General features: G+C 45.9%; 1 long non-coding RNA gene across 1 annotated transcript; it reads left to right on the top strand.

Moving 5' to 3' along the window:
• Positions 1–25,868: 25,868 nt before the first annotated feature.
• LOC124655383 lies at positions 25,869–26,222 on the top strand. Its single transcript, XR_006988662.1, has 2 exons — positions 25,869–26,050; positions 26,163–26,222. It is a non-coding gene; the product is annotated as an uncharacterized LOC124655383 (long non-coding RNA).
• Positions 26,223–72,089: the final 45,867 nt, after the last annotated feature.

Below are 72,089 nucleotides of genomic sequence, written 5' to 3'. Positions count from 1 at the left end.
AAGACCGGTCTTCCTACCGAGCCCAAGCACGTGGCGAAGGGGTACGGCCTCCAACCGGGAGCAATCCTTCGGGACGTCGTCGACGTCAACGAGACGAAACTCCGAACCAAGAAGAAGCAGCATCTGCAGGCCCAACTCCTTGCGCGGCTGCATGCACGGTATGAGTTCCCTGTGGAATACAGGAACGAGGATCCCAAGGAAAACATCGTGAACAGACGAGCCCTCTCTAAGTTCTCCAAGAACCTCAACGGTTATAAAACCATGCTGAGGGGGATGCTTGGTGACAATGAGACTTGGGAAGAGATCCAGCGCCACTTCCCGCGGATGACGCTCGGAGCAAGTATAATAAATTCTTGGAAAACGAGGAGCTCGAGTACACCAAACGACAATCGACCTGGGGGAAGGAGCTGGCGGATAAGAACATCGGTCACCACAATCTCGGTTGCCGTGGCTTCGAAGGCAAGCAGCCGGTATGGGACAAGGAGGACCAGGCCTACATAAATGCTGGCCTCGAGCCCCCTTTTGCCAAGTACAAAGACCCACTCTTCAGGGCATATCTCAGGTCCCGATACCATCGAGAATTGGGTGGGAAACGTGTCACGAAACCTGATGTGGTGGTGGGAGTTGAGTTGGTCGCCGACGCGAAGGTGATGGCACTTGAGAAAGCAAGTGGTAAGCAATTTACCAGCTTATTAATTTGATACTCGCTCACCAAGTCCATTACATTCTAAAATTGTTCATGTTACTTCGGCAGTTGACTGAACAAGCAGCCGCCGAATCAGCCGGCTCCTCGTCCCGTACGTCGACCGGCAAAGTCCCGTGGGACACGCCTTTTATCGGGGTCCGAACACCGTGAAGGTGCGGCCGCTTTTGGACAAGCCCCACCGTGTCCCCGGCGCCGGAGGAGGTCGCAAGCTTGCCGACTATGGCTTGGACGTGCCCGCAAGCACTAAGGAGTCGCGCCAGGCGCAGAAGGACCGGGAGCACGAAGCTCTTCTGAAAAAGGTGGCCGACTTGGAAACAACCATGGAGCAACGCGTTAGTGCCGAGGTTCAGCAACGAGTCAGTGCCGAGGTTCAGCAACGCGTCAGTGCCGAGGTTGCTAGCAAGATCGATGACGCGCTGGCCAACAGGGTCAATGAAATCATCCCTGATCTTGTGCTATCGATGAAGAATTACTTCGACGCCGGCGGTAAGGGACCGATGCCGGTTATCAGCCTAGGCGCCGAAGAACTCGGACAACCGGCCTCCAACTAGACACGCTCAATGCACACCCAACTTGGTGACTCCACCCGCCGGCAATGTCGGCGCTAGAGAGGATTCGCCGGACCCGGGGGCCCAGTACTAGCCCCTCGCTCACCCGCACGCCCGGCCTCGGTCCTTCAACGCGAGCCGAGCTCGACGCCCTCACGGTAATTAATTTAGTCTCTCAATCTCTACAAATTAGTTACTTTGTCGTCGCCCTCTCTGACCTACACATGTTTTCACAGGCGAACGCGACTCCTTGCACCTTGCTACTGAATGTGGACAACAAGTTGAAGGCTGTAGCGAGCGGCAGTGTCATCCTGCCAACACAGCGGATTTTCCACTGCGTCAGGATGGATGATAGCTTGAGCCGGGTTCGCGTGAACCGGTCGTTACCGGGATGCCAAGACCTCCATCCTCCTTATCAACCCCCGGAAACGGAAACCCCGCTCACTCTCGGGGACCTCAAGAATCACATCCTTCTATGGCCGAAAGCCCTAATTCGGCTGAACACCGCCGCCTCAGGTTCGGAGGCAAGCTATGGCATGGTCACTCCTCAGGATGCGATGGCTGCCCCGAGTCCTCCACCGGCTGGTGGTCCTTTTGGGCCCGATAGCCAGCCCGACAGTCAGCCCGAGAGTCAGCACGGAAACGCGTTGGACATCGATCAAGCTCCAATCGATACGTTCATCGCTGAGATGGAGGGCGACGGGGTTTCTCCTTACAAGCCACCCGCCGATCGTACGCTAAAGAAGAAGTTGTTCCTTTCACAAGAAACTCCCGAGCAGGAAGACACTACCGCCTTCACCGCTCCACCCCGAGTTGGGCTTACCCCGAGGACACTCCTTGGTGCGACCACGGAGGGTATGAAACAAAACGCCACTCCCAGTTGCAGTAAGAAGAAGGCCAGGAAGCGGAAGAAGTCCGGAGATGTTGCCGCAAGCAAGAAAGTGGTTAATGACAAGTTGCCGACCCCGTGGAGGAAGATGCATCACATAGGCCAGCCTATGCTGCCGGCACACATTGTCCAAGCAGGTGACGCCGGATATGAGGAGCTTGCATGATACCTGTTCTAATGAAGGAGGACCTACTTCTTCGAGATAGAAATCCCTCGTACCCGGTTTTGACGGCGAAGGTGCCCACCGGCTTTGGCTTTGTCACCACATACCCTGCGGACTTGATGTTCATTCGATATGAAGACATCTTCGTGCTCTTGAACATGCAACAGCTCGACCGAAACTTGGTCCGCCTCCTATCGCTCAGCATGGCGCACGATATCGCCATGGAGAACACAACGCACATCGCTATCATGGACCCCTTCTACATGACTCCAGCTGTCGTCCAGAACGAACAAGCGTTTCTAGCGAAGTACATCAAGGATTTCTTGGTGTTAAACAAGGATAAGAAATGCTTTGTCATACCATATTTCCGCGAGTAAGTATTTGGTTACTAGAGTACCCTCTATTACATTCTTTCATGAATTTCCTTCATAGTTGATCGAGTATGATGGTTTATTTCCATTTTGCGCAGATTCAAGTACCGCACCCTCCTCCTCTTTTACCCGTATCATTCAGATGTCGGCTACCTCGACTCCGGGCTTGATCCGGACAAGGACTTCACCGACCTTAAGTATACACTTGATAAAGCCCTCAGCGGCTTCATAGCCGAGGTTGGCATCGACAAAATCAGGCATGAGAAGAAAGTGAAAGGTTGCTATGTGTGCAACCACATAACCAAGTTCCCCTGCCTCAAGCAATCGGCGCATGACAATGGGATGGAGGCCTGGTTTGCCATCCTACAGATGAGGTCGATTGTAAGGTCTCAGAACGATCTCTTGTTGCCATCCAGTCTTCAACGGATGTCCGTGAACATGGCGGACACCACCGATGAAAACGTGAGAGTCGAGTTCCGTGCCATCCAGCGGACCATTTGCACAATACTGTGGAGGGATGTCTGCGGTAATGGTGGCTTGTTTCACTATGGTCCCGAACTTTCTAAGGCCGAGATAGAAGGCCGATTAGAAGATGGATGTGACGACGTAACATTCAACACGCTCGAGGGCATCCGTCCCTTCCCGCCGAAGCCGACTTGACTCAAACACTTTTGTCCTTTGCAAATGTTAGTCATAAAATTACTTAAGTAATTTCCATGCTTTTTCTTTGCACTACTCTATGTTATATCTCTCTCTACTAATGTACTAACAACTTTCATTTCTTTTTTCTCGTGTTTGCATAGATGACGTACTATGTCGTCTACCACGGCAGGGTTCCCGGAGTCTACGAGGACTCGGGAAGACCGTAGGAGGCAGGTCCACCGTTTCGGCGGCAACAGCCTACAAGGGGTACACCACTTTGGAGGAGTCGGAAACTCGATACGCCAACTTTCGAGCGGGACAGAGGAGGGAGATGTGGAGGACCCCTTTCATCGTGATGATGCTTGCCGCCACCGTCTCTCTAGTTTATTATGTCATTGTTGTTTAGCTAGGTCGTCGAGTGGACTTATATCTATTTGTGTATCTTGTGCTACTTCGAGTCGTGATGGTTGAACCATATGGTGAACTATCTACTATCTAAACTTGTGTTATTAATGCATGCATGTTATGAACATTTGGGACTTTCTATATAATTGTGTATTCTGTGTATTCTATGTATTCTGGTGTATACTGTGTATTCTGTGTGTATTCTGGTGTATACTGTGTATTCTGCTGTATATTTCGAGTTTTATTTTTTTAATCCTGTAATCAATACCACCGGCGCCCGAACCGTACTCCTGGCGAAATTCAAATCGCCAGCGCTGCAGCAGATTACCCCCGGCGAATTTGCAAACCGCCAGGGGTAAGTCATTACCGCCGGCGACTCGGGGAAAGCGCCGGGGATAACGGCAATTACCACCAGCGATTTGGAAAACGCCGGCGATAAGACATTACCACCGGCGAGGTGATCGCCGGCGAATGTGAAAACGCCGGCGGTAAGGCATTTTTGGACGCCGGCGGTAAGGCATTTCCTAGTAGTGAGGATCCCTACGTGCTGCTAGCAATTTACTATATGATCATATGTATGTTTACAGGGTGCCGCCGTAGGCGGAGCTATGCTGTCTATCTGTTGGCCCCTCCTCTATTGGGTGCCCTGGCTAGCTTTATATATGCAACCAGCCTAGGGTTTTACAAGAGTCCTAGTCGACTACTTCTTCGGGTTGCCTTGTTGGGCCTTCTCCATATTGGGCCGAGCCAAACCAGGTATACTAATAATGGGTACCCGAAGGGTATACCCATGTTAGTAGCCCCCGAGTGTCTAGGGAAGTCGAAGACTTGCGTAGAGACTCCAAGCATAATCATCTCCAAAGTCGAAGAAATACAAGGCGAGGTCCATGTCGTAGATCATGTGTAGCGTAGATGATGTCGATGATTCTTGAAATTATTTTTCTATCGGGTGCGCGACAGCGCTCCCGATGGGAGTAACCCCCGAGTCTATGGGTAAGTGCTTGTACTTAGGCATAGACTCAAGTTGTACTACTCGATGAAGAACTTAACTATATTTCTGGAGGACTTGATGAAATCCATGTGCTCCCGATGGGAGTAGGCTCCACTCGAGTCATAGAATCGAGTTGAGTCTACAAACCTTGATTGTCATAGATGCTGTCGAAGTTATTTTTCTATCGGGTGCGCGGCCAGCACTCCCGATGGGAGTAGCCCCCGAGGCTACAGCCAAGTGTTTGCACTTGGGTGTAGGCTCAACTTGCTTTTAATCGACACCACAATTTTTCCTCTTTCTTGTATCTTATCGGGAGGGTGAACAATATATACTCTCGATAAGAGTAGCCCCCGAGCCTATGCGCAGGTGCTTGCACCTGAGCATAGACTCAAGTTGTACTACTCGATAAAGAACTTGACTATATTTCTGGGCGCAGCCCCTCGTTTTATTGACTCTAGGCCGTTGCTATCTATGTTGTTCAGGGATAATGGTAAATGGGGCTGGTTCATCTGACGGATCAGGTACCAGTTAACTACTCTTGTGGCAATCCCGCAAGAACCTACTTCAAGATCACGTCCCTGGACATGATCTCGGGATACTGTGTTAACTCGACATGTGCCGCTTAAGGTCTTACCATCTGTCGAGTCCCAGTCATGTTTTATCGGGTACCTAACGCGTCCGTTAGGATTTTTCTTCGTATATGTTGATACGGAAAAAAGAAGCAAACCGACGTCAGAGACGGTGCCACGCCGCTCAGGACGGACCGGGGTCTTACCTTCGCAGAGTTTTGCGGCATTCAGAGATTATTCGCGACTTTGGCGCTCTGAGAATATTTTGTCAAGTGCCTTGTTCGGCTGATGCAATGACCCATTTTGCGGGTTCTTCTATTTTTCTCTCGGGCTTGATGAGACAGCCGAATATATTGGTTATTCTGTATTGTTGGGTACATCACTGATGCTCTTGCTTGGAACAATATGACGAGTCAATGGACCCTAAGATTTGTCCACTTTTTTTTTTGGGTTCCTCCATGATGAAAATTTCGTCGAGTTCCTCCTTGAAGAAAATTTCTTCGGATCCTCCTTCAGGACAATTCTTCGGGTCCTCCTTGAGGATAATTCTTCGGGTCATCCCTGAGGACAATTCTTCGGGTCCTCCTTGAGGATAATTCTTCGGGTCCTCCATGAGGACAATTCTTCGGGTCATCCCTGAGGACAATTCTTCGGGTCCTCCATGAGGACAATTCTTCGGGTCCTCCTTCAAGAAAAATTTCGTTGGGTCTTGTCCTCTCTTGAAGACAAATTTTGTTGGGTCTTGTCCTCTCTTGAAGACAATCTCGTTGGGTTCCTCATTGAAGAGAATTTCGTCGGCGTAGTACTTTTTTGTCAACCTGAGATGTAGAGTGAAAAAGTATGGCGCAGCCCCCGAGTGTCGGGTGCGGCGAAAGTAAATGATAATCAACTTTGTGTAAAACAAAGAAACATTTAGCTTATTGGTTACGACGGAGTCGACACGCGATGATGTCTTCGGGTGCATAGAAGAAGTCGAGCCAAAATAGAAACCACCAAATAGCAAAAATAGATGCCGCCAAATTGTTGATGAAGATATAGCCGAACCCCCGAGCTCTGCTGAGGTGATGTCATGATTGTTGCTTAGACGTTGCGCCATAGTTGTGACCCGGGGCGAAGACGTTGTCGAGCCCCCGAGCGTTGCTGAAAACGTTGTGCCGAAGTAGTGATCGCCTGGAATATTATGTTGTAGCTATGCTCAGGGGCGAAGTCGTTGTCGAGCCCCCGAGTGTTGGCTCCATGGATATGTAACGCCATAAGAGATGAAGTCATTGAAGATGAATCCAAGATGAAATATTTGAGATGAATCCATATTGAAGATTACGCTATTAAATATGAAGCATATATTAAAGATGAATCCGTTGATATCATGGAGGATGAATTCATTAATCCGAAGAAAATAAATCCAGTAATACCATAGAAGATGAATCCATTGACCCGGAAGCTCATCGGGTAGTATTATATTAGAGGAAACCAATGATAACCTCATAAGATGAATCCGACGAAACAAAATCCAGTAAGCCGAAGAAGATGAATCCACTGAGCCGAAGAAGATAATTTCACTAAGCCGAAGAAAATAAATCCACTGGGCCGAAGAGAATAATTCCACTGAACCGGAGAAAATAATTCCACTGAACCGGAGAAGATATATCCAGAGCCGAAGAAAATAAATTCACCAAGTAACCGAGTATGTTTAAGGTAACGAAGTAATGGCACAGCCTCGAGTGTCGGGTGTATTTGATGTAATGAGGTAATAACGTAGCCCCCGAGTATTCGGGTGTGGCAAAAGTAAATAAATAATTGAATCTTGGAGGAAGAGGAAAACTTAGCTTTTTATCAGGTGCGGCGAAGCCGATGTGGAAGTAGGTTGTCCGGCAGACGCAGTCGAAGAAGTAGACGCAACCGATTCAGCGGAGCCGTACGCCATTTAGCCGAAATTATTCGACAAGGTGGAAGTAGTCGGCATGGAAGAGAGAATCGTCGAGTTCGCGGCGGGCGAGCCCCCGGGCGAAGCGAGTACACGATGTCGAGTGCGCAATGGCGGACGCATGATGGCCAAAATAGGGTCGACACAGAAGTAGTCAATGTTTTTTTTCTTCTCTGATCTGCAGTTATATTACGGCGCAAAAACTGCACGCAAATAATAACACGACCAAGAAATATTTGCCGAAATAAATTTTGCATAATTGAAAATATATCACCTGGTTATTTTTGTTCGCTCGAAGCGCCGGCGAGGAAAGCCTGATAATATTAAATGCGTGAAACCTTCGGTTGATTTCCGTGTATCTTTCCAAATCTTTTTTATCGTCAACTTATGGGAGATAGAAGCCTCCAATCTCATCTTGTATTGGACTCCATCGTTGTACTGCCAAAGTCGGCGAGCCGCTGCGTGACCGTGTGCGGCCATGGCGAAAATAATTTGGCCGAACTGATTCTCTTCTTTCTTTGATGCCACAATCTTCGGCAGATTCGCCGTACCCTCGATTCCTGTGTCCTTTGTAGCGAATAACCTTCATGCAATGGTTTTTTCTTCCTGCAGACTGGATCAGCCTAGATCACGCGTGCTCCTTTTCTTGCGACACGATCCACGTGAAGTACACAACAAACAACCAGCCCTGCTTCCTGCTCGTGACTTGAAACAAAACAACTTGGTTTCGACTGGCCGTATGAAGACTTATTCTTCTCGTGAAGCTGAATTTGGCGATTAAGTCCATCCGTGCTTTTTTTTTGCCAGCTACTTCTCCGATGTGACGATCGGTCCGTGCTCAGATGCGCGAAAAAACCCAGCCATCTGCCGGGCATAGTAGTTGGAGATGAACTCAAAGATTTCCTACGCAGATGCAATCTGAACATTTGTCGATGATGATTGATCCCGCCCGGATCACACAATCCAGTCGTCGCGATTCCCACAGACGGCGCCAATTGACGAGGGATCACCTCGCCAATGCCTACGTATTGTAGACTTGGGTTTCGGGAGAGAGCGACGATGGAGATTCCGGGAACGAGATTAGGCACACGACGTACCCAGCTTCGGGTCCCCTCGGTGGAGGATCCCTACGTGCTGCTAGCAATTCACTATATGATCATATGTATGTTTAAAGGGTGCCGCCGTAGGCGGAGCTATGTTGTCTATCTGTTGGCCCCTCCTCTATTGGGTGCCCTGGCTGGCTTTATATATGCAACCAGCATAGGGTTTTACAAGAGTCCTAGTCGACTACTTCTTCGGGTTGCCTTGTTGGGTCTTCTCCATATTTGGCCGAGCCAAACCAGGTATACTAATAATGGGTACCCGAAGGGTATACCCATGTCATCCGGACATAATGTTAAGCGTCGGAATGTGTGCACGGTTTCAAGCAAGTCCAAAGGAAAGCTGTATCATGGCGCTAAAGAAGATCTTTCGATATTTAGTTGATACCCCACGTTTCGGACTACGGTACCCAAGGGACACGGACTTCTCTTTGGTTGGATTCACCGACTCCGATTGGGCGGGAGATAAGGTTGATAGGAAGTCTACCTCCGGAGCTTGTCACTTCTTGGAAGATCTTTGGTGTGTTGGTCCTCGAAGAAGCAAAATTGTGTCTCCGTCTCTACCGCGGAAGCCGAGTATGTTGCAGCGGCAAGTAGTTGTGGGCAACTCTTATGGATGAGGCAAACCTTGCGGGACTATGGACTCGAGTATAGCAAGGTTCCTCTATTATGCGACAATGAGAGCACCATCAAGATCGCCTACAACCCGGTTCTTCATGGGAAGACGAAGCATATTGAGATAAGGAATCACTTCATTCGAGATCACATTGCTCGTGGAGATATTGTTCTATCCTTCATTGGCACCAAGGAGCAATTGGCGGACATCTTCACAAAGCCCTTGGATGAGAATTGTTTCATTGAGTTGAGGCATGAGCGAAATATCATTGATGCGTCGAACTTTGCTTGACCGTCGTGCACACATACCATGCTTTAGCTATATGTCTAGATGAAAAGCACGCATGAACATAGGGGGAGTGCGGTTTAAACTTATTGAGCTATCCCTCCCCCCATAATGCATAAAGAAATCCAAAACATATGCTATTTGTCAAATGAGTGACTAATGAGCTTCATGTTGAGTTGTAGACGTGAGTCCTAGTTACATCTACGCGACCTCACACTACTATACTCTTACACGGTGGCTTCGGCCACCAACCTCCTCTTTAAGGAATTTTTGGTTTTCTCTTGTTTCTTTGTGACTTCTCTTTTGTCCTTTTGTTGTCTTTTCTTTTTCCCCATGTCTTTGGGAAGTCTCACCCAAGCTTTGTTCTCCCTTGATTGGTTTTTGCGAGCTTGGTTGTGTCTTTCCTTACCTTCCTTTTTGGTATGCTTTCTCTCCTTTTTGGTGTTCCGATGCCAAAGGGGGAGAAGTCATCTAACTAGGATGGATTTTTTTGCATGGAGACGTGTTGGTTACATCTATGGAGGCTCTTTATGTCATTGCAATTTCTTGTGTTGTCATCAAACACCAAAAAGAGGGAGATTGAAAGAGAAAAGTCTAAAACCCATGTTTTGTGTGTTTGATGACAACACTTGAATAATCTCACCGTGTGCAAAGAGTGTCTTTGATAGATTTGCAAGTGCACGGTGACCTCGCTGGACACGTCAAGATCAGAGGACTGAAGCGTAGCTTTTAGGTTTTCTGGTTTTGTGTGTGTATCGCGAGGTGACATGGTCGGAGAGGAAAAGAGGAGAAAGCGGTTTTTGTCAGGCCGGTACTACCGGTACCAGTAGCGGTAGTACCGCTACCCCTACTGGTACCGCCCATCAGTACCGCTCTGGAGACTTGCCTGAGAAAAAGACCCACAGATCAAGTTTCAGTACCCTTGCGGTACCTTGAGCGGTAGTACCGCTTGAGAGCGGTAGTACCGCTTCGGTACCGCTTGAGTAACGTAACTCAAGTTACGGCAGTACCGCTCCAGTACCGCTTTGGTACCGCTTGGTATCCAGTAAGCTCTGGAGGCCATTACGGTACCTCAAGCGGTACCGCGAGCGGTAGTACCGCTATGTGTCCAAGTGGACAAGATCTGAGGGGATTTCGAATCCAAAGCGGTAGTACCGCTTACCAAAGCGGTATTACCGCTTAGGCAAAAATCGCAGATAACGGTTGGATTTTGGGGGGCCTATTTAAAGGGCCCTTCTTCCCCAGCTCATTTTCATCTCTTCTCTCTCTCTCCTCCATTGTTGCTGAGCTTAATCTTAGAGGATCTCCCCAACCATCCAACCAATCTTGCCCAAATTTTGAGGAGTGGTGGAGGAGGCCCCGATCTATAGTTCTACCAAGAGAGATTTCACCAATTCGTGCTAGTCCTTAGTGGATCTTGGAGTTAGGGTTCCTATGGTGGGATCTTGAAGGAAGTGCACCTATGGAGGCTAGCTTGGAGTTGTGCTACCCCCATAGGTTGTTGGGAGCCTCCTAGTGTTGTGGAGCACGCCCCAACCTTGTGAAGGAACCACCGCCTCGACCGGTGCCTTAGTGGAGAAAAGGGAGTCCCTTTGTGGAGCTCTCTTGAGGAAGAAGGTGAGGCATTCCTTCGTGGTGTGGCCGCCTAGTCTCTTGTGTGAGACTATCACCTCCTCAACGCAGACGTACTCCCTCTTGTGGGAGGAACTGCGGGAAACAAATCCTCGCCTCGACTCCGCGCCCTCTGGTTGTCCCGTCCCTCATCTTTGTTACTTGTGTTTGGTTCCTTTGCTTGTTGCACTTGTCTAGGATCATACTAGGATCATCTGCATCACTAAAGTATTCACCTTTACCTTCCGCTTACTAAAATCTGAAAAAGACTAAAAATTGCGTAGCGCCCATTCACCCCCCCCCCTCTTGTTCGCTACGATCCATTCAAGCGCTCCCGATGGGAGTAGCCCCCGAGACTACAGCCGAGTGTTTGCGCTTGGCTGTAGGCTCAACTTTTGCTACTTTGGTCAAGTCTGTATTTTTCTTTCGCCTCATCCTCTTATCAGAAGTATTTGTATGGTCTCTCTAGGAGCTGTATTTTGTAAGGACTCGCTTTATGTAAATGTGTTGAATATGAATGAAAAGATGTGCCTTGCGAATGATTGATGTCGATCTTTCTTGTCTTCCAGTTGATTTTTGATAACTATACTGGAGCTGGACCTTCCAACGCTTCACCCGCTACTTCCCATTCCGCGAGAGCTCCTGGCGGCGTTTCCTTGGATGTTACATCGTGTGCTGATTCAACTCAACAAGAGATGGCCGATCCGCGACAACAATTGCAGGCGATGAAGAAGCAGGTTGTAATAGTTATGGACCAGTCTCGCAAATCCTCGATCGTGAGCAACTTGCTCTTCGTCAAGCGTAGGAAGCTCTTGAGTTGAAGGAATCGGCGACTGCTAACGCCACACGACCTGCTCAGCGCGAGAGCTACATGCTTGACTTGATGGCTGATGCAAGTCAGGATATGGCTGGTAATGTTATTTTTATCTTGCTGCTTCCTTGATATTATTCTTATCCCTTCTTGCGCTATATTGTTTTTTCTTTATGTTGCTCACAAGCTCGTTTCTGGATGCTGCCGCCAAAGAACAAACAGTAAACTCGCGGGTCGAGGCCCTTCTTCTACTTGCTCGGGCGAACGACAGTGATTTCTAGGCAGATGAAGATCGCACTCGCCAAATTGTGCAATTTCAGGATCGAGCCACCCAAGTTCCGGATTTCCTTGACTTCTGCACTAGTACCTTGGGCATGGTATATAATGCCATGTTTCCTCGAAACCCCCAGCTCAATAATCTTCCTGACCTTATGGGTAAATTTAAGGATATGCGCAACATCAATAACTTTGTGAAGGCTCAGATGATTGCTGGTGCCAAGTTGTCCTTAATCTGGTTGAAGATCTGATTCAAAGTTGGAGTTTGGCACGGTTGTCGACACTTTTTACCGCAAAGCGTCGAAGAGGAGAGTAAAGATTGACAAGTACGATGCAATTGTATCTCCTGTCGCCGAGAAAATGGTTGACGAACTTCTTCGGGTAGATACTGCTTTCTTCAAGGAATTTCGGTACGCTGATTTCACTCAAAATGTTCGTGCTGCAGGGGAGAACATAAACATAGATAGCTTGATATAGGAATTCGTTTTCTTTTCTCTTAGATGCGTTAGGTTTGAGCCAAAATGTGGACTTGTGTCTATCTATAAGTCGTATATATTGTAACTATTATTGCGAGACTTGTGTAAAGTCAAGGCAAATTCTTGTGTTGTGATTTTTCCTTCGAGCCCCCGAGTATCTTGGCTGGCGTAACTATGTTTATTGTTCGCGAGGTTTTCTCATGTAACCGAAGCAATATATTGTAAATTTCTCAGATTCGAGCCCCCGAGCTTAGCTTGAAAAAAGTATATGCCATCACTATTTTATTTCAACCATGCTATATTGCAGCATCGCAAGCCCGCCTCATTGAAAATCTTTCAGCCCCACTCGGTGCCCTGAAAGGAAAAGAGTGCGTCTGAAAACTTGCGAGCTCTTCGGATACAATGTATGCTTACATAGTTGATACTATATTGACTTTCTTCTAAGCGTAGAAGCGTCGTAGCTGCGCCACGTACCACGGGTTTGGTTCATCCTTGCCCAATTTCTTGTCCTTCAACCGATAAGCTCCTCCCTGAATAACTTCAGTAAGGATATACGGTTCCAACCATGGGGATTCAAATTTCTCGTGTCCATCTTGCGTGAGTTGAAGGACTAGATCGCCGACTTGAAAGGACCTGGGCCGCAAACGTCGGCTATAATAATTTTTGAGGTTCTGCTGGCATGCGTTTACTCTTGATAGTACCTCATCTCTTGCTTCATCGAGTGCGTAAACATCATCCTCCCGCTCCTTCTGCGAAGTTTCCTCTTCATATTCCACGACTCTTAGGGAGTTGTGTTCTATTTTTATCGGCAGCACTGCTTCGGCTCCATGGACCAAGAAGAACGTGTTTCTTGAGTTGCCGCGTTCGGCGTTGTTCGTAAGCTCCACAACACGTAACGCTCGTCGACCCAGGTGTGTCGCGCTTTCTCTAGCGTTGTTAACAAACTCTTCTTGATGCCATTGCAGATAAGACCGTTGGCTTTTTCGACTTGACTGTTGGTTTGCGGGTGCGCCACTGATGCGAACTGTAGCTTGATTCCCACGCCTTCGCAGTAGTCCTTGAATTCTCGGGAGGTGAAATTTCTGCCATTGTCCGTGACTATGTTGTTGGGGACGCCGAACAGAAAAACTATCCCCTTGATGAAGTTCATCGTCGATGTTGCATCTGCCGAAGTTACTGGTACTGCTTCAATCCACTTGGTGAATTTATCGACAACCACGAGCAGATACACATGTCCTCCTAGCCAGGACTTGTGTAATTTTCCCACCATGTCAAGCCCCCATTGTGCGAAAGGTCATGCCAATGGTATTGTCATTAATTTTGCTGATGAAGAATGGGGTTTGGATGCGAATCTCTAGCACGTGTTGCAAGTGCGTACTATGTCTTTTGCATTCTCTATTGCCGTCAGCCAATAAAATCCTACGCGAAAAGCTTTTGCTGCTATTGCTCGATTGCTTGCATGGTGGCCACATATTCCTTCGTGTATGTCCTTTAATATAACTCGCCCTTCTTCGGGTGTGATGCACCTTGGTAACACTCCTGAGATGCTTCGCTTGTATAGTTTCCCCTTGACCACGTCAAATGCTTTGGATCGTCGAATAACTCGCCTCGCTTCAACTAGATCTTCGGGCATTTCTTTCTTCGTGATGTACGCCAGATAAACCTGCATCCAGGGAATTTGAATCATCATGACTTCCTCTGGTTCTTCCTCATCTTCCGATGTATGTGTTTCTAGAGCTGATGGAGCCCCGAGTCTTTATTGGATTTCTCCTTTTTCTTTGGCTGCTTCGACGCCTTCTTTGCCTTGGTTGATCTTTCACTAATCTCTTCCCGAAAGACTCCAGGTGGTATGGGAAGGCACTGCGAGCCGATGTTTGCTAGAACATCGGTTTCATCGTTGCTGAGCCTGCTGATGTGGTTAATGATGTCTACGGGAGCTTCTATTCTTGTAGACAGTGTTGGGCCTCCAAGAGCAGAGGTTTGTAGAACAGCAGCAAGTTTCCCTTAAGTGGATCACCCAAGGTTTATCGATCTCAGGGAGGAAGAGGTCAAAGATATCCCTCTCATGCAACCCTGCAACCACAAAGCAAGAAGTCTCTTGTGTCCCCAACACACCTAATAGGTGTACTAGTTCGGCGAAGAGATAGTGAAATCCAGGTGGTATGAATAAGTAGTAGCAACGGCACCATAAGAGTGCTTTGCCTAGGACAGTAAACAAGCAGTAGTAACGCAGCAGTAGTAACGCAGTAAAACAGTAAACAAGCAGCGATAGCAGTATTTAGGAACAAGGCCTAGGGATTAGACTTTCACTAGTGGACACTCTCAACATTGATCACATAAAAGAATAGATAAATGCATACTCTACACTTTTGTTGGATGATGAACACATTGCGTAGGATTACACGAACCCTCAATGCCGGAGTTAACAAGCTCCACAATTCAATGTTCATATTTAAATAACCTTAGAGTGCATGAAAGATCAATTCAACTAAACCAAGTACTAACATAGCATGCACACTGTCACCTTCATGCTATGTAGGAGGAATAGATCACATTAATACCATCATAGCAATAGTTAACTTCATAATCTACAAGAGATCATAATCATAGCATACACCAAGTACTAACACGGATGCACACACTCGTCACCATTACACCGTGTAGGAGGAATAAAACTACTTTAATAACATTGCTAGAGTAGCACATAGATAAATTGTGATACAAACACATTGCAATCATAAAGAGATATAAATAAGCACTTCACTATGCCATTCATAACAGTGAATAAGTATTCCGTGAAATATAGCCTAAGAGACCCACACGGTGCACACACTGTCACCTTTACACACGTGGGACAAGGAGTCTCCGGAGATCACATAAGTAAAATTCACTTGACTAGCATAACGACATCTAGATTACAAGCATCATCATATGAATCTCAATCATGTAGGGCAGCTCATGAGATTATTGTATTGAAGCACATAGGAGAGAGATGAACCACATAGCTACCGGTACAGCCCCGAGCCTCGATGGAGAACTACTCCCTCCTCATGGGAGCAGCAACGGTGATGAAGATGGCGGTGGAGATGGCAGCGGTGTCGATGGAGAAGCCTTCCGGGGGCACTTCCCCGTTCCGGCAGCGTGCCAGAACAGAGACTCCTGTCCCCCAGATCTTGGCTTCGCGATGGCGGCGGCTCTGGAAGGTTTCTGTGGGTTTCGTTCTTCGCATCAGGGTTTTCGCGACGGAGGCTTTAAATAGGCGGAAGGGCAGCCTCGGAGGGGGCCTGGGGGGCCCACACCATAGGGCGGCGCGGCCCCCCTCTGGCCGCGCCAGGGTGTGGTGTGGGGCCCCCGGGGCTTCCCTCCGGCGGCTCTCGGGTGTTCTCGGAAGGCTCCGGGAAAAATAGGACCCCGGGTCTTGATTTCGTCCAATTCCGAGAATATTTCGTTACTAGGATTTCTGAAACCAAAAACAGCAGTAAAACGAGAACCGGCACTTCGGCATCTTGTTAATAGGTCAGTTCCAGAAAATGCACGAATATGACATAAAGTGTGCATAAAACATGTAGGTATCATCAATAATATGGCATGGATCATAAGAAATTATCGATACGTCGGAGACGTATCAGTTAACTTCACAGCCGTCGAAGGTTTTCTCGAGTTCGTTATATACCTCCTTATACGCTATCATGACGTCATTGACTGCATCGCACTTGTTCATCACCTGTTGAGCCACCAACTGGGAGTCGCCGGAGATTTTTAAGCGAGTAAAGCTGCACGCCTTTACCATCTTCATCCCGTGAATCAGGGCTTCATATTCTGCCTCATTATTGGATGCGTTCGGGGAGGTCATTCGCAATATATACTTCATCTTGTCGCCCTGTGGTGAAACAAGTACCACGCCTTCTCCAGCTCCTTCCAATCTCTTGGACCCGTCAAAATTCATATGCTAGGTACTCGATAAATATGGGGGTCTCGTATTTTGGAGTTACATCCACTCTGCAACAAAGTCCGGCGGAATTTGCGACTTGATCGCCTTTCTTTTTTCATATGTGATATCCTGAGGGGAAAGCTCGATTCCCCAAAGGGAGACACGCCCTGTAGCTTCTGGATTGTCCAGTATATTCGAGAGAGGAGCCTCATTGACCACTATTATCGGGTACGCCGAAAAATAATGTCTTAACTTCTGTGCTGACATGAAAACTCCATAAGCCAACTTCTGATATTGCGGGTAGCGCTGTTTGCATGGTGATAAAACTTCGCTGAGGAAATATATTGGCCGTTGAACTACGTGAATCTTCCCTTCTTCCTCTCGTTCTACCACGAGGATTGTGCTGACCACCTGAGGTGTGGCCGCGATGTATAACATCAGCGGTTCTTCTTCTTGGGGTGCCACCAGTACTGGTGGTGTCGAGATAGTTCACTTTAGATGCTCAAAAGCTTTATCTGCTTCCTCATTCCACTCGAATTTTCCTCTTGCTTGATAAGCGTGTAAAATGGCAGCACTTTTTCTCCCAACCTGGCGACAAACCTACTCAAATCTGCGACATGTCCAGTCAGCTGCTGTATCTCCTTGAGCTTGGTTGGTTTTCTCATTGTCAAGTTAGCGTGTATTTTCTCTGGATTGGCCTCGATTCCCCTGGCTGACACTAAGTATCCGAGGAGTTCTCCCGCAGGAACACCAAAGGAACACTTTGTCGGGTTCAACTTGAGACAGAACTTGTCGAGGTTGTCAAAGGTTTCCTTGAGATCATCGATCGTGGATGATCCTTGCTTTGTTGTTATGACGACATCGTCGATGTACACTTGAAAATTTTTCCAATCTGCGTGGCAAGGCACTTCTGCATCATCCGCTGATACGTGGCTCCCGCATTTTTCAACCCGAAGGGCATTGTTTTGTAGCAGAACACCCCATAAGGGGTTATGAAAGCTGTTTTGACTTCATCTTCTTCTTTCAAGTGGATCTGATTGTAACCAGAATACGCGTCGAGGAAGGAAAGATGTTCACAACCTGCTGTGGAATCGATAATTTGGTCGATCCTCGGGAGGGGGAAGTGATCCTTTGGGAAATTTTTACCGAGACACGTGAAATCGACGCACATGCAAAGGACTTCAGTGTTTTTCTTCGGGACCATCACTTGGTTAGCGACCCACGTGGCCTCTGTGTGCAGCTCCTTGATGAAACCTGCTTCTTTGAGCTGCCGAATCTCAGATAGCATGGCTTTGCGGTTTGGCTCGGAGAATCGCCGCAAAGGTTGTCGAATTGGTCTAGCTCTTGGATCTAGATTGAGGGGGTGCTCGACAAGTTCCCTGGGAACTCCTGGCATGTCAGCTGGACACCTTGCAAAGATTTCCCAGCACTCACGGAGGAACTCGACGAGCGCGCTTTCCTATGCGTTGTCCAAGTTAGACGCGATGGATGTCGTCTTTTTTGGATCTGTCGGGTGGATATGCACTTCCTTAGAATTCTTGGAGGTGTCGAAAGCTTGCTCTTGCAAGGATCTACCTCGGTCGGGTAACACGTCATAGTTGTTGGTGAGCTTGGATGCTTCGTACTCAGCCTGCATCCCGAAGGTTTCGGAAAGCTTGTGAAAGTCCTTGTCGCACTTATCTACCAGAGCAAAACTTCCTTTGAGTGTGATTGGGCCATTGGGTCCAGGGATCCTCCATAATAGGTATGTATAATGCGGCACATCCATGAATCTGGCATATGCGGGTCGTCCCAGGAGAGCATGATATTGTGACGGCCAATCGATAACTTCGAACTCCAGCTTCTCCTTCCTGAAGTTTTCTCGTGTTCCAGACTGTACGTCGAGTAGGATCTTTCCTAGAGGATAATTTGGCTTCTCAGGTGTGATGCCATGAAAACGCGTATCTATTGGTGTCAAATTTGCCAGAGAGATATTCATCTTTCGCAGCGTATCCGCGTATATGAGATTTAAACTGCTTCCTCCATCTATGAATATGCGGGAAACTTCAAATCCCGCAATCACTGCTGGTAAGATCATAGCTGACTGCCCTGGTCGTGGAACTTGAGGTGGGTGGTCCTCTAGGGTGAATCCTATTGCCTGTCCCGACCAATTGAGGTACTCAATGGTTGGTGGAGGTGACTTTTCTGCCATGAACACTTGCCACGAAATTAACTTCTGCGCTCTGTTCGAGGGTCTGCCTTTCTGTATCATCGACACTGCTCCCGTTGTGTCTATGAAGTCGCCGTCATTGCCAGGAGGTGCCGCAAGTTGCAGCCGATGTTGATTTGCGCTGGTAATTGCGGGTGATGGTGGCAGGTCAATTTCACTCCTTGTCCCCTGCACGTACCCCCTGTTTGCTGCTTGCTGATACGTCCCAAACGTATCTATAATTTTTGATGCTCCATGCTTGTTTTGTTACAATTCTTATATGTTTTATGTGCACTTTTCCACACTTTTTAGCATTTTCTGGGACTAACCTATTAACGCAGTGCCGCAGTGCCAGTTCTTGTTTTCTGCTGTTTTTGTGTTTCAGAAAAGTTGTACATGAAAGTTTCTCGGAATTGGACGAAACAAAAGCCCAGAGTCTTATTTTCCGGGACGAAGACAGAGCCAGAAGGACACGCGCAGGAGAGCTGCCACATGGCAGTACATAGGGCTGGCACGGCCCCACCCTTGGTCGCGCCTGGCCCATGTACTGGCGCCTCGTCGCCTCGTTTGCTCCGCCCTACCGCCTATTTATTCCTCGTATCGGGAAAACCCCAGGGACCCGAGCCTCCATCCACGAAAAGTTCCGACGCCGCCGTCAACCAAAACCCTAATTCAGTAGGGTTCTTCAGTCCATCCCGGCACCCTGCCAGAGACGGAAATCACTGCCGGAGGCCTCTACATCGCCATGTCTTCATCCGAGGTGATGTGTGAGTAGTCCTCCACGGTACCATGGGTCCATAGCAGTAGCTAGATGTCTGTCCTCTCCTTGTTGTGCTTCATGTATAGATCTTGTGAGCTGCCTAACATGATCAAGATCATCTATTTGTAATTGCTACATGTTGGTTTGATGTGGATCCCATTTATAGAGAGATTGCTTTGGTTGATATTATGTATTATGTTATTATGATCTTGCATGCTCTTCGTTTCTAGTAGATGCTCTGGCCAAGTAGATGCTAGCGACTCCAAGAGGGAGTATTTATGCTCGATAGTGGGTTCATGCCTCTATTTAACCATGGGAAGTGACCTTGTTCTCTACGGTTGTAGACGTGTTGTTGCTACTAGGGAGAAAACAGCGGTGTTCTATTCAAGGGTAGTTTCATCATTTACTTTACACACATTGCTTAAAGCGATAGTCCGTTGCTTGAAACTTAATACTGGAGGGTGTCACGGATGCAATCCTGAAGGTGGATTATTAGTCATAGATGCAGTTGGATTACGGTATATGTATATTGTTGTAATGCCCGCATACTTTCATAGCATGTATTCTGCACCAACCATTAGCGTAGAATCTCTGTTTGTCAATTGCCCATCTATAATTTGTTTACCCAACATATTATTTTATTGGGGAGGCGCCTCTAGTGAACTGTGGACCCCGGTCCTTCTTCTTTTAATTGCAATCTTCTACAACATTTTCCTGTTCTGTTCTCTGCAAACAATTCTTCTTCCACGCGTTTCGTTTAATCCTTTGTTTTCAGCAAAACCAGTGAGCTTGACAACCTCGCTGAAAGTTGGGGACAAAGTACTTGGTTGTTTGTGTGCAGGTCTCCACGTTGCTGCTGACGCCGGTAGTACGCCCTGCCACGAGTTGGTTCGCAACACCTCAGGAGAGAACGTTTTTCTCCTATCGGTCGATAAACCTTGGTTTCTTACTGAGGGAAAACTTCCTGCTGTGCTCATCATACCTTCCTCTTGGGGTTCCACTCAACGTTGCACATAAATTCTCCTTCATCAACTCCGCGCTCAATAAAGACTTTTTCTGGCGCCGTTGCCGGGGAGAAAAGCATCTCTTCTGCGAGGGGAGTCTCTCACTCTCAACTCTTTTACTTTGTTATTGTTTTGCTTGCATATTTTATTTTTATCTTGTTTGCATTTACTATCGAAAATCCAAAAAAATTAGTATAGTTTCTATTTGTGTTGTTTACTTTACTTTGCAAAATGAATGTCCCTGAAGTTGAGGTTCGTACTTTTAAGCAACAAGGGGGTGAAAGTTTGAAAGATACTTGGTATAGAATATGTGATGCTCATCATAGATGTACTAAGAAATATTCTACTATGATTCTTCTTAGGAATTTCTATGTTGGTATTTCTACTTGGAATAGATATGTTCTAGATACTCTTATTTGTGGTAATTTCCTAGGTGCTCCTGCTTCGGAAGCCGTCCTCCCATTAATGTTGCTAAAACTGAGATCACTTTAGAAGAGGTGGTAAAAACACTAGATTGTTTAGAAAAAAGTTTGCCCAATTTACTTTTTGATGCTATCCATACTAATGAGTTGATAGGAGGAATCAATAAAAAAATTGTTGTTTTGGAGGGTAGAATTGCAAATGATGATAGAACTATTAGAATTGGTAAACTTGAAGAAGCTATGTAAACTTTGAGTTCAACTTTTTCCTCTCATGGTTTCAAAAAGGAGAGAGCTTTTGTTGGGAAAGAACACAAATTTATGTATGTCCCTAAGGCACCCAAACCAAAAACCCGTGATATGTTTAAATTTGATAAAACTTTTAGTGCAACCAAGATTAAATTGCATGGTGAATCTTCAGAGGTGTCTAAGGTACTTGATGATACAAATGGTGTTTTAGAAGAAGTAATTGATCTTGATTCTTTACCTCTTGACAATACTTAATTTGCACCCTTTCTGCGCCTAGCTCAAAGGCGTTAAAGAAAAGCGCTTATGGGAGACGACCCATGTTTTATTTCTGTTATTTTTTATTTGTTGAGTCTTGGAAGTTATTGCTACTGTAATAACCTCTCCCTATCGTTTTTATTTCGTTTTTGTGCCAAGGGTAGCCTCTAATAGAAAGAAAGCAGTGTTTGGGGTATTTGCAATTCTGAAACAGATTCTGTGCTGGTCACGAAATAAATTCTTAATCGCCAGAACGTTATTTTAAGCTGGACATTTTTGTTCTTATGACCCAGAATGTTAGCTAACTTTCGTTAGTTTATCATTTTTCAATTTGAGCAACAGAACTATTTCTTTAATCTCGATCTCTGCCTGCTGGTCTGTTTTGACAGATTTTTGCCATGTTTTGCATTTGCGTCTTATGGTTCTTTTTTTTTGAGTTATTTTGTGAAAAAAAGCTTTGGGAAGAAGTAGCTACAGTAGCATATGTTAAAATGAGTGTTTGATATGTGCCATTACTGAAGCCTTGCTGGTTTGATATATTTTTATTTGCACTAATGTTGCTAATAAATTGTGCTGAGTTTTGTGCGAATGAAGTTTTCAAGTGCAGGGAGAGAAGAATGATGCAATAAGATGAAGCATGGACAAGAGCTCAAGCTTGGGGATGTCCGCTGGCCCCCCCCAGAAATATCGAAGAAGTACAAGCGTCAAAGCTTGGGAATGCCCAAGGCATCCCCTCTTCATCAACAAAAAGCACCAGCTCATTTTTCAACACGCTATATTTTTATTCCTTCATGTGATATGTGTTATCCTTGGAGCGTCTTTACTTTTTTCTGTGTGTTTACTTTCAATAAAGTTGGATCCCATCATTCATGTTTACTTTGGAGTGAGACATGCTCCACCGTTTTGCATATTTACTTTGGAGTGAGACACGCTCCGCTATTTTGCATGTTTATTTTGGAGTGAGACACGCTCCACAGTTATGAATTTTGCGTTGGAGAGAGACACGCTCCACTTTTACATTTATTTGAGTTTTAATAGCTCTCTGGACATTTACTTGTTTTTCATATATGAGAGTTGTTTGGTTTCATTTGGTTGGCGTTGGAAGCATAAAAAAGTTTTATGTGTATGTGATGCAAATGGAAGCATTTTTAGACTGTGGCATAGTTATTTTTGCATATCTTGCTAGATGTTATTCTCATGATGAGCTTGTTAATTATGTTTTCATTATGATTACTCTCAAATACTGAGAGTGTTTAGTGTGCCATTGAAGGTTTCATGCATTGTTTTTAGCATACAATAGAAAAGCATAATATTTTGGTATATATTCTCATGCGAATGTTTTTATTTGGGTCGACTTGGCACATGTTTTGTAACATGTTATGACTACATTCCAGTCAATTCTTGCCTCTATGATCATTTAGTTTGCAACTTGTGTATCACTTTATGCTTTGATTAATATATTTTGTCGTTGTGCATGATTATGGCCATTATGCTCTCTTAGTTGGTCGCACCCGGTCTTTTTCTAGCCTCCATTTATGTGAGTATTTTATTCATGCATCCAACCACCAAAAACCAAATATGCCAAAGTGTCCACCATATCTACCTATATGTGGTATTTCATTGCCATTCCATAGTAGTTTGCTCATGTGCTACCTTTAAATTTCAAAGTATTACATTTTTGTTGCTCATGGGAAAGTAGTCAAAAATGACTATTGTGCCTAGCGTGTGTTCCTTGTGTAACCGTAGCTCTTTTAAGTTGCTTGTTGTGTGATAACCATTGAAATACTGGGGACACCTCAGCGTGCTTTGCCGTTGAATATCATGTGGGTTGCTATGCATGTTCATCTTGTCTGAAATGAAGGAGATTATCCATGCAAAATAGTTTGAGTATACATTTTTGTTAGAGAAGAACATTGGGCCGCTAACCGAAGCCATGCATCATGGTGGAAGTTTCAGTTGGACAAATCCTCAATCTCTTATGAGAAAGCTTCTAGCAATAAAAAATAAGAGGAGTCCATTTATCTGTTGCTCGTGTTGTCCCGGTATGGATGTCCCAAGTTGAAGATGCTTTAAAAATGAGAAATCAAAATCAATGCATCTCCTAGGACCTTTGTACAGGAGGCACGGGGGTACCCCTTTGTGATACTCGGTTAAAACAACTTGTATGTGATGAGAGCTAATGGTGATCCGAGGTGAGTAGGACGAGGTGTGAGCACTAGTAGCAATTATGCATGAGGCTTGCGATTTAGAAGTAGCACTTTTGCACAACCCATATGCTTTGTACTTACCGCTGACATCATCCACCTCTCAAAAGTGCATTTTATACCCTTGTTGTTTCAATAAAAAGCTCTAGCACATGAGTGATCTTACTTGCCTCTCAAAGAGAGACCTTCTTTTACTTTTATGTTGAGTCTCCACTTTCTAGTTTATGCACCACTTATGAGAGCATAGTTGTCATTCTTAGTTTTATGTGCATGGTCCCAAGATTTTATTGATTGATTCATAATTATGGTATTGCTTATTCAAATTTTTTGTTTCTAGTCATCCTATAATCTTTTAAAGGTGTCCAAGCATTTATGTTTTGCTTCCACTTATGGGACAAGCTAAGTACCACTTTATTATGTATCTATGCTATGCTCTTGACAATCACTTTGCTTTCCATGCACGTTATACATTTTCTTTTATTTGATTACTATTCATGTTTTAGCATGGTTATTAAGTTTCATTGTTTGATTATATCTATCATGCTTATGTTAGGATTCTATGACTCCATCTGTGTTTTCTTTTACACTTAGATTGATCAAAATAGTGTGACATCATGCCACCTAAAAAATTATCTGTTTGTTATCACTTACCTACTCGAGGACGAGCAGGAGTTAAGCTTGGGGATGTTGATACGTCCCAAACGTATCTATAATTTTTGATGCTCCATGCTTGTTTTGTTACAATTCTTATATGTTTTATGTGCATTTTTCCACACTTTTTAGCATTTTCTGGGACTAACCTATTAATGAAGTGCCGCAGTGCCAGTTCCTGTTTTCTGCTGTTTTTGTGTTTCAGAAAAGTTGTACATGAAAGTTTCTCGGAATTGGACGAAACAAAAGCCCAGAGTTTTATTTTTTCGGGACGAAGACGGAGCCAGAAGGACACGCGCAGGAGAGCTGCCACATGGCAGTACATAGGGAAGGTGCGACCCCACCCTTGGCCGCGCCTGGCCCATGTACTGGCGCCTCGTCGCCTTGTTTGCTCCGCCCTTCCGCCTATTTATTCCTCGTATCGGGAAAACCTAGGGACCCGAGCCTCCATCCACGAAAAGTTCCGACGCCATCATCAACCAAAACCCTAGTTCGGGAGGGTTCTGCAGTCCATCCCGGCACCCTGCCGGAGAGGGAAATCACCGCCGGAGGCCTCTACATCGCCATGTCTTCATCCGAGGTGATGCGTGAGTAGTCTTCCACGGGACCATGGGTCCATAGCAGTAGCTAGATGGTTGTCCTCTCCTTGTTGTGCTTCATGTATAGATCTTGTGAGCTGCCTAACATGATCAAGATCATCTATTTGTAATTGCTACATGTTGGTTTGATGTGGATCCCATTTATAGAGAGATTGCTTTGGTTGAGATTATGTATTATGTTATTATGATCTTGCATGCTCTCCGTTTCTAGCAGATGCTCTGGCCAAGTAGATGCTAGCGACTCCAAGAGGGAGTATTTATGCTCGATAGTGGGTTCATGCATCTATTTAACCATGGGAAGTGACCTTGTTCTCTACGGTTGTAGATGTGCTGTTGCTACTAGGGAGAAAACAACGGTGTTCTATTCAAGGGTAGTTTCATCGTTTACTTTACACACATTGCTTAAAGCGATAGTCCGTTGCTTGCAACTTAATACTGGAGGGTGTCGCGGATGCAATCCTGAAGGTGGATTATTAGTCATAGATGCAGTTGGATTACGGTCTATGTATATTGTTGTAATGCCCGCATACTTTCATAGCATGTATTCTGCACCAACCATTAGCGTAGAATCTCTGTTTTTCAATTGCCCATCTGTAATTTCTTTACCCAACATATTTATTTTATTGGGGAGGCGCCTCTAGTGAACTGTGGACCCCGGTCCTTCTTCTTTTAATTGCAATCTTCTACATCATTTTCCTGTTCTGTTCTCTGCAAACAATTCTTCTTCCACACAGTTCGTTTAATCATTTATTTTCAGCAAAACCAGTGAGCTTGACAACCTCGCTGAAAGTTGGGGACAAAGTACTTGTGTGTTGGTGTTTTCCGCGTATCTTCGCAGAGCTTGAAAAGTTCGGCAGTCCTTCTGAAGATGACCCGACTGTCTCTTTCCCTAATTGTAGAGGTATAAGTGCATCTGGCATGGCCCGTTCAACTGATCTTCGGGTGACATGTTGTATGGCCTTGGGAACCTATAGGCTGGTTATTTTTTCTGCTAGAACTTGGCGCATCTCTATGATCGTTGCGCCGGTCATTGTTCCGCTGGTAATCATCCCGATGATTTCCTCCACTATTTCCTCGGAAGCCAGCCGCCACTTGGCTGGGACCGTCATAATCTGTGAAGTGTCGAAAACGTCGCCTTTTTGATTGTTATTTCTGTTGCGATCCTCCTCGGGTGACCTCTGCTGTTTGTGACGAACAACATCTTCCCCGTCAGCCCAGCGATCAATATGTCATCGAGTACCAGAACATATAGCAAGCTTTATATCTGCTGTTGCTAGTATTTCCTTTTATGGTCTCCATCATTACTTCCAAATTTATCTTGGTTTGCTCTTATTATTAACCGCAGCAATTGAAAAGCTTTTGGATGGATGTGACACTAAATATTCCATGGGAGATGAAGTACATCTGGTTTGTGTTTCTAACTGACACTTCACTGCTATGTTTGCTGTTCTATGATACGTTGCTACTACTTGTTAAGCTTGCTCTATTCTGATTCCTGTACATTTTGTGGTATTGGCAGGGAGATGTGTTCCTAGCACCACAGATCCATGCTGCCATTAATCGCTTCAAAGTTGATATGGTACTCTCCTTCTCTCTGATATGATTGTTTAAGGTTTTTGGCGTTCTGCTAATGGCAAGTTGTGCTCTCACCCTACTTATTCAGAAATCAAACAAGAAGCTTTCCTTTTTTCTTGCAGACAAAGTACCCAATTTTGGCACGATTCCATGACGCGTACATGGAGATTCCAGCATTTCAAGCTGCACTGCCCCAGAATCAGCCAGATGCACCTTCAACCTAACAATCAGAAACTCGATACGTCTATCTATAGCAGCGTCTGTGTAATTTCCGCAATAATGAGGATGGTAGTCATTGCTTCCTGCTGACTGCCATGCAAGAACGTGTCATAACTTTCAGAGAGTTACTGTGTGTGAGTGTCCACACTTTGGATGAACTCAGGATGATGCTCGTCCTGAGTATATTATAGAAAGAAGAATGCTAAAACCTGATATGTGTGTGAAATTGTGGTCATACTGAAATAAGCCCAGCGTGATACATGGGTTATCTTGAACATTGCGGCTTCTCATGCTTTGAGAAGGCTTCATCTTTTCCGAAAGCAAAGCGCTTAAAAAAACATTTTTTAAAGTTATCAAAAAGTATGAAAATAATTTTGAGGATTGTCAGTCATACATCTCACAATTATGCAAAATCTTAACCCGAAATTATTTTTTATTTTGTGCTAGACAAAAAGATAATAAAATCTGATATGTTTTGGAGATTTCAAAATGACTACTCAGATCAACACTTTTGTTATTTTTTCAAAATCTGATATGTTGATCTTACAATCTGATATGTTTTGTTGATCACCACGCGACTCGACTTGCGCCCAATCATTGACTATATGTGGATTTATTTTCAGAATTTTTTAAATCTTAAAAATATGATTTTTTTTGTACCCATGTGCACCAAATCTCTATCCTCATCTTGTGCACTAATTTCTTTCCATCGAACTATGTTCGCGTGAGATGATCACCCCCATTTGTTACGGTGACAGAGTTGAACAAATCAATATGGACAAAAAAATCTTATTTGCAGTCTTATGATGACAACAGAATTTTGCGAAGACGGTGCAGGTAATAAGGATGTCGTGTGGTTATCGTGTGTGGTTATCGTTATCCAGGGCAGCAAAATGCTTTGAACTTATTGCTTGGATACTTTGAAACTGAAAACATTTGACAGTTAAGTTACCATTCTTTTGTTTGAAAAGGGATGGTAGGATAGGCTAGAGTAAACACGGTGATCTTGCTCGAGGGTTCAACGCGACAATGGCCTGAGCTCAGCTTACTTGTTCAATCCATCGCCAGCATACATAAGACCTGGTCCTGGCGTGGCACCTAATGTCAACCCAGTGGGACACGTTCTTGTCGAGAGTGACATATTGACATGGTGGGCATGACCTATATCTGTATGAGGTTAGCTGTCTCATTTTTTCTCGTAGGATGAAAATGACAGGTAATCTACTTGCATGATTGAAGATTTATAGGCACTAGTGGTTGGGGCGCCCCCTGGGGCGCCTCCTAGCCGGTCCTTGACGTCCCAATCTCTTTCTAATCTTAGTCCAATGGAAAGAACCAGCTACACTGAAAAAAGCTATGTACAGGCTGCTCGATTGAGGCGCAAGACAATTCAGCCGAACAGTCACATGACCATCTAGTTGGCCATGTAAGATGTAAGATAGCCCAGTCCCACAAGTTCCAGACAAACCTGAAACCCATAGTGTGGTCTGGAACCTTGATAGAGATCATTTCACAACAATATCCAGGATGGATGCAGTAGAATATGAACATGTCAATTGAACTTCACATGATTTGCACAAGGGGTACATGCGCTTTAATACAAATTGAAAAGGGATTGAAATAGGTATATAAGGCCAAAGGAGGTTTAGTAGGTCCAAAGGAACGGAAGTACAGCTATATGCAGTACAACATGATAATTACATGACAGCGGAACATAAATTAAGAGGGAGGTGCAGCCAAACTGAGGTACAAAGGTCAATCTGAGATGCAAGCACACGAGTCAATTTTTGGCAAGTGCAGGTGCAGCATCTTCAGAATGGGCTAAAGCATGACTATGGGTCGAACCTCGAGCACCTCCACGCGCATAGCTGGTGAGATGCAACAGAGCTAAAGTTTAGGCAATGGCATATAGTGTTTAAGCGTGTGACGGGCAATTCAATTTGATGTGTTGCGGTAACTAACACACAACACAAAATCATTCATGTAAAAATGATTTATATCATATTAACAGAAAGATTAGGAACATCATGAAGTTTCACCAATAACTCAAACAGGGTGAATAAGTGTAATCTTTAGATCCAATAAAATGTAGATCATATGATGGTCATTCCCTTGGGTAAGTGTTCTGCTCAGTCAGATTACATATCAGGAATGTTGATGACCATGCGGAGATATTAGGTAATTAGCTTCAAAAAAGCATTCAGCTGAGAATGAAAAGGAGCTACGGATTGTCTAAGAGAGCATAGTAGATTTAACGTCACGTATAGTGTATACCATAATAGATTAACTGCCAACCTAGATTTTTTTCCTACCAAACAGGATAATGTCATGGATGACTAAAGGAACAATATGCATTGACAGTGCTACATAGAAAAGAATAATTTGCATCAGGCAAACTCACATTGAACCACCAAGCAAAGGATCCTAGTGCAATATCATGAGAGTCCTCGTGGACAATCTAGTGATGTCTAGCCTAAGCTTTGTCATATCACATGGGTATCACAAATTTGTGAACAAATCTAAGAGGCAAGCTACATATGTACCTTTGTAAGATCAGCAATGCACGTATGAAGGTCGCCTCACCTGTTGGAACCACCTGGGAAGAACAGGTTGATAAGAAACAGGAAAAAAAAACATTGAGTATACGAAGAGGAAGTACAGCCTTGTTGCACTGAACCTGCACAAAAAAGTATCCGTGCAGTTTGCTAAGAAACACACACAAAACAAATCATTTGTGACTTGTCATATATTCCAACTTCAGAGGCTACATATGCTATGCCTCTAAACATACAGGAAATATAGCACAAGGGATTACTTAAATTTTGCTACCGCCTCTTTCATGGTCATTGGAATATTGAACATAAAGAAACTTGGGTCATACGAACTAATCATTGCACTGGCAGTAAAATGGGCTGCAAAATAGATCTGGTGACCCCTGAATTCAGCCAACGGTGAAGCCTGGTCAGAGATACCTGATATAAATGATAAATGTCTGAAGATTTAGATTCGGACCCCTCAAACTCAAAGGCTACAGTCACGGTTAACACCTATCATTCAGGAAAACAATAAAAATACACACGAGACACCTAATAAAGAACTAATCAACTATCGCAGGTCACTAAGTTTGTGATACACAGCTGTAGCCTTTATTGGCAAGCATGGTTGCATTGTTCAGGAATAGATAGGATCGACGAAAACTGATAACACTTTGCAATGTAAAAGGAGACAACTGAATGACAAAGGCATGCATGCAGAAAATACCCTAGTGCTCAAAAGGTAAATCCGCCTACTCATGGTTTAAGCCCACAAACCTGTGTGGCCACGTCTTTAATCATCTGCAATGGGCTTCAGAATAAGATCACAAAATATTTAATTGCAAAATTGAGTGATGAAGGGGGTGGATTATCATCAATTGTCCAAAACCAGTTCCTTGCAAATCCATGCTGTTCAAGATAAGATTTTCATTAAATCCAAACTGCATTAACAAGATAGTTCTTAGTGATCGGCAGAAAATATGTTTAACATGACCAAGTCATTATGTGTGAAGGTTGCATACTTGGGGGAAGCAAATGGGTATCATACCATGGAACGCTTTGGAGGTTTGAAATTGCCCTGCAAAAGAGAAGTTTACTTGCAATAATTGAGTTATTAACCTGGCTTGGACATTAATACATATCGACGAGCACTGCAACCTAATCTATAATATCTATAAAGTTGATCCCCACCTTCTTCATTTAATGTTTGCAAGCTTGACATGCACAGTATCCACGTCATCTGGTAGCCCTCGCGCTAACACGACGGTCTCGCGTCGTTTCATTCTGCTCGTGTCATTCCGTTTCGTTCCTTATGTTTTGTTTTTTGAGCGATCATGGATATCGTCTCTACCATTCATCGTATGGTAATAGATTCGTCCGGCCCAGCCCATAATACCCTACAGTCTTCTCTAAGCTAGCCCATCAGGCCACCACGCTTCTTTCTTCTTTTTCCAGGCTGCAACCCAAAGCCAGCAATAGATTCATCGTATAGTAATAGATTCGTCAGGCCAGCAAAAGAGACAGTGTCGACGTGTTGCCGGCTGTGCCGTCGCTAGATGTTTCCAGCGCCACCACAAGAAACTGTCATGTCTTTACTTCTCTCGCAATTTACTTCTCTCGCAATTGAATAGTAACGCTTGCTTGCTTCACATCTCCGACGCCGCAATACAAAGGGTCGTTCCGGCGATTTAAATAGCTTCCCGCGGTGGATCCATATATTTGAGGCCCTCGGTAGCCCCATGACTCCGGTTGAGCTTCACACGAGGTCTTCATAAGGTGTATGATTCAAAGCTCATCTTCAGGTCAAGGAATCAGTCTGTCCGAGTTGTTCACATGTCTTCATCTCATTTGTCCTGGCGGTCGATTATCATGTATACGTAAGTTTTCTTCAGTTTGTAGTAGTATAAATTTTCCTGCCTACACCCGCGTGACAAAAGGTTTCTACATACTACCTATTCCTAACCGTATATATTCAACGCCCTTCTTCTATGTCGCTCTAATTTTTGGATTATATGGGTATACATACTGAAATCTCCAGCTCCTACGTTAAAATTAATGTGAGGTTTCAATATGCATAGCATGGAAATTCTTCTCAGCAAAGCATTTGTGGTTTGCTCCTAACGTGTTGGTCGTTTAGATGAAATCTGCAGCTCATATGCCATGTTCGAATTAAAAAAAAAAACTGCGAGGTTTCAGTATGGGCACCCAGAAAATTCTTCTCAGCAAGCATTTAGATTGTTTACCTTCAGGCTATGAGTTGTCAGATATTGTATACTAATATAACAAAGGTATGTCATTTGAAATTCCACCTTCCAAAGTTCGAAGTGCTTTCTTTTGGCCGCTGAAATTATTTTTTGGCATGCAACTCCAGTTCAGGTATTACATACAAGATGAATGTCCAAGCTATGATAACCCACTTAGGTAGAGACTTTCCACACCAGATTTACTCTTACCTTATCTGATCAGCTCAAATACAAAGAGACAGTTCCACTTTTGTAAGGATGAAGATGTCCATAATCAAAGGTATATCATCAGCTCTCTATTTCTTATTGCACTGCAATTCTACATTTTCAAACGCTATATTTCACATAATATTTTGGCATCATAATCTAAAGCAGCAACACCATACTGAATACTAATCACGAGAAGCGAACAAACGTCAAATACAAATGTAGTTGTTGCTTACACAATAATCCTAACTTCCATTCTTGCAATGAAAATCCCGATTTTCAATCCTCAAACAGCGAAGATCCAACCTCTTAACTAATCTTCTAAGCAACATCAAGATTAATTAGATGTAATTATCCACATGAAAACATATCTGCAATTTATATATTTCTGGCCACTATGCTACTATATGCCACATAACTAGAAAAGTTGATTGTAGATCTTATCAGAACTTTTCAAATGAACTCTCCATTTTGAATTGTTAAATGCATCCTCAATTGGAAGCATGTTCTACGGAAAAAGGGTCACCATGATGACAAGTTACTGGCTGTTGATGCTGCAGATCCCTGGGCATGTTTTGATGAATAAAGAGGTCGCCATGATGCAAGTGACAACTATAGTCGTTTCCATAGGATTTTCCGAATATTATTTCTTTATTATTTTATGTTCTCCTTCTGGATGTGAGGCATAGATAATTATCAGTGCGGTTGTTATCTTCCTATAGATCAACAAAATAATTCATATCTTTGGTTTTCCATACTCTTCATGTTATTTTTGCAATATGTGTCTTTGTCATATTTCATTACTTTGTATTTACATATTGTTCATGCTATTACTTTTATTATTTGTCTTTGTGCGTATGCGATGAATCCATATTGATTACTTAGTCATGAAAAATTGGACATATTATACTAAAGTGCTACGCATTTTGCACAAACAAAATTTTAGCTAACTAAATTTATTGTCTTATTGCATACTAAGAACCTACAACCTCATATGTTTGGATCCCAAACTATTCATCATGTTTATTGCACATCTAAAAATCATCCACCATTCCCGCAGCAACGCGCGGAGTGCCAACTAGTATATAGCACGATTAACACTTAAGAGAAAAAAATGAATTGTCTGATTGAGACATAACGATAAATAATAAGAAACTATAAAAACAACTTAGAATGCATAGACCAGGCAGATCCATTTTGCAATATCTAAAATCGTACTGCATTAACGGTCCAGAAATATGAAAGGAAATTTCTACCGATTTTGTTTCCATATTGTCTCTGCGATCCAGTTTCAGTGACCATATTCGTTATGAAAATTGCAAGACTGGTTAAAATCAAGTGAGGAAACATAAGTGTAACTATACATATGTAAACATATCAGCTATCAGCGAAGAAAAAGGAAGATTGACCTGCAGAAAGAGAAAACGGGACTTAGAATAATGTGTAAGATTGCACATTCAATGTAAAAGGATCAATCTTTTAGAGTAATCACCAATCATTCCAAATCGAACTGACAGAGATACAAAAGCCAGGAGATGCAGAGAAAAGAACGGACAGAGATTAACATAAAGAATGAAGCAAACTGAAGCGTCGAGAGGCCTACTCGCCACTGCCGCCTACCCACAGCGGTAATCGCCGCCGTCGGTTAGATCCCCTCGTCAAGGACGGACGAGCCAGACCACACGACGAGCTAGCCATGCCTTAGAGCTCCAACGCTGTCGGTATAGCGTTTGTGAGCATCGACGAAGACGAGCACCTAGGGAGGGCCACGACCACCATTGCCCACTTGGCGAGGTCGGTGTCGCCTGCATAAGTCGTGCGGAGCTCTCCTGTAGCACGACGGTGTGTCGTAGAGGAAGGGGACGATGACGCCGCATCGAGAGGAAAATGAACCGCATCCCGTCAACAAGGGGGAGGCCGCGCCGCCGCTGGAGGAGAGCAGTAGAAGGGGCGAGCCACCGCCAGAGGAGATGGGGAGGGCCGCGCTGCCAAGGGGGAGGGCCATCGCCGCCGCGTGGAAGGAGAGAGAGAGGGGACTGGGGAGAGATTGGGACGTCGATGCGAGAGAAAACCAAGATTTGGAGGAGAGCAACGGCATGGAGGCTGAGAGAGAAAGGTTGTGTGATTGGCAGGGAAAAGAAGATGGGTGGACGCGGGGCTCGAGAGAGTGCCTCTTGCCCCATGGCTATGGGCAACGAGGCGATCGAGGACAGCTCTTCCTCGAACCTTTTTCCCGTTGCTCCACCCATCTCTCTGCAAATAACCACACATTGAACAGAACCATACATACACAATGTGTCAGCGACCCTGTCACCACTGATGACCAAGGCGAGGGCGGGAACGACACCGAAGCATTCGAATCATCGCCAAGAGACTTGGGCCGGCCCAAGAGAAGCAAGCGGCCTTCATTGCGCTACGCGGGAGATAACTGGACCAAGTGAAGCCCGGCCCATGGTAGCTAGGTTTATATATGCTCTGTGTCTGTGCCGAGATGGGGCACGTTGTAATCGATCTGGAACCCGGCTGATGCCGTGGAGAACACGCTCGGGGGTGGATGGGAGGTTAATCGAGCAAAACTAGAGTTGTTGAGTAGATCTGGCGTCCTGTTCGTGAGATCTGATCTAGTAGCACCTTACAAGTGGTATCAGAGACACTCGATCCCCAATTCTGGAGATTCCCAACCACCACCACGCAACTCGCTTCGTAGAGCGCCGCCGATATGAAGCAATGGAGTCCCTCACCCCGGAATCCAAGACCCTGTACGAGCTCCTCAAGGTCAACATGGCGGAGGACGCGGAGCAGCGCTTCGCCCACTACAAGAAGGAGATCCTGGGGAATTTCCAGCCCTTCGTCATGGACACGCAGAAGCACCTCAAGGGCGTCGATCAAGGTATGGCGGCCCTGTCCTCTGATTTGGAGGGCGTCAGGACTCAGATCGGGCAGGAGCTGGATGTGGTCCGTGGTTCCCTCAGCCACGAGATCGGGCAACTCACTGCGCTGGTCGCGGGATTACAGCGTCCCGTTCCAGCAGCTACGGCGGGGGATCCGTCGACTTCACACACCAAGGAGTTGGAAGGGAACCCCGCAGGCCCGGATGGCCGCCGTTGGACACACGCAGGCCGGGGGACGGCGTGTGACTCTCACATGCCTCCTCCGGGAGGAGGTATGAATCTCGCCCTTACCCACCACGGCAACCAAAATTCTGTTGGAACATTTCATGGATCTAATTCCTTCCACGGTCCCCGTGTCGATTTGCCGCAATTTGATGGTACCAACCCCAAATTGTGGCAACGTCGTTGCGAGGATTACTTCCAGCGCTGGAGCACACCTACGCATCAATGGATCTCGACAGCATCTGACCAGTTCGTTGGGACAGCGGCGACGTGGTTGGAATCGTTTCTGCACCAGCATAGACAACCGACTTGGTCTGAATTTGTTGCAGCGGTGATGACGCGGTTTTGCCGAAATCAACACCCTGTGTTGGTCAGACGGTTGATTCACATTTCTCAGACATCTTCAGTTGAGGATTATGTCACTCGATTCGCTGAGTTGATGGACCAGATTACAGCTTATGAAATTAACCCCGATCAGACACACTATACCACCAAGTTTATCGATGGGTTACAACCTGGTGTCCGTATTCTAGTGGCAATACAGCAACCGCGTGATCTCGACACTGCTTACTCTTTGGCCTTGTTGTATGAGGAATTGGGTGAAGAATGTGGGCCAGTTATTTCTGAGCAACCGAGTCTGTCAACAAACAACCGATTCTACCAGTCAACAATTTCTATGCAGTCCAAAACCCCTCCTCAGCCGCCTGCCAGATGGGTTTCACCAAAAGTGGAGGAGAAACGGAAAGCTGAGGCACAAAAGGGTTCTGCGGAAGAGAAGTGGCAGAGTCTGCGGGCGTACAGAAGGGCTAAGAATTTATGCTTTACCTGTGGTGACAAGTATCACCGGGAACACAGATGCAAGAATACTGTCCCCTTACACATAGTGCAAGAAATGGTTGATTACATGCAGCCATTTGTGTCTGATGAGGATGAAGAGGAAGAACGACAAGTGGAGCAACCATTACAGAATCGTGATCCTCATTTGATGTTGCTATCAGCTGCTGCGATCAACACATCAATCACAGTTCCTAAGACGATGGTACTGAAGGTCCAGATTCAGGGAGTGGACATGTTATTCTTGGTCGATTCAGGGAGTTCTTCATGCTTCATCGACAGCCACAAAGCGCAACTGCTGAAAGGGGGTGCACCTCTGCTCGATGCTGTTAATGTTAAGGTAGCAGGGGGAGCAATTCTCTCCTGTGCTGAATATTTTCCCCAATTGGCATGGACAGTGGAGGGCACCGAATTTCGTGATGATTTCAAGGTGCTGGACTTGGGCAGCTATGATGGCATTATAGGTCTGGATTGGCTTGGAAAATATAGTCCTATGATTACACATTGGGAAAAAGGGTGGATCGCAGTACCTAAAGATGGTCACTTAGTGGTACTCCAAGGCGAAGGATCTCAGTTCTGTATCAATGCTCTTGTGGAGGTAAACTTGGTTACTGATGCTGCAGAAAAAGCTCCGATTCCAATTCCTCCGCAAGTGCAAGCTATCCTGGATCAGTTTGCCTCAGTTTTTGCCACACCCACAGGGTTACCGCCAAGACGCCGTTATGATCATCATATTCCACTAATACCTGGGGCACGCCCGGTTTCCATGCGACCTTATCGTGTGGCGCCAGAGTTAAAAACAGAGATAGAAAAGCAGGTGCAAGAGTTGCTCGAGCAAGGTGTGATTCAGTTGAGCAACAGCCCGTTTGGTTCACCTGTCATACTGGTCAAAAAGGGAGACAAGACTTGGCGTTTGGTCGTTGATTACAGGCACTTGAATGCTCTAACAGTTAAAGGAAAATACCCTCTTCCTATCATTGATGAGCTACTGGATGAGTTGGCCGGTTCCAAATGGTTTTCCAAACTGGATTTAAAAGCGGGATATCATCAGATTCGCCTAGCTCCAGGAGAAGAGGCAAAGACAGCTTTCCAAACCCATAATGGTCACTATGAATTCCGTGTGATGGCCTTTGGACTAACAGGAGCCCCGGCTACCTTTCAGTATGCTATGAACGCTACCTTGGCCCCCGTCTTGAGGAAATTTGCCTTGGTTTTCTTCGACGATATCTTGATCTACAGTCAAACCTATGACGATCATTTGCAGCACCTAGCCACTGTCCTCGGCATTCTGCAAAAGGATCAATGGCAAGTCAAGTTATCAAAGTGTGCTTTTGCTCAAGAGAAGATTAATTACCTGGGTCATGTGATCTCAGCAGAGGGTGTTGCAACTGATGCCACGAAAATTCAGTCTGTGGAAAATTGGCCAACACCGACAAATCTTAAGGAATTGAGGGGATTTCTTGGCCTTACAGGTTACTATAGGAAATTCATCAAGCATTATGCCATCATCAGCCAGCCCTTAACTGCATTGCTCAAAAAGGGTACCATATTTGTTTGGACAATTGATACTGATACAGCTTTCCAAACTCTGAAAAAGGCATTGATAACAGCCCCCGTCTTGGCTTTACCTCGGTTCAGTGAGCAGTTTGTCATTGACACGGATGCTTGTGATGTGGGTATTGGTGCTGTTTTGTCACAAGGTGGCCATCCTCTTGCTTATGTTAGTCGTGCTCTCGGTCCCAAAAACAGAGGCTTGTCAGTGTACGAGAAGGAATACTTAGCAATTTTGTTAGCTGTGCAACAGTGGCGTTCTTATCTGCAAATTGGGGAATTTATCATCAGGACAGATCACAAAAGCTTAGTGCATCTCACGGATCAACGCTTACACACGGAGTGGCAGCAGAAAACCTTGACCAAGTTGATGGGTCTACAATATAAAGTGCTGTATAAGAAGGGTATCCACAATGGGGCAGCTGATGCACTTTCCAGGAAACCAGCGAGCAGCTCTCCGTTGATGTCTGTCACAACAGTTCAGCCGGCATGGATTGCATCTGTCAGAGCAAGCTACGTGGATGATGAAGTAGCACAACATCTCTTACAGAAACTTGCAGTAGCACCAGCTGAGAGTGGCCACTACACCTTAGATCATGGTATACTGCGTTACAAAGGGCGTATTTTGGTTGGTAGAGATGAACAGCTGCAACAGCGTATCATTTCAGCGTTCCATGATAGTCCCCAGGGTGGCCATTCTGGATTTCCAGTTACCTATCGCCGACTGGTTGCCTTGTTCAAATGGACGTCCATGAAAAGTATGACAAAGGAATATGTGAGAACTTGTTATATCTGCCAGCAAGCAAAACCGGAGAGAATTCATCCACCAGGCCTACTGCAGCCATTGCCAATACCATCTGATCCGTGGGAAACGGCGACCATGGATTTCATTGACGGTCTACCTTCGTCTCGAGGATACAATTGTATTCTAGTAGTGGTTGACAAACTCACCAAATATGCACATTTCATTCCTCTGAAACATCCTTATAATGCAAGTAAGGTTGCTGACCTCTTCGTGGACAATATCTACAGGCTCCACGGTATGCCACTGAATTTGGTCTCTGACCGTGACCCTGTCTTCACCTCTCTGTTCTGGAAGTCTCTGTTCAAAGCCACTGGGACCAACCTTAAGATGAGCACAGCCAATCATCCACAGACGGATGGGCAAACCGAGAGGGTTAATCAATCAGTGGAATGCTATTTGCGTTGCTTCATTAGTGCTCACCCTCAGCATTGGGTCAAATGGATCGCTCTCTGTGAGTTTTGGTATAATACCAACTGGCACGCTTCGTTGGGCAAAACACCGTTTGAGCTTCTCTATGGCAGGCAGCCTAGGTATTTCGGTATCTCTGCTTCTGACAGCATAGCGTCTGCTGACACTCAAGCATGGCTAGATGAGCGTGCTCTGATTATTTCTTCTGTCCGGCAACATCTGCTGCGTATGCAACAGCGAATGAAACACCAGGCAGATAAGAACAGGACAGAGAGGGAGTTTGCAGTTGGTGAGGAAGTGTTCCTCAAGCTGCAGCCGTATATTCAGTCCTCTGTCGTTCGTCGAAGCAGTCAGAAACTAGCATTCAAGTTCTTTGGTCCGTTCAAGATTACAGAGAAGATTGGGCGAGTTGCTTACAAATTGGCCTTACCCGAGTCAAGCAAAGTCCATCCGGTGTTCCATGTGTCTCAGCTGAAACCATGCATAGGTAATCCTCGCCCAGCTTTGCAGCAGTTACCTTCTTCGCTGGATTTCTTTCAGGTTCCCGTGCGAGTTCTTCAGCAGAGGGCTCGCCAAGTGGGTCGCCGTACGGTCGCTCAAGTTCTGGTGCAGTGGAGTGGCTCCTCTCCAGCACAAGCAACCTGGGAAGACCAAGAAGCATTGCAGCAACATTTTCCCCTTGCTCCTGCTTGGGGACAAGCAGGTCTTCAACAGCGGGGGAATGTCAGCGACCCTGTCACCACTGATGACCAAGGCGAGGGCGGGAACGACACCGAAGCATTCGAATCATCGCCAAGAGACTTGGGCCGGCCCAAGAGAAGCAAGCGGCCTTCATTGCGCTACGCGGGAGATAACTGGACCAAGTGAAGCCCGGCCCATGGTAGCTAGGTTTATATATGCTCTGTGTCTGTGCCGAGATGGGGCATGTTGTAATCGATCTGGAACCCGGCTGATGCCGTGGAGAACACGCTCGGGGGTGGATGGGAGGTTAATCGAGCAAAACTAGAGTTGTTGAGTAGATCTGGCGTCCTGTTCGTGAGATCTGATCTAGTAGCACCTTACACAATGACAGGATGGACCACAATCAGCTACGGCCCATAAACAGTGTATAGGCGGGTACAATACTTGCGGTCAAGCTCAGTTGCAGCCAATCTGGCTGACGAAGCAATCAGCTAGGCAAGTTTTCGGCCAACAAAATCGAGGAACCGCGGTGCTATCGTGGAGCACCCTCACATAGGGCAAGTGCACACGCACTTGCTTGTTCTCAATATGATGGATCACTCGACAGCGCGGTTTGCTCGCAAAGCTACCGGGGTCGTTGACTCGTAATTGGGCGCAAGTCGAGTCGCGTTGGCCCATCGAGGGAGACAGAAGTACAGAACACGGCAAACGTCGAATTCCCTTTTCCGCGGTCGACCGCGCGGCGCGGTCGATTTGTCTCGTGCGGAGCGCTCATAGTTTAAAAATCGGACCAGACTTGCAGTTCGACGGTTCATTCAATTCATTTTATGGTTTTTTTTAGTTTAGACCGTGTTTGTTTTATTTACTTCTATCGTTTTAATTATAATACAAACATAGGTCGTCCGCTTACATGATAGTAACAACTGATAGCCCTGTTGGTCATTACCCTGCGATTACGCGCGAGTTGGACTGTAGGTCCCGGGATCGAATTCCATCCGGTGCACTTCCATTTTGCCAGCTTCGGTTGTACATTCGGAAACGGTATTTCCTTTTTCAGAAAGGACAGAAAATGACCGCTCGGCCCAAACGCAACGGTCAACCGCTAATTAGGATCTCCCTGTGTACGTACTCACATGTAACAAAGGCAGGTTTTTAGTACCACATCGTCAACGCTGGTGAAAGCAGCGCCTTTTTCGGAAAGGACAGAAAATGACCGCTCGGGCCAAACGCAACGGTCAACAGCTAACAAAGACAGGTTTTTAGTACCACATCGCCAACGCTGGTGAAAGCAGCGCTGCATAAAAGGCGTGACCAAAGAGCATGTTTCACACCGTACGGCAACTGATTGCACAAAACTGACCATTGATCAAATGCTCAGGCGCCAAAAATGCGACAGGTATACATAACGCACCTCTCATTTCCAGTCCAAATATATACAACTGCGCAGGTCACAAAAGCTTGGAAATCTAACAAATCTATAGCATGTCTGTCATTGCAGGGGCAGCCTTTTTATTTTTATTTTTGCCCAATGTATACGGAAACCACAAGTCAAATCATCTCGTCTATACCCCGCCCCTGTCACAAAAACCACAACTTCCACAATACAGTCCACATTAGATTGTCGTGTATAGGCTGCAATTTGCAAAAGCATCTCTCTTTTTTCTTTTGCTACAGAGGAGTTTTTTTTTTGTTTTCTTTTGTTCTGCCGACGACTTGTTTGATCACTCCCTTGGTTGTATACCGTTTTGGTTGAAATTGCTGGCCGTCGTTGCCACTATTGTTTGGTGAATATGTTCCCAAACCAAAAGTCAGTACAGTACCTTAAATCCAATGCAATGATGTATATGTGGACGAGGAGCTCTATCAGAAGATAGTGAACAAAGTGTTCCAGGTTTTTCTCAAGGGAAAACAACAGGATTGGGCTGCGATCTTTATTAATCTAACAAACTTGCGTGCCAGTTGATTCCCGCACTCTCTACCGAAAACATGAGCTACGACATTAGCATTCCTGGGGAAAAAATGTATTCCACTTTTATAAACGTTGTCGCTTGAATGCAGTTATCTTGGATAATGCGTGCAGCCGCAGTTGATGTGAATCCTCCCGTCCTGGGAACCTCTACAATTTCGAGAGAATCTGATTGAATCATCAGTGTAGTCATGCCTATTTGGTTTGCCAGGTATAAACCATGTTTGATCACCATAGCTTCAGATGTCACTAAGAAAAAGAAAGAGAAAAAAACAATATTATTGTTACTAGCTGCAACAAGATTACATATGTCATCACAGATCACCGATCATGTAGTCATGTTGCTGCACTCCTCAATTCTAGCCAAAAGCTAGGTCAACATTGATGGATACAAACCCTTCTCTTGCATTTGCCCATTTAGAGCCTGATTGGTTCCTTGAATGGGTTTTTCTCCCTTGTGCAACTAGCCCGTTAGAGGTTGTATAAGTGAAAACTTGACTTCGATTGGTTGCCACCAAGCTTATTTTCCGCACTATAGGAGAAACGGAAGCCCGCTGTTGGTTACATGTAGTGTTGTGTTTAACTAAACTAGCAAAATCATAATTTCCTCTAATTACCCAACCATGCTTACGTCTACATGAAAATGATGCATCTGGACATTGTGATTCCATTCCCACAATCGGTTTCTAGTTTCGGCGAGTGTTTAAAGCCTATTTCATGTTCATGTCTGGAGCTTTTATGGAAGAAAAAATTGTCAAAATTCATCGCACACGGGCTACCATTTGAAATTTCCTCCGAGGAGTAGCTTCATATCACCGTTTCACACAAGTTTCATGTTCTAAGCTTTCGGTGTTGACAGTAGACGAGTAGATCTAGAACTTTGTACGGTGTATTAGGGAGATGTAGATCTACTACATCTACAAATGCCAAAACATAAAACGTAGAATACAAATGTTGTCTGCGATGAGATGAAGCTACTTCTCAAAGAAAATTTTAAACGTTTGACCAATTCAACAAAGTTTTCTAAAACAAAATCCAAATATGAACACAAAATAGGCATTCACAAACTCAAAGAAACTAGGATCCCATCGCAAGAATGGATTCACAACGTCGAGCTACATTTTGTCATGTATACCTTATCTTGAATTGAAGCACGGTTATATAGATCAGAGAAAGATTAAGATGAACTCGATGCTGAATATATAAGGAAATTATCATATGAATTAATTCAAACTAATACTTGACAAATCATGATTACAGAAATAGCAGGTAAACTAATTATGCAGATCAACAGAATAGATGAACAGATAGCATCTAGACAAGATAAACCTATCGCATATACTCCAAACAGTAGTACTAGAAACTCTAGCAAGATCTGAAACGAGAAAGACAGATATATGTACCGTCCAGCGTTGGCCGCTGCACCAGCAGCAGCGATGTTGGCGGCAGCAGCATCGTCGTTGTTGTCGCCCATGTTGAAGTTGCCGAAGAGGTCGTCGTTCGGGAACTCGTCGTCAGACAACGTCGTGTTGCCAGTAATCGCGCGTAAGGGCTCCCCAAAAACCTGATTGCCCCTCACCCGTAAAGGCCTACGTGAGGCAGGGTTCCGGAGGCCTACTGTCCGGCCGCTCGGTGCACGCCGAAGGACAGGATGAGGAAGACGAAAAGACAGGCTAGGGTTTGTAAGAGGCGGTCGCATATGGTGTCTCGTACAGGCTAGGGTTCGTAATTAATCACACGATTAATTTTTTGAATAGCAAATAGATAAGCTCGGCTCGGCGACATTCCAAGAACCTGCGATACATCGTGATGTGCATAACGAGGCGAGGTGGGCGGCGGAGGATGAAGAGTCCGTGAGGGCTCTCTCTCATCTGACTCACTTACAAGGACTATAAAAGCACACCTTATATACCACTCCAACTCTCTCTCAACTAGCAATGTGGGACTAAACTTTAGTCCCACCACTTCGATTATCACATGGGCCAAGAGAATATCAAAATTTGTATTGGGACAAGGGCTAAGGCCCAAGGCCAAGATCCCAATCTCCCACAAAGTCTCATTGGCACATTTAATACCATTATTCCATGATATGGCAAAGGTGGCAAATCTTTCGATGAGACGAGGATAACTTTGATTTGTTGGTGGAGTTCGTGCTTGATGATCCGACTACTCATGCAAAGCTCGTGCGCCAATGCAATCGCTATGACAATCTCCGAGAGTTACTGATCTTGAGGATGGATGATCAGCCTGGCCAAAAGGTCTTAATTCCTACCCGAAATCGAGAACAAGTAAGAACTAATAATGCAATCAGAATATTGCGGATATAGATGAAAGCTTTATTGAAAACGGTGGGATTCCGAATAGGCGGTCTTGTTCTTGGCGTTGGTCTCAAAAGAAGTACACGAGAGTTACAGCAATGGCTAACTTTTAATCTAATCAAAATTCGAGTCTAAACATGACGGCTATGGGGTTATTTAAAGGAGGAAAAGGTGGGGTTTCGGTTAGCCATACGTATGGTGGCCGAACCAAACCCTAGAAGGTCTTTCCCCTTTCTATACAGACTCTAAACGGTGGCTATCTTAATTCCTGCGAAAATGACATGGTGACGTGGGCATTACCCTTCGGGTAACCGATGTTGCCCTACCCTGTATTTCCTAGTTGGAGGCCCATGAAGGCACTTGGAGGCAAGGCGGCCCATCCGGGTGAAGCACCAGAAGATTCCTTGGCAAGCAAGACAAAGAAGCAGCCGAACAAGGAAATATTAGATCTGAAATTACTGTAAACCTAATCGTACTCGGTTGGACCTCTTGAGACCTGGCCTCCTATATAAAGGCCAGTATCTTAGCCAACAGAAGCTTAGAGCTAGGTTACCCTAGTATTTAGTCATCTCGTCGAGATCTCAGCCGAACTATTCGGCACCCCATTGTAACCCATTATCATCATAATCAAAAACAGACAGGCAGGACGTAAGGGTTTTACCTCATCGAGGGCCCCGAACCTGGGTAAATCGCTCTCCCCGCTTGTCTGTGAACCGATGTCTCGTGTCAGCCTGCAGGATTCCATCAACCCTAAGCCCCTATCGGAGGGCATTGCCGAGGAGCACCCTCGACAATTGGCGCCGTATGTGGGAACCCTGTCGGCACAAGATCGGTCATCGGCAGATCCAGTCATGACACCGGCAACTTCACCGGCAACTTCATCAGCAACCTCATCGACACCGTCATCACCAAACCTGGGAAGCCCGATTCGGTTCGGCTCCTATGAGTTCACCCCGCACAGCGATTCCTCCCGCTCAACCTTCTCAGATCTACAAGGAAACATGGAGATGACCTTCGGCAGCGTCCACTACAACGTCAACGCGGAAGGAATCCTTCGACTGCTGGAATCGCCCACTTCCAGATCGACGAGTCCAAGCGCGTCATCATCACTCGACCTTTCGGCTGGTCTGACAGGCACGACGAGTTCGCCCGCGCCCTCGACTCCCCGTTCAGTGTCTTCCATGTCGGTGGGATCTGACGATCCCACATCTTCGGAGTTAACTTCGTACCACTGCTTGAACTGCGACACCAGGCACGGGCTGGGATCGAGCGACACGCCGTTCATCTGCAATGCCCAGTATTCGTCGGGAGAGGACAGTATCGACAGCATCGTCCAAGGAACCACCCGAAGAACGGCACACCATCAGGTTTATGTAGCCAATAACACAGGAAACACAAGGCACAGAGGAGACGGAGACCATACTCCTCGTTCCAGTAGACGAGCAAGTTTCGAAAACAGCGCTAGCAACCACAACAGCGACTACACCATCGCAGACGAGGAGTGGGCAGCAGCCAAGGCGGCAGTACTCAACAACACACCGCTCCCCGCAGGAACCTCGGTTGGAACCCTCAACGCCTATCGCTCTATACTAGAGAAGAACCGGGAGCACCTATCGAAAGAGCAAGCCACCCTCGAGAGACGCCTATCTGCGGCAGACCGGTCCAGCGAGCGACGAAGAGGCTCGCAAGGGAGTGCCTCTCGAAATACTCAGGGGGCAGGCAAGCACCGGTCGAGACTATCCAGGCTTTCGGAAGATGATGCTAGAGAAATAACGTCGAACCTGACCAAGTCCTTTATGACCACGGACACCGCGGGCATGCCACGGCCAAAAACCGTCGCAGGAGCAACAGCCAACCTCGCCGCATACCTCATCAACCAACGTCCTGAAGGATCCATGGCTCAAGCTCATCGAGGTGCCCTAGAAAGTCTCGCGATATTGAGAAATAATCTAGTTCCGCAAAAGGAAAAGACCACGGTGCAGGCCAGTGGTTCAAAGCATCATGCGAGATACGCTCGGGATGAAATCACCCAGAGCAGGATCGACAAAGCAAGGCGACGACGCGCCACTAGGAAGGAGAATGATAGTGATTCTTCGGATGAGGATCAGGAGTACGACGGCGAGCTCAGGGGAGCCGACTGTTTAAGTTACAAAATCCGCGAGACGATGCCGCCCAAAAATTTCAAGCCCACTCCTACCGACGCTGCCAAATACGATGGGCAGCAGGAACCAAGATCTTGGATAGACGACTACCTGCAGACTGTGATTCTGCATAAGGGGAACCAGATAGCAGCAATGCAGTGCTTGCAGCTCTACCTAAAGGATTCAGCGCGAGCCTGGCTAAGGGGGCTGCCGAAGGGTTCCATTAAATCATGGGACGACCTAGTAGACGCTTTCGTTGCCAATTTCCAAGCAACATACAAGAGACCCGTCGGGATTGAAGAGTTACGAAACTGCCAGCAAAAGCAGAAAGAGTCGATGCGCTCATACATCGGGAGATTCACCAAACTCCTAAACGCTGCCGAAGATGTATCTGTCGACAGAGCAATCGACGCTTTCAGCGATGGCGTCCGGCGTGAAAGTTACATAGAAGAACTTGGACGTAAAAAGCCAAAAACCATAACCAAGCTAATGGAAATCGCCAACAGCTGGGCTGATGGTGAGGACAACGTGCGAAGGCCACGACAGCGCAGTGACGACGAAGACGATGACTAGCCGAAGCACGACTCGGGTGGCCGAAGGGATCGTCACAAGAGAAGGAAGAACCGCAACTATATGACGACAACAACCTGGTAGCCGCAGGGTACTCTGATCGGCAGGACTATCGGTATGACGATAGAAGAGAACGATCGACAGGACGGTAATCAGAACAACTCTGGGAACCGTGGCAATTATAAACCACGGCAACAGAGGACTCCCGAACTGCCCTACGCTGAGCAGATCAACGCCCCCTGTTACCTGCACTCGTATGTCGATTCTAAGGATGGCAAAATGAAGTCGAGCCACCTGCTCAGGGACTGCCGGCAGTTCATTGACATGCACAAGCTCATCCAGCAGGCAGGCCAGCAACCACCACCACCCCCACCTCCACCGCAGCATCAAGTCCAGCAGGCTCAACCTCATCAACCCAACGAGGCGTTTCCACCACCACGAGGGCAGATGAGCATGATCCATAGGACAGGCGTCTCGAGAAGAGAAATGAAGAAGCTCACCCGAGAGATTAACCTGGCAGAAAGCATCATGGCGAACATCCCTGAATATGTCGAGTGGTCCTCCCAGAACATTACGTTCAGTCGAGTAGATCATCCGATGACCATACCAAAACCAGGACACGCTGCCTTAGTAGTCGAGGCACAAATCGGGGGATTCAAGATGAGCAAAGTCTTCATGGACGGTGGAAGCGGGCTAAACCTGATATTCGTCGACACAATCAAAAGTATGGGGATCACCATGAGGATGCTAGAAGAAACAGACACTTGCTTCCATGGGATCCTTCCAACTGCACCGGGCTACTCTCTTGGCAAAGTTTACCTGAACGTCGTCTTTGGCAAAACCGACAATTTCAGGAAGGAAAAGATCGAGTTTGAAGTAGTGAACTGGGAGTCACAGTATCACGCTATACTCGGGAGACCAGCTTATGCCAAGTTCATGGCTGTGCCGCACTACGCATACCTCAAGCTGAAAATGCCTGGGAACAACGGGACAAACATCACAGTCTATGGAAGTTTTTCACGCTCGGACAATTGTGATCGCGACTTTCAGAGGATTGCTGCGAATTTTGGGTCACAACGAGAAATTGTCGACCCTCTGCCCAAGTTGTCGATACGAGAAATCAAGGAGGAAAAACATGTCAGGGAAACCAAGAAGAAGCCAGCCGACCTTGCTCTTGAAGCATCGGCAGCAGAAGCTTCGGCAGCAAAAGCTTCGGCAGCAAAAGTTTCGGCAGCTGATGGCACAGAAGACATAGGAGACAGCAAGACGCTGGAAACCATTGCCCAGACCCCTGGTGAAATCAACAACGCTGCAGCAACTACTAACGTGGTGAAAAAGCCAGAAGATGAGAAGAACCCCTTCCTTGCTTAAGCAATTTATTAGCGTTTACTCTTTTCCTTTATTTTAAACAGGGCCTTCCTTTTTTCGCCCTCTAGTCTCGTGCTTACCTTATTAATGAGAACTTAAGCTTCAATCCTTTGTTAAGCATTGCAGTAATTCAAAACGTCTAAGCCGCATCACTATGCAACATAGTACGATGCAGAAGATCGTGCTCCAAAAGAAAAGCCTCTACGAGTGCTAAAAGATACAAAGCAAACAAGGATGTTAATCCTTCCCTCTGCTATAGATGCCTCTACGAGTGCCGAAAATAGCAAGAGTTTGGAAATACACATCACACAACCCACGTTCGATATTTTACTTATGGAAATATCAAAGAACAACGGGCTCATCGGCAGAATCATTGCACCCGAAAAATTCGGGAGTGACTGTCGAAACATACATCGGTTGAAAGAAAAGTTGCACATACAACGGGTTTAGCAAGACCTGCAACACACTGATCACTCAAACGTTTGCTGACCAACGAATACGAAAAAACGCTTAAACGGACAATTAAGATTTGCTCCCTCAAAAATTGCCAACGGCAACAACACGGTAAAAGTACATATACATGTATCTACCGAATAAAAAGTTTCGGCTTAACACTTGGATGAAGTAGCCAAAATAACCTATTTACAAAATAACCGTAATCCCTGAAGTCACCCTTGCGGAGTTTCTCTTTCTTCAAGTACCTTCGAATACTCCTCGAGCTTGTCGACAATTATATTGGCAGGCAGCAATACCTTCGGATACAGAGTCTCCAAGTCACCAACCGCGTTGGCAATGGCAAGCAGATTTTGCTGAGGGATAACGTGCAAGCACAAGGGCAAGTGTAAACCTGGCCCCTGCAAAAACTTGAGCTCGCACCAAGTCTCGAATCTTTTTGGCATTCCCGAACTCAGACATCAAAGTCAGCAGCGTAGGGGGAATTGCGTTTAAAGGGAACATCGTCTTCCAAACCACCCTCATAGCTTTGTAGCACTTGTCGAAGAAATGGTGGACTTGCTGAACCCGATCCTGAAATTGTGCGACGTACCGAAGCCTTCGAATGTTCCCGCCGTGAAAATCTCTTCGGCTGAGGACAGCTGGGTTAAAGTGTGCACACGCTCGTGAATCCGTTTGTTCTCTTCCGCACGGTTCAGAGCTATGACTGGCAAAGGAATAAATAGAGGATCAAGACAAGGCATTGTTGACAAAAGGGTGCAGGGATCAAGAAACTTACAGTTCAAACTCTCGGTAGTTTTATGCAGCTCAGTACGAGCGTACCGCTCCACTTCGGCTGCAATCTCGCTCTTCTTATTGACAATAGCAGCTAAGGCATAAGTGATGCGCAGGTCCTTTTCCATCTGAGTGATCTGATCCTTCATACGCTGGATCCGATCACCTTCAGGAAGAGCACCCGAAGAGTCATCGACAAATGAGGGCACTGGGAAAACCTGCAGGAAACAGCGTTAAAAAGGATGACGGATATGGTTAAATTGAGCATCCGAAGTAACTCCCATCGGGAGAAGTGCAAGTAAAAATATCATAAAAAAGGTGTGCTAGCAACATTGCCAGCACGAAGTTTATTACAAACATAAGTTTTGCAACAGAACAATGTTTCACATCAGCTCGAAGATAAGTTTGTTACAAAAATCAAGGGGCTTGGGTCTGAGTCGATAAACTGGGTCCAGCCGATGTCTTTCTTGAAGAAACTAGTTCAAGGAGCTGGCGAGCACAAGTAAGGGCTGACGTTTTAAACGCGCTTAAGTCAACGAATTGCCCATCTTGCTCTTTCGGCAGCTCCTTAGTCATTTCTTCGATGTCAGGCTTAAAGCCGTGACCCATCATAAGTTGGAAGGCAAGGAGGGCACCATAGGTACGCGAAGTACGCTTGAATACCTCGATAACCTCCTTGGTGTCAACCGCGAAGGCATCGATCAACCGCCCTGCAGTTTTGTCCTGCTTGATCTTGGGATAAATCATCAAGTGCATCCGCGCCAGGGCACCTTTTCCCTTTTCAAGAAGCTCCCGCGTAAGCTGGTGGGAGGCGAGAGCCATCGACACACCATTTGCCGGAGAGTTGTTTGGAACTCTGTCCAAGGCAGCGGCAGGGATGTTGGCGGCTTCTACAAGAAAATGAATTGGAAAAGATCGTTGACAAAGGAACGAATCCATAAGTGTAATAATCGACAGAGGTGTACAAAAGAGCTTACCAAGTAGAGCCAAAGAAGACTGACATAGGAGCTCATCCTTTTCAGCTGCCCAGCTTCTTCCTCTTTCAGCCTCTCCTTCAGTTTGCCCAGTTCCTCTTTCAGGGAGTCGACTTCCTGGCGAGCCGTGGCAGCCTTTTTAATGGCGCCGTCCAACTTCGAAGAAGAAGATTTAACCTCCTCCGGCAGTCGAACTTTGTCTGCTTCCAGAGAGGTAAATTGAGAGGCAAAGGCCTCCAAAGAAGATATAACACCTCGCAGATCCTTAAGGAAAAAAGGATGTTTTACAAAGAATCATTAGACAAGGCACATTCCAAGAAATTCGCGTCGTACTGAAAAAGGGGCTTACAGAAGGAGGAGTCGTGGTGGCGGCAGGAACATCTTTCCCCTTGGAAAGGGAAGAAGCAGTCGATGCCTGAGCCGCGGGAGCTGCCTTAGGAGCCGAAGCTTCGGAAGCTGCAGCAGCCGGCGGAACAACATCAGATCTGGCTTTCTTAGACGGAGGCTCAGCGAAACCTTCGTCACTGCAAAAAGGAAATGATCGACAGAAGTTATGAAAAGAATGCGAGAAACAAGGGGACAAAATATGGCAAAAAGGAAGAAGGTACTTACAAATCGAGGAGATCGTCTTCGTCGGCAAAGCCGCCGGTTGATCTCTTCACGGGTGAAGCCCTGGTCTCCTCCACAGCTGCATTAACAAAGGCATCACGATCAGCGTCAACATCACGCACTGATCCCTCTGTGTCGCAAGCGTCATCGGCTGAGGGAGGAAGATCGGTGTGAACAGTTTCAGAATCTATCGGATCATCGTGATCGCTCTCTGGGCCTGTATGCTCGACAGTGTGAAAATCAACGGGTACTGAGGAGCCTCTCCCCTCAGAAGTATCGTTTTGCGAATCGTGCAAATTCCCAGAGACTATGGGGATATGTCGAAGAGAAAAACAAATAAGAACAATGGTAATTATGTTGACTAAGTAAAAGTAGCATAATAATAATTTGAAAGGGGAAGTTACCTCTGGCGGTGGATGTTCGACATCAAGAGGAGTGTAAGAAGATATCAATGGGATCGAGTCTTCTTGACTAAAGAAAGTAAGGCGACGGACTTCATCGAGCAGTTCCTTTTCCGACAGTTCGGCAACATTAATCATGGTTTCATCCTTTGGACCTGAATACAACCACATCGGACGAACTCTGGCCATGACTGGTTGGACTCGACGTTTCAGGAACACCGCTGCCACCTTTGTGCCGACCATAGTTTGGCCATCGGCCTCTTTGATTCGAAGAAATTTAGCAAATAATTCATCGGCTGCTACTCTTTCGTCGGGAGAGAGAATGTTCTTCCAAGAATTCTTAGGCTTGGCTTCAAGGACGTCGGCAAAGCAAGGAAGCTGGGACTCGGGTGACAAGGAATCCTTGACATAAAACCATTTCAGTGTCCACCCTTGCACAGATTCTCTCATTGGGAAATTGAAATAGTTAACCTCCGAACGAGCCACAAACCCCACTCCTCCGGTGACGAGGGACCCATTACTACTGCTGTACCTCTTTACATAGAAGATCTTTTTCCACAATCCAAAATGAGGCTCGATGCCCAAAAACGCCTCGGAGAGGGTAATGAACACGGCGACGTGAAGGATTGAGTTAGGAGTGAGTTGCCACAGTTGGATTTCGTAAGTCCGCAGAAGATGAAGGAGGAACTCATGAGCGGGAAGCGAAAGACCCCGATATAGGAACGACAAGAACATCACGGTAAAACCAGCAGGAGGATTGGGCCGAGAAATCGCACCTGGAAAAATCACATTCCCCTCGTCGGAGGAGATTAATCCCAAGCTTCGAGATCTCTTCTCGTCGCGCTTGGTGATGGTTGACGCTATCCAATCTCCAGGCTTGGCTATCGAGCCTGACGGCACCGGCGGCACCAGAACTGGGGGAGGAGCACTCGGAGCGCTTCCCTTCGGAAGGTTCGAGGAGGATTTGGCGGCGGCGCCTCCGCTGGTAGAACTGGCAACGGCGGTAAGGTTCTTCTTCTTCACCATTGCGAGATCTGGGGAAGATTGGAAAAGCGGTGGTGGCGGCGCAGCAGTTGTGAAGGAAGGAAGAAGAAGAAGGGCGAGCAGACGCTATGGCAAGAGTGGAGAAGATCAGATATTTTCGCTCTTTGAGGATTTTAAGAGAGGGAGAACTTGAGGGCTGAGTGGGCACGTGTCGTCGCTGCCAGTTCTTTAAGTGGACCTTTTCCATTAAAGATTGCGGGAATCAAGGAGGCGCCTCGGTAACTGTACGAGAAGGACGGATATTGCTTAAAAACAGGGCCAGTCAGAGAAAGAATAGGCCCAGCGGGTCGCGTCCTGTCAGTCAAAATCAAGATATCAGCAAAGCGTCATCAATGATGTCATGTGGAATGCTTAAAGCATCCGAAAGAATAAAAGAGTATCAGATGGTGAACTTGAGTCTACGCACGGATTGCAAGCATCCGCGCCTAGACTCGGGGGCTACTCCCATCGGGAGCGCTGGACGCGCACCCGATAGAATGAGGACTTGAAGAAATATGCCTTGAAGGAAGAAATAATTGCTCGACTCGAGTCTGCACCCAGTTGCAAGCCCCCGTTCCCAGACTTGGGGGCTACTCCCATCGGGAGCGCTGGACGCGCACCCGACAGAACTTTTTTGCACTCCAGGATCATGCCCGTGGACTTGATTCTGTGTAGGGTAACGTCGTTTTGCCATCGGCAGTTAACCAGCAAAAGTTGGGCACGTTACTCGTTATCCCTTGTATGAGGAAAATATATCGGATGAACTACGAAGACTTGCAGAAAAACTTCGGCAGAGCAAAATGTTCGAGTGGTACAACTTGAGTCTACGCACGGATTGCAAGCATCCGCACCTAGACTCGGGGGCTACTCCCATCGGGAGCGCTGACGCGCACCCGACAGAAGAAGATGATGCAGATTCAAGAAGAACAAGAACAATCAAGAAGAAGAACATTAGGAGGAGGCATACTTTAGTCTCTACCCGAACTATCTTCGGCTAGACACTCGGGGGCTACTGACGTGGGCATTACCCTTCGGGTAACCGATGTTGCCCTACCCTGTATTTCCTAGTTGGAGGCCCATGAAGGCACTTGGAGGCAAGGCGGCCCATCCGGGTGAAGCACCAGAAGATTCTTTGGCAAGCAAGACAAAGAAGCAGCCGAACAAGGAAAGATTAGATCTGAAATTACTGTAAACCTAATCGTACTCGGTTGGACCTCTTGAGACCTGGCCTCCTATATAAAGGCCAAGAGAGGGGCTACCGAGGGACAATCAATCAGTCTTAGCGATCTTAGCCAACAGAAGCTTAGAGCTAGGTTACCCTAGTATTTAGTCATCTCGACGAGATCTCAGCCGAACTATTCGGCACCCCATTGTAACCCATTATCATCATAATAAAAAACAGACAGGCAGGACGTAAGGGTTTTACCTCATCGAGGGCCCCGAACCTGGGTAAATCGCTCTCCCCGCTTGTCTGTGAACCGATGTCTCGTGTCAGCCTGCAGGATTCCATCAACCCTAAGCCCCTATCGGAGGGCATTGCCGAGGAGCACCCTCGACACATGGGCATGGCCCAAAACTAAAGGTGGCGCAGTATAATCTTGTGTATTTCATCCAAGTCTTCAATCTTCATTATGGTGGCTTCAAAGTTCTTAAATCTCCATGTGTGGCGTCATCTTCAATCCTCACATGTTTGGCACCACCTCCATGCACGAATCATGCTCCAATGCTTGTCCCTCTCGTCCATGCTAGGTCCATCATTCCTAAGAGTAACAAACACATCTGATTTAGGAAGCATCATATTCTCATGTATGCGAGGAATAGTTCCAAGAAACGAAAGTACTTGATAGTTAAGTTTTTCGGCACGAGCTCGAGTGATTGGTCCTTGTATTTGTGGGGCTATAGGTATAGCGGTTGTATCAATAGATGTCATGTCCTCATCATGCTCCCCTTCTTGAATTGAAGTCGTCCTCGAAGCAATCTCATCTTCTTCACCAAAGTAAGGCTTCAAATATGCAATGTTAAATGTTGGACTAACCGAACCAAATTCTGCACGAAGCTCAAGGTTAATTTCACTAACACCTTAAAAGGACCAGCAACACGTGCCATTAACTTAAACTTGCGCAATTCAGGAAAACGATCTTTGCGCAAATGCAACCAAACAAAATTACCATCAAACACAACATTCTTTCTTCCTCTATCACCAGCAATTTTATACTTAGCATTCATATGTTCTATGTTGTCTTTTGTAGTCTCATGAAATTGTAATATCATTTCAGCACGTTATGTAGCATCCAAATTATTTTGCACCGAAGATGGTAATGACAATAAATCAATAGGTGACAAGGGATTAACTTGTCAATGCCTATGGATTGTAGGCTAGGGTTTAGTTAGAAGTAGAGGGCAAGTAGATCTCAAAGGTTTCAGCCGAAAAGTACTCGACGATTATGAAAACTAGGGTTTGCCAACAATGATTCGATTATCTCCTCGCCCCTCGACTCCCCCTTTATATAAGAGGTGGAGCCGAGGGTTTCGTTTTGTACAAGTTACATAGTCCGGGACGGTTTCTAACTCATCCCGCCAGATTTACAAACAACACTTCCTATTACAACTCTATTTTCCTTAATATATCTTGGGCTCTCGAACCTTCTTATTCTTCGGGTAGTGGGCCTTCGTTAAACCCCGGGTACTATCTTTGGCAGGCCCATTTGGGATGCCTATGTCAGTAGCCCCCGAGATTTTGCTTGAATCGTAGAGTCAGGGAAAATCTCCACTGCTTATTCTTATTCATCAATTTAAACTTTTCTATATTTCTTTATATAAATTTCTATATTGTACAGGGATGTTGGTAGTTGGGGCTAGTTCATCTGACGGATCAGGTACTAGTTAACTGCTCTAGTGGCAATCCGCAAAAACCTACTTCAAGATCACGTCCCTGGACATGATCTCGGGATACTGGTGCAAACTTCGACGAGTGCCGCTTAAGGTCTTACCATTCTGTCGAGTCCCGAGTTAAATTTATCGAGTACCTAACGCGTCCGTTAGGATTTTTCTTCGTATCTGTTGATACGGATAAAAGTAGCAGAGCGCAGTCTTCGGCGATGCCACGCCCAGCAGAATGGATTCGGGGTCTTACCTTCGCAAATTTGCGGCATTCAGAAATTGATCGCAACTTTGGCGTTCGAGAATATATTGTCGAGTGCTTTTCCGGCTGTTGGAATGGCACATTTTATCGAGTCAAATATGACTTATATTAATCTCCCGATGGGAGTATATGTAGAGTTAATTATAACTCGAAATATACTCTCTTGCTTTTCTATCTTTCTTTCTTTTTTCTTTTTATATTTCATCGGGCACGCGAACAGCGTTCCCGATGGGAGTAGCCCCCGAGGCTACAGCCAAGAACTTGTGCTTGGTTGTAGGCTCAACATTTTAGTCCACCTTGTCGCTGTATTGCCATTATCTCTCGATATTCTTTCTCTCTCTCTTTTCTTCTTTCCTTTTTTTTTATCTCTCGGGTTGCGCGAACAGCGCTCCCGATGGGAGTAGCCCCCGAGGCTACAGCCAAGAACTTGTGCTTGGTTGTAGGCTCCCACAATTTCTATATTTGCCATAGTCGAAATTTTACTTTTCTCGAAGTAGCCCCCGAGCATTTGGGCAAAAACTTGTTTCTGACCAAAGGCTCCCGAAATATTCAAATAACTTCTCCTGTCGCCATTCTCCTTTTATTTTTCTTGTCGACATATTTTACTTTGTCAAATTCTCTTCAGCTCTGTTAATAGTCGAAATTTTTCTGCCTTGTGGGTCCATTGTTCCCACCACGTTGACACGTCGTGCAAGTGGGGGACACACGTCCTCCGTTTTTCCTGGCGCACGTTCAGTAACGCCTGTTCCATTTTATCTCCATAAAAATACCTTTTTACCCTCTTATCTACTGGCTCTCTTTTCACCACACGATTTCTTCATCCGACGGTTCATTACTTCTCTCGAAGTCTATATAAACCTTTCTTCAACCTCCGTCCTCTCCTTCGCTTTCGCCGCACATCTGCTCCCCTCTGCGAAAACTCCCCTGCGCCCATCTCTTTCTGATCTTCTGCGCTCACGAACACTGCTTTTCCAGTGCTGTTGATGCCACCGCGTGCGCGACTCACCCGCCACAGCACTCCGGAATCCAGGATGGCCGCTGAGGATCTTGAGTGGGAGAGATCCAAAATCTCCAATCAAGATGTCAGTATGCTGAAGAGGCTTGGTCTGATGAAGAAGGAAGACGCCATCCGCTTTCCCAGCGAAGAAAGCTACCCCAAGCCTCCAATGGAGTACCGGGTTAGTTTCGTTGATCATCTCATCCGCGGCCTCTCTACCCCAATCCATGATTTCCTCCGCGGTCTTCTCTTTGTCTATGGGATTCAGCTGCACCAGCTGACCCCCAATTCCATCCTTCACATTTCTATTTTTATCACGCTTTGCGAATGCTTTCTTGGAGTCGCTCCTAATTGGGCTCTTTGGAAGCGCATTTTCTGCCTTCGCCGCAATGGCGCTCACAACGCCACCTACAACATAGGTGGTGTAGTTATCTGTGTCCGAACCGATGTCGATTATTTCGACATCAAATTTCCTGACTCTGTCCAAGGATGGCGCAAAAGGTGGCTCTATATACACGAAGAAAGCGCCAATTCCGTGGAACACAACATAGTTCCTTTCGACGGAAACGCAAAAATTCAACGCCGCTACTCTCGGGACGCCGAAGCTTCCGAAGAAGAGAAGAAGGCGACGAAGCTCTTATGTCTCGTATTCATCAGCTCCAAAATACTCGAGGCAAAGAGTTATCCGGTGTCCAAATCACTGCCTATTTTCTTAGGATTAGAGTGCAGCCTCTTCGGGCTCGCAAAAATCCCCTTTGGACGTATTCGGTGCCAATGACGCCAATAGGCTCTCCAATGATCTTTCTGTGAAGGACTTGGAGAAGCTTATTCGAAGAATTACCTCGCTGAGCAAGAGGGATCCTATTCCTTCCTCTTGTCGCGTGGAACCCTACAGCTCCACCAATCCTCTCCCCGAGGTATTTTGTCTTCTCGAATTTTTATCTTGTTCTGAATTTTCCCTGCATCTCATTGCATTGATATCTCTCTATTTTTCCCTTTGCCACTATTTTCCTGTAGAATCATCCTACTATGGCTTCCCTTCCTCCTCTTCCTGAGGATGGAGAAGTCGAAGAAATGGGCATTGTTACTGACGACAATCAAGAAGCTCCATCCTTTGTGAATGATCCCGTAGATTCTCGAAAATCTGCGGGATCTTCCGAGGACGCTACGTCAGTCCAATCTCCTCCTCCCGCTGTTTCCCCACAAAGGAAAAGGAAGAGGAACGATGTCGAAGATTCCGGCACATCCAAAGCCGAGGAAGTTGTTCCTTCTCATCCGAAGGCGACTTATGATCCTTATGTTGCATCCCTCGTCAGCTCGTAAGTTACCTTGATTTTCTCTTATTTCTGTAGTCGAAGTTTTTTCTTGTCTTGCTTTTTATGCTATTGGTCCTTACTCGCAGTGATGACGAGGAAGAAGTACCCACTCGTGACGTAGCTCCTCGGACGAGCACGTCACACACTTTAGTTATTTCGGAGAAGCCCGTTGAAGGAGAAGAATCGTCGCCTCCTCAACAAAATGTTGATACATCTACTCCTCCTTCGAGCCCCCTTGTCCCTTCGCCAAAAAGGGCAAGGGTTGAAATGATCATTGAGCCTCCTCCTCAATTGAGCAGCTCTTCGTCGCAGCTCTTGGATGATGTAAGTTTGTCGATGTCTATATTTCTTCTATTTTGCTTTTGTAGACCCTTACTTTTTTTAATGCCGATGTTTTCCCCTTCGTTCTTCTTCTTTGACAGCCTATGATCAAGGATCTTATCCGCATAGGGTCCCAATTTATTGGGTACTGCGAGTATGCCAGCAGAGCCGAAGGTAATAACTTTTATATTTACTGTTCTTTCTGAATTTTGCTCCTTTTTGTTTGTCGCAATTTTCTGATCTTTCTTTCCCCTTTTTTATCTTGATAGAGAAACTTGCAGAGGCCAACAAGCGTGCCGACGCACTTGCTCACAAACTAGAGCACAGTGAGGCGGCTCGCGAGAAAGCCGAGCTTGTCGCTAGCGAAGCTAAAGCTGAGGCTGATGACGCCAAAGCAAAGGCTGCTAGTGTCGAGGAACTGCAGAAAAGGCTCAAAGATGCTGAATCTGCCTTAGACGAGCAGAAAGCTGCACAAGCTGCACGTGAACAAGGGATCATCAAGCGTTTGAAGTCGCAAAGTCGACGTACGCTGAGTAATATCATCAATCCCTTCTATTTTATTGTACTTCCTGTTTCTTGGTTTTCGACTAATGTTTTGTCTCGTGTGGCAGCCCAAACAAACCAAGATTTTGATCTGGAGAATCCCGTCAATGACCCTCTCCTTGACGCAGTTTCTCTTACGGAGTTTCATGGGCGTGAAATTCGTGAAGGCGTGGCCAATGCCAGTGCAGGTTTGTCGGCGTTGTTTCCCTACTTCTTCCCGAAGAAAGAGGAACCTTCGACTTTCCTTGCCCTTGCCAAGCTTTTCAATTCATCGGAAGACCTTGGATTGAAGATGCGTCAGGAGAATATGAAGGTTGCTGTCGAGAATACTGTTGCCCTGGTTGCTGACAGCCAACAGACGCTTGATTGGATGAAGGTTGGCGACACCGATCAGATAGAGCAGTCGAGATGGAGGTCGCTGATCAAGGCAGCCAAGCCCAACACGAAGAAGATCTTGGCGTATCTCGGAATCAAGCCATCTTCGACTCCTAGCTCCTCGAGGCCGGAGGTCTAGTTGCATGCCTCCTTGTTTCTTTTTCTGTTTCTTTTGCTCTTGTCGCCATTTTAGCCTTGGCGACAAGTACCCTCTTAGTCCCCCTGGAAAACTTTCTTTTGTAATGTCTGTGTAAATTTTCTAGCAAGGAATGAAATTTCTCTTCGTGCTTTTCATTGATCCTGGGCCTTTCTTTTCCAGTTAATATTTGATAATTACTCGACCCCTCCTTGTTCTGCCGCTGCTTCACTGCATCTTCCTTCTCGAAGAAAGTACTAGTCGACCATAATCTCCTCGAGAGTTCATCAAGCGGACATTTGTCGGAAGATTTGCAAGAACTTCGACGACAACTTCAATCTATGAAGAAACAAACTTTGGCCATGATGGAGCAATCTCGGAAAGCCTCTGAAGGAGAAAAACTTGCTCTTCATCAAGCCAAAGAAGCTATGGCTGCTAGGGATGCTTCATTGTCTTGGAAGCAAAGGGAGCCACAACCCGAGAAAATAGTATGCTTGAGCTAATGCTGGAAGCTAGCACAGATATGCTAGGTACGTTTTTGCTTTCTTTTGATGCCTCCTCTTTATTTTGCTGTGCCTTTCTCCCAATTTCTTGCCCTGTCGAACAGGCTCAGTTCTTGATTCTGCTGCCGAAGATCAGAGAGTGAATGAGAGGACAAATCTTCTTGTTAATCTCTCCCTTAATCATGGGTGTTTGTTCTGGGCCACTCCTGAACGAACCCAACAAATTGTTAGGTTCCAAGATCGTGCTTGCCAAGTGCGCGATTTTCTCGGTTTTGCACGGCGACATTAACCCTTGTCTATAGGAATCTATTTCCATGAAACGAGGTTCCAAAAACTCTTCCCGAATTATTGGAGGTATTCGAGAGATGCTCCTCGCATCCATAACTTTGTGCGGGCTCAACTCACTTCTTGGAGCGAGATTTGCCATGATTATGATAAACATCCGTTATCCAAAGTTGGACCTGACGAAGATTGTTGCTTGGTTGCCTGGCCAAGAAAACGCGTCGGAAAAATGATATTGACTCAATCGATGCGATGGTAGCTCACGTGGCCGAATCGATGATAGATGAACTTCTTCGGATGGACTCGGAGTTTTTTACCAAGGGTTCTTATGCTTGAACATAAGACAACCGGGGGCTTGTCCGTAGATACTATCTTGGGATTTAAACTGACTTGTATTATATTGGAAACCTTGTATCTCACTCTTTTTTGTTTTCCCTCTTCTTTTTTTATATTTCCGAAGGAATTTATTGTATATTGCTGAGGTCCTCTATGTTGTTGAAGCCCCCGAGCCTAACTGGGCGAAGGTTGCACTATTTTTCCCTCCTTGAAATCTGTTGTAATAATACATCCTTGTTTGTCCCTTGGATGGATTGCCAATCTTCGAGTATCTTTGATGTCGAAGTTCTATATTTACATAGCGAGGTTTTTAGACCAAGGCACTTACGATTTTTGATGTGTACACTATATTTATGATTGCGGCTTCCGATTTTGTTATATTTGGCGAGGTATTAATGTACCAAGGCGAAATATTTCGATGAATCTATATTGTATGTATTTTGAGACTTGGGCGTTGAGCCCCGAGCGTGTCGAAAAATAAGAAGTATATCTCCACTATCTTTATTATATTGCAGCACCACGAGCCCGCCTCATTAAAAACCTTTCCCGGCCCCACTCGGTGCCCCGAAAAAGGAAAAGAGTGCGTCTGAAAACTCGTGGGCGTTTCAGTACATTGAAGTTTTTACAAGGACTATATTTTAGCTCTAGGCGTAGAACCGCCTGAGTTGCGCCACGTTCCAGGGGTTTTGCTCCTCCACCCCTGTCTTCTTGTCCTTTATCCTGTATGCTCCTCCTCCAATTACTTCCGTGACGATATAGGGACCAAGCCATGGTGACTCGAGTTTTTCATGACTTTTTTGCGTGAGCCGAAGAACTAAGTCCCCCACTTGAAAAGATCTTGGCCGCAAACGTCGATCTGTGGTAATTCTTCAAGTCTGTTGATATTTGGTGACCCTTGATAATACTTCGTCTCGAGCTTCGTCGAGTGCGTCTACATCGTCTTCCAATGCTGTCCTTGAAGCTTCTTCATTATATGCTGTGACTCTAGGGGAGTCGTGCTCTATTTCTATTGGAAGTACTGCCTCTGCGCCATGGACCAGAAAAAACGGTGTTTCTTGTGTCGCTGTATTTGGTGTTGTTCGGATGCTCCACAACACACTTGGTAGTTCTTCAGGCCAGGTATGCCGAGCTTTTCTAGAGGTCCCAACGAGACGTTTCTTGATGCCATTGCGAGATAATGCCATTGGCTTTCTCGACCTGCCCGTTGGTTTGAGGATGTGCAAGCGACGCGAAGTGCGGCTTGATACCCACTTCTTTGCGGTAATCTTTGAATTCGTTGGATGTAAAGTTACTTGCCATTGTCCGTGACGATGCTATGAGGCACTCCAAATCTGAAGACGAGGCCTTTTATGAATTTTCTTGCGGATGCTCCATACGGCGAATTTATCGGCTTCGCTTCTATCCACTTTGTAAATTTGTCGACAGACTACTAGCATGTATTCCTTTCCTCCTGGCCACGATTTGTGTAACTTGCCCACCATATCGAGTCCCCATTGTGCAAAGGGCCACGACAAAGGTATTGGTGCTAGTTCTGCTGCTGGTGAGTGAGGTTTTGCGGCGAACCTTTGACACGCATCGCAAGTCCTTACTATTTCTTTGGCGTCCTCGATTGCTTGTTAACCGTAGAAGCCTGCTCGAAAAACCTTGGCCGCGATGGCTCGACTACTCGCGTGGTGGCCGCATATTCCTTCGTGCACATCCTTCAAAATTACTCTTCCTTCTTCGGGTGTTACACGCCTTTGCAGAACACCTGAAATACTTCGCTTGTATAGTTCTCCTTTGACCACCGTGAAGGCTTTAGATCGTCGAATTACTCGCCTTGCTTCAAGCTCGGATCGTCGGGTATTTCTTTCCGAGGATGTATGATACATATGCTTGCATCCAAGGAACCTGTACCATCATCACAAGCTCTTGTTCATCTTCATCCTCCGTGATTTCTGCGAGGGTGTCGAAGTTTTTCTTTTCTCTGCACCTTTTTTGACTTTGTAGATCTCTCCGATATTTCTTCCCAAAACACTCTGGCGGGACTGGGAGACACTCGCGACCCGATGTTTGCGAGGACGTCGGCTTCATCGTTGCTCAATCTACTTATGTGGTTTACCTCGCATCCATCGAATAACTTCTCAAGTTCATTGTACACCTCCTTGTATGCTACCATGCTATCATTGATTGCATCACATTGGTTCATAACTTGCTGGGCCACCAATTGTGAGTCGCCAAAGATTTTTAGTCGAGTTGCGCCGCATGCTTTTGCCATCTTCATCCCGTGTATGAGGGCTTCATATTCCGTTTCATTGTTAGATGCGTTAGGGAACGTCATCCGAAGGATATACTTCAATTTGTCGCCTTCAGGTGATATAAGTATGACTCCTGCTCCAGCTCCTTCTACTCTTTTGGACCCGTCAAAATTCATGGTCCGAGGTTCTCGACGAGTGCAGGGGTCCTGTGTTCTGCGACTCCATCCACTCTGCGATGAAGTCCGGCAAAACTTGCGACTTGATTGCTTTTCTTTTTTCATACGTTATGTCCCGAGGGGAAAGTTCTATTCCCCAAAGGGAGACACGACCCGTAGCTTCTGGATTGTTTAGTATATTTGACAAAGGAGCCTCATTGACCACTATGATCGGGTGTGCCGAAAAATAGTGGCGCAATTTTCGTGCTTGTTGTGAACACTCCGTATGCTAGCTTCCAGTGCTGAGGGTACCTTTGTTTTGACGGCGATAAAACTTCAGCGACGAAGTAGGCGGCCTCCGTACTCAGTGGAGTTTTCCTTCTTCTTCTCTTTCGACAACCAGCGCCGTGCTCACCACTTGGGGCGTGGCTGCGATATATAACGAGGAGAGGTTCCTTTTCCTTCGGTGCCACCAAGATTGGTGGTGTCGAAATTTTGCGCTTCAAATCTTCGAAAGCTACTGTCGGCTTCTTCGTTCCATTGGAATTTGTCTCCTTGTTTTATCAAAGCGTAAAATGGTAACGCTTTTTCTCCTAGCTTCGGCGACGAATCTGCTCAAAGCTGCGACTCGCCTGGTTAAGCTGTTGTATTTCTTTCAACTTTGTTGGCTTTCTCATTGTTACAATAGCTTGTATTTTATCGGGATTTGCTTCAATCCCTCTTGCTTGAGACTAGAAACCCCAAGAGTTCTCTGCTTGGGACACCAAAGGAACACTTCGTCGGGTTCAACTTCGAGCGAGAACTTGTTGAGGTTGTCGAACGTTTCCTTGAGGTCCTCTATCAGCGTTGATCCTTCTTTTGATGTGATGACGACGTCGTCGATGTATACTTGCACGTTTTTCCCAATCTGTGTCGCCAAGCACTTTTGCATCATCCTCTGATATGTTGCTCCCGCGTTTTTTAGACCAAAGGGCATTGTTCTGTAACAAAACACGCCATAAGGTGTAATGAACGCGGTCTTTACTTCATCTTCTTCTTTTAACCTGATCTGGTTGTAACCAGAATACGCGTCCAAGGAAGGAAAGACGTTCGCATCCAGCCGTGGAGTCGATAATTTGATCGATCCTCGGGAGGGGAAAGTGATCCTTTGGACAATGTTTGTTGAGACACGTAAAGTCGACGCACATGCGAAGGACCTTAGTGTTTTTCTTTGGCACCATCACGGGATTTGCTACCCATGTGGCTTCGTGAATATCTCTTTGATGAAACCAGCTTCTTGTAGTCGATTTATTTCGACGAGCATAGCTTTGCGGTTTGGTTCAGAAACGCCGCAAGGTTGTTTGATTGGTCTCGTTGTTGGATCCAAATTTAGGTGGTGCTCGGCAAGTTCCCTGGGTACTCCTGGCATGTCAGCTGGACACCATGCGAAGATTTTCCGAGTTCTCACGGAGGAACTCGACGAGCGCGCTTTCCTATGCGATATCCATGTTGTTTGCAATGGATGTCGTCTTTTTCGGATCTGTCGGGTGAATCTGCACCTCCTTAGAATTTTTCTCTCGTGTTGAAAGTTGATTCTTTATTTGGCCTTCCAACGTCCGGCGATACGTCGTAATCCAGTCATGCTTTTCGACGCCAAATATTCCGCTTGCATCCCGAAAGTTTCTGATAATCGATGGAAATCCTTGTCGCACTTATCAGCTAAGGCGAAACTCCCTTTGACCGTGATTGGTCCCTTGGGTCCAGGCAATCTCCATAACAGGTATGTATAGTGTGGTACTGCCATAAATCTAGCATATGCTGGTCGTCCCAACAAAGCGTGGTACTGCGATGGAAAATCCACGACTTCAAACTCCAGTTTCTCGATTCTATAATTTTCTCGGGTTCCAAAGCTGAACGTCGAGGTTGATCTTCCCCAATGGGTAACTTGGTTTCTCCGGTGTGATACCGTGGAACCTTGTGTCCGTTGGCTTCAAGTTTGCTAAGGATATGTTCATCTTCCTCAATGTATCCGCATACATAAGGTTTAAGTCTGCTGCCACCATCTATGAATACTCGAGAAACATCAAAGCCCGCAATAGCTGCTCGGCGAATAAGTGCTTGACCGCCTACGGTCGAGGGACTTGCTTTGCGGATGATCCGCTATGGTGAAACCGATGTCTTGCCACGACCAATTGAGGTACTCAACTGTTGGTGGAGGCATTTTCTCTGCCATGAACACCTGTCTCGAGATTACTTTTTGAGTTCTGTTAGACGGTCTTCCCTTCTGAATCATCGACACCGCTCCGTTTGAATTAGGATCAACATAAGGTGGTGGTGGAGGTGCTGCCGCTATTCTGAGCTGATGCCGATTGTCATCTGTAATCGCGGGAGGTGGCGGTAGATGAACTTCGCTCCTAGGCTCCCGAGGGTTTCTCTGTGCTGCTCGAGCGTGAGCATTTTCTGCATATCTGAACATTGCCTGAAAATTTCGACAGTCTTTCTGCAGGTGCCCTGACTGTCTTTTCCCGTTGCTGTCGAGGAAGAAGTGCATCTGGCACGGTCCGTTCAGCATTTCTTCGGGGGACACGAAAGGTCTTGGAAACCTCGGCCCACTATTTTGTCTGTTGCGGGAGTCGTCCCTATTATCGCTTCGCTGCTCATTGCTTCTCTGATAATCATCTCTGTTGTTTCCTCCTGTGTTTGCCCGAAATCCTGCCGAAATTTGCCCTGGGGCATCATAGTTTGATATCTGCCGAGGAAATCGTCGCCTCGATTGATAATTTCGACCACGGTCCTCCTCGCGCGACTGTGTCGTTTATTGTGGACGAGCGTCTTCTCCGCAATGCTCTGCACCATCTATTTGCTTATCTCCATCTAATTCGCGGATACTCTCGTTTTTTCGGATTGGTCCACTCAACCTTGCATGGTTTTTGCACGTGGACACGAAGTTCTTGACGAATATGTCCTCGAAACTTTCCCAGCTGTCGATAGATCTCGGCGGAAGTTTTTTGATCCAAGATCGTGCGGCTCCACTTAAGTGCACCTGAATACTTTGCATGGCTGTTGCTCTAGTTCCTCCGAGTTAACTTCACCGTCTCGAGGTAATCAATTAGCCGGTCCTCTCGGATCTTGCGAGCCGTCGAACTTTTTGAAGTGATCGGGCAACTTAAATCCCGACGGAACTCGAGTTTTTCGTACTCTCCTTGTGAAGCACGGCAAGCCGCACATATCCTCGTCGTTAAGCTCCGGGATTGCCGATGATCCCTTCGCTTTGTCTCGCTCTATCGACCCTTGCTTGTGCTCCTGCGTCTCTTGCTCCGCTTGGTCCTTCGAGAACTGCCACTGTTGCTGCTTGCAGGTCGTGGACTATTTTGCCTTGTCGCTCCTTCGGGAGGCGATGCTACGAACAGCTGTCCCCATAGCTCCAACCCTCGCTAACGCCATATTGTATAATGTTTCCCTTGGATCTCCTGGGGTGGCCTGGATGCGAGGATGTAAGCTTGTGTCGCCATATACCCAGCTTACGGTGTCTTAGGGATAATATTTCCTCTTGTATCTATCGACATAAAGGACATGTCGAGGTTTTGAACCAAGTGCTCTCTTTACGCTTCGGGTATGTGTTGTAACCTTGATCTTCCTCTGTTCCGAGCCTCCACGTGGCTATCACCGAAACTCTAGATTGTCCACTTAGATCTGCCCTTCTCCTGCTGGATGCGGAAGCTGCCTCCTTTCTCCTGTTCAACTCAGGTTGTCTGTTTTTCTATTTCTCGGGCGGTTCGTGCGAGCCTATATTGATAAGCTTGCGGTTCTGAGCTGTAGCTGTTGTCGTCATTGGCTCCGACCCATCTAGGGCTTTTGCCGCTCTGTCCCGAGGCTGCTGTGGAAGTTGAACTCGACTCGTGGTGTGGGCCCGACATATTTAGTGCCCATACCTCTCCTTAGATCCGAGGGATCGACAAAAGGATTACCCAAATCGTCGAAAGCCTCCGATGTTTCCTCTTGATTGTCGATAGCATAAATCGATGATATTTTGTACTCCGATCTATGTTGGGTTTGGTGACATCATTGTTGAGATTGATGAAGACCTTGCCCTTTGTGAGAGATTTGTCGATGAAGTCGTAGCTGTCGACATCGCTTGAGCCATCGCTTATATATGAGTCCGCAGATGACTCAAACGATGTGTTGCTGAAGATCTTGGCGAGTTTCTCTCTTGCTCTGATGCTGACGTAACGTGTTGCCGAAGTTTCTTCTTCTGACTCAGTTGACGATGCATAGCTTGAAAAATCAGAATCGACCGCCGACGATCCCGACGAAATCGGAATTTCGACACGATACGATCCTTCCTTCTCGACGCGAAAGTGAAACCTTCCGAACGTCATCTCCAAGGGCTCCGCCAGATACGCATATGCATCCAAACGGGAGGGTGGGTGAGGAACAAAATCAACAAGACCAGCAGCGATCTGTTTACCTCGATCCATAGTGTTGCTCCCGGTTGACGATGTCGAAGATCTTGAACGTGCCATCGAGATCAGATCCTTACGCCTCTAATTCCCACAGACGGCGCCAATTGACAAGGGATTAACTTGTCAATGCCTATGGATTGTAGGCTAGGGTTTAGTTAGAAGTAGAGGGCAAGTAGATCTCGAAGGTTTCAGCCGAAAAGTACTCGACGATTATGAAAACTAGGGTTTGCCAACAATGATTCGATTATCTCCTCGTCCCTCGACTCCCCCTTTATATAAGAGGTGGAGCCGAGGGTTTCGTTTTGTACAAGTTACATAGTCCGGGACGGTTTCTAACTCATCCCGCCAGATTTACAAACAACACTTCCTATTACAACTCTATTTTCCTTAATATATCTTGGGCTCTCGAACCTTCTTATTCTTCGGGTAGTGGGCCTTCGTTAAACCCCGGGTACTATCTTTGGCAGGCCCATTTGGGATGCCTATGTCAATAGGTGCGAGGAATAAAACCATACACAATCTCAAAAGGGCACATCTTAGTGGTAGAATGCAGCGAACGATTGTAAGAAAATTCAATATAAGGTAAACATTATTCCCACAATTTTAAGTTCTTTTTCAAAACAGCCCGCAACATAGTAGACAAAGTTCTATTTACTACTTCAGTTTGTCCATCGGTTTGGGGATGACATGTAGTACTAAACAGCAATTTAGTCCCCAACTTAGCCCATAAACATCTCCAAAAGTGGCCAAGAAACTTATTATCACAATCAGAAATAATAGTATTTGACACACCATGTAAACGAACAATTTCACGAAAGAACAAATCAGCAACATGCGTAGCATCATCAGTCTTGTGACAAGGAACAAAAAAATAAATTATGGCATCTTAGAAAATCAATCCACAACAACAAAAATAATATCCCTCCCCTTCTGTGTATGAGGCAATCCCAAAACAAAATCCATAGAAATATCCTCCTAAGGTACACTAGGAACAGGAAGAGGCATATATAAACCATGTGGATTAAGTCGAGACTTAGCTTTTTGACATGTAGTGTAGCGTGCCACAAATATCTCAATATCTCGACGTATATGTGGCCAAAAGAAGTGTGCAGCAAGCACACCCTATGTCTTCTTCACATCAGAGTGACCCATCAATCCTCCTCCATGCGCATCCTGCAACAACAAAAGACGAACAAAACTATCTGGAATGCATAGCTTGTTAGCACGGAACACAAATCCATCATTAAGGATGAATTTGTTCCATGTTCTACCATCTTTACAATTCAGCAACACATCTTTAAAATCAGCATCATGCAAGTATTGTTCATTTATAGTTTCTAATCCAAAAATCTTGAAGTCAAGTTGAGATAACATAGTATAATGGCGCGACAAAGCATCATCAATAACATTATCTTTACACTTTTTGTGTTTGATAACATAAGGAAAAGACTCAAAAATTCAACCGACTTTGCATGGCGGCAATTCAACCTAGCTTGTCTACGAATATGCTTCAAAGATTCATGATCAGAATGTATAACAAATTCTTTAGGCCATAACTAATGTTGCCAAGTTTCTAATGTCCGGACCAACGCATATAATTTTTTATAATAAGTAGAATAGTTCAGACTAGGCCCACTCAATTTCTCAATAAAATATGCAACATGTTTGCCCTCTTGTAATAACACACCTCCTAAAAAATTCCACTAGCATCACATTCAAGCTCAAAAGTCTTATTAAAATCAGGAAATTGGAGCAAAGGAGCATGCGTTAACTTATCTTTCAATATCACGAAGGCTTCTTGTTGTGCATCGCTCCACACAAAGGCCGGGCACATCCTTCTTTGTAAGCTCATTCAGTGGCGCATCAATGGATCCAAAATCTTTAACAAAGCGCCTATAAAAACTAGCGAGGCCAAGAAAACTCCTCACTTATGTGACCATCTTGGGCTGCGGCCAATTCTCAATTGCTTCAATCTTGGCTAGATCAACTTCAATGCCCTGCGCAGTAACAACATAGCCAAGAAACACAAATCAATTGGTGCAAAATACCATACAAACGTGCATCACGTAAAGCATTAAAAAGAACACGTAAATGATCCAAATGATCCTCCAAAGATTTTCTATATATGAGAATATCATCAAAGTATACTGCCACAAATCATCCAATAAAAGCACGTAAAACTTTGTTCATCAGTCTCATGAAAGTATTAGGAGCATTAGTTAAACCAAAAGGCATTACTAACCACTCATATAAGCCGAACTTAGTTTTAAACGATGTTTTCCATTCATCTCCTAACTGCATACGATCTGGTGGTAACCACTACGCAAATCAACTTTAGAGAATATACTAGAACCACTCAACTCATCAAGCATATCATCCAAACAAGGTATAGGGTGACGGTATCAAATGGCAATATTATTAATAGCTCTACAATCAATACACATGCGCGAAGAACCATCTTTCCTAGGTACCAAAATAATAGGAACAACACATGGGCTAAGAGACTCACGGATGTAACCTTTATCTTGGAGAACCTGAATTTTCCGTTGAATCTCTTCGGTCTCTTCAGGATTGGTGCGATATGGCGCACGGTTGGGCAGCGAAGCTCATGGAATCAAGTCAATTTGGTGTTCTATCCCACTAATAGGTGGTAATCCAGGTGGAACATATTGTGGGAACACATCCATGTATTCCTGCAAAAGGTTAGCAACCGCAGGTGGCAAAAAAGGAGGCATATTCTCAAATGAAAACATAACTTCTTTGCAAATAATTGCATAACATTGAGTAATGTGCACATCAAGTTCAGCAATATCAGATTTGCTAGCAAGCAATAAGGATTTTGTAGGGTTCGTAGCATAGAAAACAAAATATTTCTATCGCAAAGACGAATAAATCCAAGATCCAATCTATCGAAAAGCCAAGATCTAATCTATGAGATCGGAGAAACGAGATAGATGAGAAACTAACCCTCGTAGATCCAAAGCCTTAACGAGATCATATCTCGTGGTTGATGTAGATGATTGTTTCGGTGCTACAAATCGGCAGGACTTCCGTACTCGGTCACGCATACGATGTTGATGAAGTCATTCCTCTCCCCATTCCAGCGGGCATCGGAGGTGGTAGATCCCCTCTAAATCCTAGCAGCACGACGGCATGGTGATGGTGGTGGAGGAGAATTCCTGCAGGGCTTGGCCAAGCCTGCGCAGGAAGAAGGAGGAGGGAGAGAGGGGCGGCTAGGGTTTTGGGGAATGATGTGCTGCGCCCCAACCCTCCCCTCCCTCTTATATAGGTGTGGGGGGCAGCCTTAGCCCCTCCTCCAAGCCCTAGGGTCGGCCAAAACAAGGGGGGAAACTCCCCCCCCCCCAAGTTAAGTCCCTATTTTCAAGGGATTTGATCTTATCCACTTGATCCAGCCACATGGGGCTTAGGGGGCTGGTGTGCCTGGCCCATGTGGGCCTATGCGACCCCTCCGGTGACATATGCGTCCCCAATGGGCCTGCCGAAGATGGTACCCGGGGTTTACTGAAGGCTCATGAAGTCGAAGAATATGAAGATCGGATGCCCAATTTGTTGATAAGGAAAGATAGAGTTGTGTTAGGAATAAAGAGATTTGTAACTTTACGGGTTGGACTCAAAGAGTCTCCCGGAATCTGTAAACTTGTGTAATACGAAACCCTCGGCTCCACCTCCTATATAAGGGGAGTCGAGGGACAAAGAGAGGATCGAGTCATTGTTCACGCAACCCTAATTGTCATAAGCAGTCGAGTACTTTTCCGGCTGAAACCCTCGAGATCTACTTTGCCCTCTACTTCCGACAAAACCCTAGTCTACAACTTGTAGGCATTGACAAGTCGATGATTATCAAAATAGTGGTGAACAGCGCAGCGATTACAAGGACGGCTCCCGTCCAAGTAGGCAAAATAATGGTCCAAGGTTCCAGAGGCCGTACATATCTCCCGAAGATATGATGAACGGACCATGCCAAATGCACTTTTATCTCGACAACAATGGAAAGAGGCAGTCAGGACACTTGCAGAAAGACTGTCGAACTTTTCAGGCATTGAACAGGTTTGCAGGGCATGCCAACGCACAGGCAGCAAACAGATACCCTCAGGGGCCAAGGAGTGAGGTTCATCTTCCGCCTCCTCCCGCAATTACAGACGAAAATCGGCATCAGTTATGAATAGCGGCAGCTCCACAGCCACCGCCTTACATCGACACCAACGGTGCGGTCTCGATGATTCAGAAAGCCAGACCATCTAATAGAGCTCAGAAAGTAATTTCGCGACAAGTTTTCATGGCCGAGAAGATGCCGCCACCAACAATAGAATATCTGAATTGGTCGGGACATGACATTGGCTTCACCATAGCAGAACACCCGCAGCAAGTTGCTCGACCAGGGCAATCAACTTTAATCTTACCAGCGGTGATCGCAGGGTTCGACGTATCGCGAGTGTTTATAGATGGAGGCAGCAGTTTAAACCTTATGTACGCAGATACATTGAGGAAGATGAATATATCCCTGGCGAACTTAAAACCAACGGATACGCGTTTCCATGGTATCACACCAGACAAGCCAAGTTATCCACTGGGGAAGATCAATCTCGACGTTCAGTTTGGAACCCGAGAAAACTACAGGATAGAAAGGTTGGAATTCGAAGTCGTGGATTTCCCATCACAGTACCATGCTTTATTGGGACGACCCGCATATGCCAGATTCATGGCAGTACCACACTACACATACTTGTTGTGGCGGCTCCCTGGACCTAAGGGACCAATTACAGTGAAAGGCAGTTTTGCGCTAGCGGACAAGTGTGACAAGGATTTCACCGGCTATCAGAAACTTTCGGGATGCAGGCAGAATACATGGCGTCAAAGCTGACAACAGACTACGACGTGTTGTCAGATGTCGGGAGGCCTCTCAAGGAACCAACCTTTGATACCACCAAGAACTCGAAGGAAGTACAAATACACCCGACAGATCCCAAGAAGACGACAGCTATCGCCACAAATATGGACCTCGCATAGGAAAGCGCGCTCGTCGAGTTCCTCCGTGAGCGCTGGGAAATCTTCGCATGGTGTCCAGCTGACATCCCAGGAGTACCCAGGGAACTTGCCAAGGACCCCCTTAACTTGGATCCATTGGCCAGACCAATCAGACAACCTTTGCGGCGTTTTTCGGAACCAAACCGCAAAGCTATGCTGTCAGAAATTAATCGACTCAGAGAAGCTGGGTTCATCAAAGAGATATACACAGAAGCCACGTGGGTAGCAAACCCAGTGCTGGTCCCAAAGAAAAACACAGAGGTCCTTCGCATGTGCGTCGACTTCACGTGTCTCAATAAACATTGTTCAAAGGATCACTTTCCCTCCCAAGGATCGATCAAATTATCGACTTCACGGCAGGTTGTGAAGTCTTTCCTTCTTGGATGCATATTCTGGTTACAACCAGATTGGACTAAAGGAAGAAGATGAAGTCAAAACAGCTTTCATTACCCCCTATGGCGTGTTCTGCTACATAACAATGCCCTTCGGGTTGAAAAACGCGGGTGCAACATATCAGCGGATGATGCAAAAGTGCCTTGCCACGCAGATTGGCAAGAACGTTCAGGTGTACATTGACGATGTCGTCATAACAACAAAGAAGGGGTCAACTTTGATCGATGATCTCAGGGAAACCTTCGACAACCTCGACAAGTTCTGCCTCAAGCTAAATCCGACGAAGTGCTCTTTCGGCGTCCCTGCGGGAGAACTTCTCGGGTTCCTGGTGTCAGCAAGAGGAATCGAGGCTAATCCGGAGAAAATTCAGGCCATCGTGACGATGTGGAAGCCAACAAAGTTAAAGGAGATACAACAATTAACTAGACGAGTCGCAGCTTTAAGCAGATTCGTCG

This window comes from Lolium rigidum, chromosome 5 (assembly GCF_022539505.1).
Source record: "Lolium rigidum isolate FL_2022 chromosome 5, APGP_CSIRO_Lrig_0.1, whole genome shotgun sequence".
In the NCBI taxonomy this organism is placed as follows: Eukaryota; Viridiplantae; Streptophyta; class Magnoliopsida; order Poales; family Poaceae; genus Lolium; species Lolium rigidum.
This window is presented reverse-complemented; position numbering and strand designations above follow the sequence as displayed.